The sequence below is a fragment of the Cajanus cajan genome, chromosome 10 (genome assembly GCF_000230855.2).
Source record: "Cajanus cajan strain Asha chromosome 10, NIPB_CcT2T_4, whole genome shotgun sequence".
Taxonomy (NCBI): Eukaryota; Viridiplantae; Streptophyta; class Magnoliopsida; order Fabales; family Fabaceae; genus Cajanus; species Cajanus cajan.
In genome coordinates this window covers 13,044,968-13,117,056 of record NC_138526.1, presented here as the reverse complement: position 1 = coordinate 13,117,056, position 72,089 = coordinate 13,044,968, and the positions used below count along the sequence as shown (strand labels likewise).

The 72,089-nt window shown below is 32.7% G+C and overlaps 2 protein-coding genes across 2 annotated transcripts; both read left to right on the top strand.

Moving 5' to 3' along the window:
• The first annotated feature begins 15,514 nt into the window (after nt 1–15,514).
• On the top strand, nt 15,515–17,538 carry LOC145952815 (isoliquiritigenin 2'-O-methyltransferase-like). The gene is made up of 4 exons (XM_083065840.1): nt 15,515–15,943; nt 16,167–16,480; nt 16,599–16,663; nt 16,803–17,538. Exons 1-4 carry the CDS (start codon nt 15,552–15,554, stop codon nt 17,094–17,096), a joined length of 1,065 nt encoding a protein of 354 aa, XP_082921966.1. The 5' UTR covers nt 15,515–15,551; the 3' UTR covers nt 17,097–17,538.
• Nucleotides 17,539–31,384: 13,846 nt separating this feature from the next.
• On the top strand, nt 31,385–33,090 carry LOC109806421 (isoliquiritigenin 2'-O-methyltransferase). Its single transcript, XM_020368814.3, has 4 exons — nt 31,385–31,814; nt 32,038–32,351; nt 32,470–32,534; nt 32,668–33,090. The coding sequence occupies exons 1-4, from the start codon at nt 31,423–31,425 to the stop codon at nt 32,962–32,964; spliced, it is 1,068 nt and encodes a 355-aa protein (XP_020224403.2). The 5' UTR covers nt 31,385–31,422; the 3' UTR covers nt 32,965–33,090.
• Nucleotides 33,091–72,089: the final 38,999 nt, after the last annotated feature.

Here is a 72,089-nt window from a genome sequence, read left to right as displayed (position 1 = left end):
AACTAGTAAACTTAAGGCTAAAAGTCTAATTTGGTCCCTTATAATAATTTTTTGTTTCAATTTAGTCTCACTTTTATTTTTAGTTTCAATTTGGTCCCAAACTAATTAATTGGTTTCAATTTAGTCCCAAATTAATTAATTAGTTTCAATGTGGGACTTCCATCCAAATTATTTAAACAGAGTTAACTTTTGGTCACGTGGATGCCACGTAGATGCATACGTGGCATCCACGTGGATGAGAATTTTTTTGAAAACACCTGGAACCAGAACGGCCCGTTCTGAAATCAGAACGGGCCGTTCTGGTTGCAAAATTAAAACACCAATAGTGAATAAGAACGGGCCGTTCTGAAACCAGAACGGCCCGTTCTAGATTCAAAACAGCCCGTTCTGGATTCAGAACGGCCCGTTCCAGAACTATGAATAAAATATTCTTTGCTTAATTGTGTTTTTGATCGCTCAAGTATTATAATTATGCAATTTTGATCCCTAAGGTTTTAATTGAGTAATTTCAGTCCTTAAAAGATTATAGTTGTGTAATTTTAGTCTCACAATTTTTAATTTAACAATTTTAATCTCTCAAATATCATAATTGTGCAATTTTAGTCTTTCTCATTAAAAATTTAATAATTTTAAAATTTTAATATATATATATATATAATGTTTTAAAACTATATAATTGTTTCCTTATTTAAATTAATCGTATATTATAATTTTTTTAATGTATTAAATGATATATATTTATTATTACTAAATAAATATTACTGATAAATTAATATCAATAATATTTTTACTATATTTATAAATAAACTAATAATTTGATAAATATAACTTAATATATATTACTATACTTTTACAAAAATATAAATATATAAGATCATATATATATTTCTAATTAATATACTTATATTTTTGTAAAAGTATATTAATATATAACAAGTTATATTTATCAAATTATTAGTTTATCTATAAATATATTAATAATATTATTGATATAGTATCGAAAATTATAATATATGTTAATTTGAATAGATAAATAATTATTTAATTTTAAAACATTATATATATATATATATATTAAAATTATTAATTTTTAATGAGAGAAACTAAAATTATACTATTATGATATTCGAGGGACTAAAATTGCTCAATTAAAAATTGAATGACCAAAATCGCGCAATTGCAATTCTTTAAGGACTAAAATTACCCAATTAAAATCTTGCAGATCAAAACTGCACAATTGTAATACTTGAGGGATAAAAAATGCAATTAAACCAATATTCTTTACTAATTTTATTAAAAATATAATAATTTTGAAAAATATTTTTTTATGGTAAAAATTTTAAAATTACTTATTTTTATAAAATATAATTGTCTTATAAATAGAGTAATAATTTTTTCTTTTTCTCTTTCTGTTTGAAGAAATATTTAAATATCACTTTATAATTTTTTGCAACTTATTTAAGATTAGAAGAATAAAATAATAAAAATTAATAAGATAAACATAATAAAATAAAATATAAAAAAAAATATTAATATATTTATTTTATTAGATATAATAACATAATTAAAATATAATTAATAATAATATATATTTTATAAAATTATTAATATTTTATATATAAATAAATAATAAAAAAACCGGAACGGCCCGTTCTGAAACCGGAACGGGCCGCTCTGGGTGCATTTTTGGTGTGTTAATTTTGCATCTGGAACGGGCCGTTCCGAGTGCAAAATTAACACACCAAAAGTGCACCCAGAACGGCCCGTTCCGGTTTTAGAACGGGCCATTCTGGGTCCAGGTGTTTTCAAAAAAATTCTCATCCACGTGGCATCCACGTTGCCAAAAGTTAACTCCGTTTAACTAATTTGGACGGAAGTCCCACATTGAAACCAATTAATTAATTTGGGACTAAATTGAAACTAATTAATTAGTTTGGGACCAAATTGAAACCAAAAATAAATATGGGACTAAATTGAAACAAAAAATTATTATAAGGGACCAAATTAGGTTTTTAGCCTAAACTTAATTATCAACACAAGACATTTACAAGTTAATAACAAAATATGATAATTTATTTTCTTTATTTTAATGACATGCACTAGAATTTTTTGCAAAAGGAAAACCATTGCTCTATTAGGAGGTTCTTATCTTATGGAAGAAGCCTTCATATGTATATATTATTTAACTTCAGACATCAAACAAACACATAACAATTTCTTACTTAATATAAATTAACTTATGAAAATAAATATTATGGTTTGACCCTTGCAAACATAGAATAATCACCACTTGAATCCTCAATGGCATCACATCTCTCTACCCATTCTTTCTTTTCATTCACCTTTTTTGTTTCTAATTTTTGTTTCATTGATTGTGCATTTGAACATTGATTTTTATATATTATGATTATAGATATTTGTAGTTAAATACATTATCACTTTAGGGATCTTGATTAACATTGTTTTTTCTTCCTTTACAAGAAAGAAAGATAAGGATGGAGAGATAGGTAGATTTTCTTAGTCATTGCAAAATTCATATATATAGTTCTCACTCTTACCTAGATATTAAAAACAAGGAACATCTTTGAAAATGTGATGCACTTGTACTAAATTTCTAGTAGTAATCGTGGGTCTTTCTTGTTTGTTATGTATTATTTTATTTGCATTTTAAAGGATATTATTCATAAAAATAAATGTCTAACATTTTCAATTTAATTTTTAAGGTGATTCATGTAAAACAATTGATTTGCAACATTTGTTTGTTCAAGAGTAATATTGTTTGGCGAAGAAAATACCAGTAGGAAAGTTGGAAAGGATACAATAAAGCCATAAAAAAATTATATTATCTATTGTTTTGTCTCTCAATTTTATTTTTTAATTTAGGGTGCTAGTCCCTAATTAGAGTATAGTGTGGGAGTTTTTCTTTATTATAGGGACCTTTATTTATTGTAGAAAATGTTGACGTTGTCTTGTAGAGGAATTTCATGTGACCTTTCCTTTTTCTATAATAAAATTTAGTCTTTTATGATTTTATCTCTAAGTATACTAATTATAATGGAATTAAGATTTTATCTCACTATCTTGTATTGAATTTATATATATATATATATATATATATATATATATATATATATATAGTATTTTTTATTAATATTTTACATGATTTATATAAAATTAATTATTTAATTATTTAAAACCAAAAAAAAAAAAGTAAAAAGAGAACAATATTTACAAATAATAAATTCACCAATAATTTTTCACAGATAATTTTCCATAGAAATATTCGTTAGTAACTTCCCGTAAAAACAATCAATTGGTAATTTTTGACGAAAAAATTTGTTGGTAAAATCTATTGATAATATTCTGTCGGTAAATTTTGTTAGTAATAATTTTTTGATAAATTCGTCGGTAATATTACTTATAAGCTTATTATTGACAAACTTTTGTTCGTCAATATTTTGTTGCTAAAACTACATTATCAATAAATTTTTGTAACTACCCACAAATTTTGGCCACCGGTAATAACAAAAATTTCTTTCATCGTGACTTATAGTTGATTTAACATCTTGATAAGACTAATGTGGTTGCAAAGGCTCTAAGCAAAAAATCTATTCACATGTTATCTTTGATAATTAAAGGTTGGAGCTAGTGGAGAAGTTCAAAGATTTAATCTTGTGAGTGGAGATCTCTCTAAATCACAATGTTGTTATGGTATGAGAATTGTGACTACTGAATTCTTATAGAGAGTGAAAGAGAAATGGTTATAGGATTCTGGTTTGATGAAGATTGCAAGGTTGTTAGGTTTAGATAAAGTTATTGGTTTCAGTTTACTTGTTAAAGAATATGGTTCTTAATGAAGGTCACAAGAGTAAGCTTAATTTGCATCTTGGTATGACTAAGATAGGACGAGACTACGTTGTGGTGTGTTTGTATGTGCTTTACATATAAATGTTTTCTTTTCTCACCATACAATTCATGGATATTTTAGGTGAGAAAGATCCGACTATGAGTAACATCTAGAATGTCAACAGTTGAGTTATGGGTGTGCTATGATATTGTGACATCGGGGCAGAAGATTTCTAGGACATGGATTTTTATATATATGCATTTGGAGTTATACTTATTCTTTTGAAAACAATTTGTAAACTCTTATGTTTTATTTCCAAGTTTTATTTTTCAATTATTTTGGATATTGAAGAATATTTACAAAGGTTTTATGTGGACCTTTTTACCAATGTTGAAAAATTTATTTATTTATTTATTTACATTATTACAATATATATTAGGGTAGTAAGGGTATCGCAAAAGCTAAGGTAGAACATTAGAAGCCTGATGGTTTGTTGTAGTCCACGGAGACCCTAGAGTGAAAGTGAGATATTATCACTATGGATTTTGAGGTTGGTTTGCCTAGGCTAGCTAGGAATAGTGATGTTATATGGTGATAGTTGGTAGATTGACAAAGTGTGTTCACTTCTCACTCCCTGTTTTGTTTGTTGGCTTGTTTTGGCATGTTTCGCAAACAAGGACCCTCAACCTTGGGAGGAGCAAGGGGAGACCTAGGTGTGTGTGGCTCTGATGCCAATGTGACACTAGGGATTGAAGTAGTTTATGAGTTATATTATTGTTTTATTTTAGTTCAATAGTTTGACATGTAATTGTTTATCACTACTCTGTTTATTTACCTTTTGATGAACCGATTTGTTGGTTTATGCATACATAAGGACTAAAGGAGATTTTTTGTGAATTTTATGAGAATTTCAAAGTTACATTTTTATCCTTTTAATTGGTATTGTACTTGGGAGTAGATGGGTGTCACACAAAAAACGCAATCTTTGCATGTACACGGAGGATGCCTTCTACCACTCTCAACCTTCAGCGAACACACGTTCCTTAGCCTTTTTGTACAATTAATTCAATTTTTATTCTTGTTAGATATTTTGAACGATTTAATTTTAGTAATAAAGTTTGTAATCTCACCATTTATCAAATAAATTAATGGTTTTTCAATGAAAAATAATGAACTCTTAAAATACTGCATTAACATGTTATTAAATAAATCAAACATTTTCAATTTATAAACTTTACAATGCGACATTCAATCAATTATTAGTAAAATAATTATCTATGCTCATCGTTGAGTCAATTGATTAATTTAAATGCAATAAGGTATAGTTAACTAACGAAAAAAAAAAGTTAAGAGGTTAAAACATCACACAACATATTTTGTGATATAAATAAAAAAATTTATTATCAATAAAATAAGTTAAAAAATTAAGCCAAAAGGGATATTTCTTTTAGTAACTATTTTTGTCTCCTTGAAAGACTATTATATTCTTTTATTATTAAAAAATTAAAAAACTAATAATTATTTTAGTAACTACACCATTCTTTTTTAATAACTACCCACTTTTATATATATATATATATATATATATATATATATATATATATATCAATTAACTACATTTATTTATTAATCTCAATTTTTTAATTTTTTTAAAATAAAAATATAGAAATATGGAGTGCCTTGATCATATCTATATTTATATTATTAATAAAGGAGATTGTTTATTTGGTGGAAGACTCTATGTTCAGTAAAAAAAAATTATTAGAATCTTCATACCTATGTATTGAGAGTGAATAGTAAAAAGTTTTAAATATAAAATTAGTTTTTATCCTAAAAGTCACCTTAACCCTAAAATAATAAATATTTTAAATTAAAAAATTCATATCAATAAAATTTATGGTGATTTGAATGTTGAGATGACCTATTTTAACAATAAAATATAGATGGTTATAAAGTGAAAATTTTAATAACTCATATTTATATCAAATTTTAATGATCTAATCAATGAATTAAAGGTTCTTAATATATAGATTAAATATGCATAATTTTTAAAAATTTGAAAAATATTTGATGTTTCATTTTCTTAATTAAAATTAATGTATAAAATTCTTTTATAATTATCCATCAGTTTTAATTAATAAAACAAAGTATCAAAAACTAAATTACAACACAAACTTAATTATAATTATTGATAATTTATTTAAAAATTATTAAATTAATTTATAAATATATATTATAAATATGGATTGAAATAAATAAGAAATTTTAAAAAAAAAATTCATATACTCTAATTAAGAAAAACTCTAAAAATCTAATAGTAAAAAAGAAACTTTCAAAAAAATTTGCGCAGAATAGCTATTGGTATTAATTATGTACGATTGCATATAAACATTTTTTATCATAAATAAATATATTGTTCTTACCAAAAAAGAAAATGGGATTTATAATCACCAACAATATTATCATCACTTTTAACCAATTTATATTATTTTTTAAATTTTATTTAGCGACCAAAATTATTTGGTCGATAAGTTTAAATAATATTTAGTGACCGAATACAATCCAGTCATTATGGGTGGGTTGCTTTCTGTTTATTAGCTACTAAAATTTAATCGGTCGTTAAAAAATCAAAATTTCTTATTTAGCAACCAAATTAAATTTAGTCACAACTTTTTGGCAATTTAGTAGAAAATTGTAACGCCCGATTCTAACGCCCAATTTATATAATAATAATTATATATTTTCTTATATAATATTTTCATAATTATATCGTTAACAATACTTTTTTTTTAATAAAGATAAAGGTAAAGAACAATCATATTTTGTGAATTTAATGCATGATATATCGTTCTAAAATATTTACAATAATGTATTATTTTACACAATATATTTTTCTTTCACTTTTATTACAATATTTACATTGATAGTGAAAATAAATTTACAAAAATTGTAATAGATTCATCAAATAGCCTCCACATTCCAATTCCTTCCAAGGAATACCACAACTATATCAACTGCAAAATGATCTGGAATCCAAAGTAGATCCATCTATTTTGTAATATATTTAATTTATAAAAACAAAGAAAAGAGAGGAGTAAGAACAATATCCAATAAATACAATAATTCAAAAGAATATAAAGAATTATTTATAATCAATATTAAACATATATATATATATATATATATATATATATATATATATTTACAAATCATATATTAGATTTTCATGATGCAATAAAATTTGAATTATACTTGTAGTGACTAGTCAGGATAAATGAGCATCATCATAACATCAACCAATAAAAGGATATTTCACCTTAATCAACAATAGGATATTTCACCTTCATTTCTTACTCATTTAAATCCCCAAGGTCAAACCTCCAGCTACAAATAATTCAAACTTTATCTTCTATGGCCATAGAACAATATTTATTTTCATAAATACGTGAAGAAATAACAACAAAACGAGTCCAAGATATCACAACTATAACATAGTTGATTATAAATATATTTACAATAAATATATCTATGTAAAAAGAATATATTAAGAATACCAATGATATGAATAAAATAACAATCATTATAAAATAATTAAACAATATAAAAGATGAACACCTTAATAATGTTAAGCAAATAAATGAGGTTAGGGACACCCCACTAAATAAATATACATAAAAAATAACATAAATAAATAAAAATAGTAGTAGATAAAATTTTAAAGAGATAAGGTTCTCCTCCCCCTTACCTGGATAAGTAGGAGCTAAAACTTGAGCAGAACCTCCCCCCTCTGGATTCCCTCTTTCTTTCCCTCTCTTTCCCTCTTTCTTTCTCTTTCTCTTTCTCTTTCTCTCTCTCTCTCTCTCTCTCTCTCTCTCTCTCTCTCTCTCTCTCTTTCTCTTTCTCTCTCTAAATTTCCACTTCTGGCTGTATGATTTTTTTCACAGCCCCCTGCCTCCTATTTATAGGCAATCTGACGCACCCAGAACAGCCCGTACTGATTTCGGAACGGCCCGTTCCGGAATGTTCAAATATGCGTAAAATTCTCAACTGGAACGGCCCGTTCTAATATCGGAACGGCCCGTTTTCAAAAAGCAGAAAGGCTCGTTCTCAATCTCAGCAGAACGGCCCGTTCTCCCTCCGGAACGGCCCGTTCTCCTTGTTGGAACGGCCCGTTCTGGGCCCGTTCTCAACTTGAAATTTCAGTTTATTTTTATTTCTTGGAACGGCCCGTTCCAATTTTGGAACAGCCCGTTCCAAGTTACCCTTTTACCCCTCAAACTTTAATAAAATTGCAAAAATGCCATTAATAATAAAATTACAAAAATACCCTTATTCCTTTATTAAAATTACAAAATGCCATTAATTACAAAAATACCTTTTTAAAAAAATTGGGGTGTTACAAAAATTGGTCGCTCGTTTCATCGCAAACTACGTCTTCATGAAACACAATCAAATAGCGATGGATATAACGACTGATTTGCTAGCAATGTCTTATTTCGGTCGCTAAATCTGTTACTGATTGAGTAATAATAATCGGTCGCTATATTAGTCGCAATATAGAGACTGGTATACACAAAGGAAACTCACGTAGTGAGAAATACCAAGCTGAAGCTCTACGAAGAAGATTTTTATAGCAAACCTTATAGATAATTCTTTGTAGACTACGTGTACTTAATTTGCATACACTACAAGAAAAACGCAAATTTTTTACGGCATAATCTGTCGGTAAATAAGAATATCCGTAAGAAATTTTTTGTTTTTGAAGGATGCAAATCCGTTGGAAAAAGGGGCGTCAGAAAAAAAATCCTTTGTAAATAATTTAATTCGTAAAAAATTTTCAACGGATGTATCTGCAAAAAATTATCTATTAGAAATTACCAATGGATACATCCGTCAAAAATTATCAACAGATAATTCTGTCAGAAATTGTTTGAAAATCTTTATATGACTCCTAGTTCGATGGATAAATCCGTTGGAAAATTTTTAGCGTGTTTTGTCATTACTTGCACAATTTCTAGTAAACTTCCCAGAAGGTCACCCATCCCTATATTACTCCAAGTCAAACATGCTTAAGTGTGAAGTTCTGATGAGATAAACTATAGAAAAACATATGCATGTTATCAGTATAGGTAGTACAAATTAATTCATTTAAGTCATCTTCAACTATACAATCTCATACTTATACTATCTTTGAATCTCTCTCATTTTGGTGAGTCTGGACCGTTATAAAAATATAATAATTATATTATCAATAATAATAATTATATTATATTTAATTAATCTTTATTTATATATATACTTACTTTTATAATTAACAATCTACTTATTTATATTTAAAATTAATATTATGATAAAATTTAAATTATTTATTATAAATTTAAAAGTTTAAATAATAATTTATACATTTTAAAATGAGATGAGTTATAATAACACCGGTGTAACTTTTACTAAGTATTACACTGCTCAATAACTTTATATTAAATGTAAATTTTGTAAATCCAACCGTTAAATTGAAAATTCGTATCACTTTATATGTTTATATCAAATTTTGTTAAAATTGAACAACAACTTGAAGGTAATCAAAGTATTCATATTTTAGTATATTTTGAAATGTATATATTACGTCAATTTTGTTTGACAAGAATGAAGTATCAAATCATCTTGAATTAATATAAAATTTTGTATATATGATCTAAGAGTAAAAAACTTTCAATCTAACAGTTGAATTTATAAAATTCACATTTAATACAAAGTTATTGAGCGGCGTAATACTTAGTAAAAGTTACACCGATGTTATTATAACCCTTCTCTTTTAAAATATTATTTTTGTAAATTAAATTTTAACATTTTATATAAATTATTAATTAACTTAATATATTTATTCATCTTAAATCTAAGATATAAAATTCAAAAAATTTATTTATCCTTGTTTTATTTTCTAATTATATATCAACCATTAATAAAATACTAATTTAAAATCTTATCTAATTATATCATAAAATTTTTATATCAAATTTAAAACTAGATATTAGATATACAAAAAATATCAAGATCATATAGTAAATTGTCAATAGAATTTTAGTTAAATAATCTAAAATAATTCATTTCTCAACTATATTTTTTGTAAATAATTTATTTCAAAGCTAATCAATTTTCTCTATACTAATTATTAGTAAAATTTAATAACTTTTAATTTAATAACTGGATCGATGAAATTCGACATACACCATGAGTTATTAAGCAGAGTAACTTTACTAAAAGTTACTTTGTGAGTCATTTGATTCTTCTTCCTCCTCCTCCTCCTCTCTCTCTCTCTCTCTCTCTATATATATATATATATATACATATATATATATGTATCTATATATATTTAAAATTTTATTGATGATCTTTTTTAATATATGATTGTCAATTTTCGTCAAAAATTCTTATATTTTTGACAAATATAAACTTGTCGAAAATATTTCATCAATAATATAACTTTTTCTACGATTTTTTTCCATCAGAAATATAAATTTTTCGACAGATTTATATCTGTAAAAAATTACTGACGGATATATCTGTCAAAAATATAATTTTTTTGACAGATTTGTATCCGTCAGAAATTTTCATTTTTTTTTGTAGTGATAGCATTACATCTAGAAGAGACAAAGCTATATTTTTGTAACTCTTACCAATTATATTCGTAAGGGTTGAGCCTGGAGAGGCTTGTGTAAGAATACTTAGTATTTGAGCTTGGAGAGACTTGTTGAAAGAATACTTGGATTTGAGCCTGTAGAGACTTGTTGAAAGAATACTTGAGTTTGAGCCAGAAGTGACTTGTGAAAGAATACTTGGGTTTGAGTTAGAAGTGACTTGTGAAAAAATATTTCGATTTAAGCCCGGAGATGCTTGTTAAAAGAATCACTAGTGGAAAAATAGGATACTACGTCACCCATTTTACGTCGGATATACAAAGACCCGACGTAATAAAAAAGCGGTGGCACGTTTCGTAATTTTGTTAAATTATTTACGTCGGACCTCCAAGGGTCCGACGTAAATTTTAACATCTACGTTGGCTATACATTGTGTCCGACATAGATGTTAACATTTACTTCAAACCCAATTAAGGCCGACGTAAATAACCCACAAGATGCTTAAAAGAAGGTGTATTGCGCGCACTAGCTAGTTCAAAAATTTCATGGTTTCCTTCTCCTGCCTCCTCCTCAAATCGTGCACCTTCTTCTATCTGTTTTTCTTCCTCATCCCTCTGCCTCCTCCTCAAATCGTGGTTGTCCTCCTCATCTGCACCTTATTCTGTTTTTCTTCGCGTGACATGTTTTTCTTCTTCGAAGGGTTGCGTTTTTCTTCTATGAGGTAGCATCTTCTATCAAGTTTGTGTTTTCTGGGATGTTTTCTTTTGTAATAATGTTTGTGTTGCATTTCACGCGAGTTTTTGAAGCTGGAGAAGGAAGTGACCAAGTCCGGGTTTGGAGACGCACTCCTGGGTCTATCAAGCAGAACGGTCCGTTCTGCTTGCACTCAATTTTTTTTAATAAAATTTTTATAACTTTTTTACGTCGGACCTTGGCATGTATGACGTAAATTTATGTCAGTTTTCGCGCCCCGACGTAAATTTACGTCTCTCACTTCTACGTCAAAAGTTTTTTTGATGTAAAAACCCCTAAAATGACCGACGTAAAATGTGTATTATGTACTAGTGAATACTTGGTTTGAGCTAGAAATGGCTTGTGAAAGAATACTTGTATCTTGTTCAAGTTAGTGGAATTCAATCTGGTTAGATTGAGAATTAGACGTAGTCTTTAGGTTGGAGATGAACCAATATAAAATACTTGTGCCACATCACTATTTCATTACAACATTTCATCTGATCAAGTTTCAACATTTTCATTTGGTTACTACATCACTATAAAAGTGAGAGATTTTTATATACACTATTCAACCCCCTTCTAGTGTATATATTTTTCTCCAGCACTAACATGTCTAATTACTTTCTTTCACGCTTCATGCTGTAAAGAATTGGGAGAATGGAGACTAGTGAAGTTCACTCAGATATTTGCGTTCTGTTCATCGAGGTAACGGGGAGAGAGTAGTCTTGCGCTCTAAGTGTGAGATAGTTTTTAGGTAGTGAAATTGACCTCCAAGCTTATCTTTATTATATGTGTGTTAAAGAGGGAAATCTCAATTATGATTTGTGGTGATTTGTTGCTAAGAATTGAATAATAAAGGATTAAAAAATTTTATGCTTATTAATAGCACAATTCGTTTAAAGTCAATATAAAGTTAATGTCATTAATTACATCTCTAAAATTAATAAATGTTAATAAATTTAGGCTAAAACCCTATTTTGGTCCCTTATAATCTTTTTTTGTTTCAATTTAGTCCTTCATTAATTTTTGGTCTCAAATTGGTCCCATATTAATTAATTCGTTTCAATTTAGTCCCAAATTAATTAATTAGTTTCAATGTGGGACTTCCGTCCAAATTATTTAAACGGAGTTAACTTTTGGCCACGTGGATGCCACGTAGATGCATACGTGGCATCCACGTGGATGAAAAAATTCTTTTTAATACACTTGGACCCGGAACGGCCCGTTCTGAAACCGGAACGGGCCGTTCTGGTTGCAAAATTAAAACACCACTAGTGAAGCAGAACGGGCCGTTCTGAAATCAGAACGGGCCGTTCTGGTTTCAGAACGGCCCGTTCCAGAACTGTGAATAAAATATTCTTTACTTAATTGTGTTTTTGATATTATAATTATGCAATTTTGATCTCTAAGGTTTTAATTGAGTAATTTCAGTCCTTAAAAGATTATAATTGTGTAATTTTAGTCTCACAATTTTTAATTGAACAATTTTAATCTCTCAAATATCATAATTGTGGAATTTTAGTCTTTCTCATTAAAAATTTAATAATTTTAAAATTTTAATATATATATATATATATATATAATGTTTTAAAACTATATAATTGTTTGTTTATTTAAATTAACGTATATTTTTTTTAATGTATCAAATGATATATATTTACTATTACTAAATAAATAAAATTTATATATTATTAGTATTTTAATATTACTGATAAATTAATATCAATAATATTTTTACGCTTTTTATAAATAAACTAATAATTTGATAAATATAACTTAATATATATTAATATACTTTTACAAAAATATAAATATATAAGATCAGATATATATTTCTAATTAATATACTTATATTTTTGTAAAAGTATATTAATATATAACAAGTTATATTTATCAAATTATTAGTTTATCTATAAATATATTAATAATATTATTGATATAATATCGAAAATTATAATATACGTTAATTTGAATAGATAAATAATTATTTAATTTTAAAACATTATATATATATATATATTAAAATTATTATTTTTTAATGGGAGAAACAAAAATCATACTATTATGATATTTGAGGGACTAAAATTGTTCAATTAAAAATTGAAGGACCAAAATCGCGCAATTGCAATTCTTTAAGGACTAAAATTATGCAAGTAAAATCTTGGAGATCACAAAACTGCACAATTGTAATAGTTGAGGGATAAAAAATGCAATTAAACCAATATTCTTAATTAATTTTAGTAAAAGATATAATAATTAATAAGATAAAAGGAATATCACTTTATAATTTTTTGCAACTTATTTAAGATTAAAGGAATAAAATGATAAAAATTAATAAGATAAACATAATAAAATAAAATATAAAAAAATATATTAATATATTTATTTTATTGGATATAATAACATAATTAAAATATAATTAATAATATATATTTTATAAAATTATTAATATTTTATATATAAAAAAATAAAATAAAACCGGAACGGCCCGTTCTGAAATTGGAACGGGCCGTTCTGGTGCATTTTGGGTGTATTAATTTTGCACTTGAAACGGGCCGTTCCGGATGCAAAATTAACACACCAAAAGTGCACCCAGAACGGCCCGTTCCGGTTTCAGAACGGGCCGTTCTGGTTCCAGGTGTTTTCAAAAAAATTCTCATCCACGTGGATGCCACGTATGCATCTACGTGGCGTCCACGTGGCCAAAAGTTAACACCGTTAAAGCAATTTGGACGGAAAGTCCCACATTGAAACCAGTTAATTAATTTAGGACTAAATTGAAACCAATTAATTAGTTTGGGACCAAATTGAGACAAAAAATTAATGAGGGACTAAATTGAAACAAAAAAAAATTATAAGGGACTAAAATAGGGTTTTAGCCATAAATTTATGAATAAATTTGCAAGGAACTTAGTATTAGATATCCTACACAACTCATCAACACATTTTTTTCTTTAAAGTAATAAAAGAATTAACTTTTGAGATCAGCATAGAAGTTGTAGATAATTGTCTTATCTTCACTACAAAAATGTTTCGTTTTAGAGTCATCCAAAAGCCGACTCTAAATAATAAAAACCAAAATAATGTTGTCCGTCATTTGTCAGCTTTTGGCTGACGCTAAATAAGTCGACACAATTATTTTTTGTGACGGCTAAGTCGCTGGTAACAATTTTATTTATTTTAATTTTTTATTGTTGGTTAAGCTGACATTAGGTCGACACAAAATTTATTTTATTTTTTTCTTCATCTTCTTTTTTCAATTTATCATTTATTCATTTATAATTTTAGCATTACCGAGACTCGATCTTGGAACCTTAACGTGTTAAGGGAACTTGATAACCAACTGCACCATCATACATTAGGCGTATATAAGATTCAAAAAATCATCTTTATCTCTCTCAAAGCACGTATACTGTAAAAAAAATCAACATTATTCTTTAGAAATAGTGTCGATTTTTCTAACACTAAATTTAAATTGAGTTTAGTGTTAGAAAAAACCGACGCTATATTTAAAAATTAGTGTCGACTTTTCCGACACTAAACTCAATTTAAATTTAGTGTTGAAAAAGCCAACACTACATCTTAAAATAGAGTCGGATTTTCTGACAATATTTACGTCAGCTATTAGCCGACGCTTATTTTCTACAGTTATTTCGTTGTATTCTTGTAGTGCTTCCTAATAAAATTATGAATCAACTTGATAGCAAATACATATAGCTCTAGATACTTTGTTTGGACCACATAAGATTTTTAATTGGCATTAGAGCTAGTCATTAAGTTTATTAAATGCTGATAAATTTTTTTACAATTTATAAAAAAAACATTTGAATTTTAAAAGGCCAAAAAGTTTATGAGGTTTTTAATCGGCATTAGAGTCATTAAGTTTATTAAATGCTGATAAATTTTTTTACAATTAATAAAAAACATTTGAATTTTAAAAGGCCAAAAAGTTCTAAAAACATAGGTTCAAACTACGTAGTCTTGAGCAGAATTTTTTTTTTCTTTTTGCAAACTATTATACCTTTTATAATATTATAGATACATATATAGATAAGATAATGAGAAGAAAAGAGAAAATGTATCTCCATTTTCTTGAAATTTTTTATACATGTTAATAACGCAATTTACATAAAGTAAATATGAAGTTGATCTCGTTAATTGCATCTTTAAATTTATTAAATATTAATAAATTTGCAAGTAACTTAATATTACACGTAACACAACCCATCGTAAACAGTAACCACTAATAATTAAGCTTATTATTGTAGAATTTTACCTATATAAACAAGACTAGTGAAACACATGGTAGCAATCAAAAATAAAAGGAAACAACAATGGGTTCTAATTATGGAGAGGAAAACAATGCATGGATCTCTGCAATGAATCATTTGCTTGGAACAGTATATTCTGCGGTATTGAAAGTTGCCCTTGAACTCAACTTGTTTGAGATCATAGCAAAGGCATCAGCAGTTGGTGTCTCAGCATCTGATGTTGCTTCAGAACTTCCAACACAACACCCAGAATTGCCTCGCAGGCTTGACCGCATATTGTGTCTATTAGCGAGTAACTCTCTTCTTATTTGTTCCACTCGTACAAATGAAGATGGTCACGTTGAAAGGCTTTACCAGCTATCCCCTGTTGGTAAATACTTCGTCAAAGATGAAATTAACGGTTCTTTGGCTTTCCTAGCAACTTTCTTCCAGCACCGAGTAAGCGTAGATGTCTTGTAAGTAACACAATTGCATAATATTTTCTCTCTTTTTTAGTAAATAAATAAATATTCCTTTTTCATTTTCTCAATGAATTGTTCTCTCAAATTAGAGCTTGTTTGGTTCTCAAGATCACCTTTCGTTAATATTTATTAATAAAGTTACACCTATAAACTCATATCTCTTCTATGATAATAGGGTATTATTTGATTTTGATGACGTTGTTGTGTTTTATGTTAGCCTTGATTTTAAGGAGATACTTCTGGACTTTGACAAGGGATTATTCGAGAAAGTTCACGGAGTGCCTTTTTTTGAACACATACAGTTAAATCCGACTTTGAATAATGTTTTTCATAAGGCAATGTCTGATCTATGTATAATTGAGATGAACAAGATACTTGAAACATATGAAGGATTTGAAGAAATATCGTTGCTAGTTGATGTGGGTGGTGGCATTGGCCAAAATTTGAATATGATAATCTCTAAGTATCCTTCTATAAATGGTATTAACTTTGATCTACCCCATGTCATACAAAATGCTCCAATTTATTCAGGTATATTTATTGTGTATGAATTTTGTCTAGCTAGTTGGCTATGTTTTAAGTAACTTTAATGCATATATTATTTTTTATTTACTTTGCTAATGAGTGAAATATATCAAATTCTGTGAAGGGATAAAGCACCTAGAAGGAGACATGTTTAAAAGTGTTCCTAAAGGTGATGCTATAATATTGAAGGTTAGTGATCTAAACTCTATCTTTACCCACTTATCTATGAGGTCATGTATAATATTAATAATGATCAAATTCAAATTTATCTAGTACTATAAAGTTGTGTTACATAAGTTATTGACACGTGGTTGCTTAATCATTGCAGACCGTATTGCACAATTGGTCGGATGAAAAATGTATAAAAATTTTGAGTAATTGCTACGAAGCTTTGCCACAAAATGGGAAGGTAATCGTCATAGAGGTCATAGTTCCTGAAGCAATTCACTCTACCGATTTAGATAAAATGGTAACTGGCTTTGACAACGTGATGTTGCTGAATGGGGGGACCGAAAGAACGGAGAAACAATTTGAGAATTTATGCAACCATTCAGGATTTTCTCATTTTCAAGTAGCTACTCGTGTTTTCTCTACTCTGGCAGTGATTGAGTTTCGTAAGTGAATAATAGTAAGTTTAGGATCATAAACCTTGATTGACTGTATATTACTGATGATGCAGTCACCATGCACTTATTAATATTTGTGCAAATAAATGTTATGGAATAAATGGTCCAGTTATAATTATAAAAACTTTCTATATATATCACACTTTGGTTGGAATGTGTGATTTGCAACTTGTGTTGATTGTGGTGGTGAATTTCATTATTGTTTCCCGGGAGATTAGGCGGTGTTGGAAGCAATGTATGTGTATTAACTCACATGTTTCCAGGTATCTCATGTTTTTTAGAGGGTAATAAGTATGGAGACAAGTAGGACATGTTAGTTAATTATGACTTGCATCATCACGTTAATTTTCACTATGGGATTTGTTGCCTCCTTTTGTTTGGGAAGCTTTCTTTTGTAATCTTTATATATGGTTACCAAGATACCATTTTATGGCTAAATTCTATTTTATTTCCTGAGTTTTGGTTTATTCTTCCATGTTTATTTGTCTCTCTTTTTTCTTATCTATTTAATAATTTTGGGTGCTGTTGGTGTAAAAAAAAAATACTTTTGGGTGTTTGATAGGTTTTAAGAATTGAGTTTAACCCCTCAGGCAAACATACATAACAATGGGTGGGGATCAATCCCATTATCCAACAAATAACCCACACCTCAGAGTAAGGTTTTCACTGTTCTTTTACCTTGATGGTTGCCAAACTCCATATGTAGATCTCTGAGATCATCTTTGGTTCTCCCTATTCAATGATAGGCAAAAAGATGAAAATCCTCAAAAGAATAACTTTCATTGTGAAACATTTTTTCTCCAACTCTAGTTATCTTTTTGACGATCCAACCATTGAAAACATAGAATAATGTTCTACAAATTAGTTATCCAAAATTCAGCTTGATCCAACAGTGAACAAAACTTTGGTTGGAATTATAAAATCGCTACATAGTAGATATGCAAATTGAACAATCAATTTCCTATATTCTTTTTTCTCGTGTTTTGTTGTTGTTCTCTCTCAATGACAAGTCACTCTCTCCTATTTAAAGCACAAAGATACATGTTAATTATGAGAGGTAACCCTAGACTACTACTCTATAAATAGAGAACACGAAACCCTGACCCTCGCATAATCTATCGATAAAAGTTTGTTAATTCGTTGTTGGTTACTTCCCTTTTGAAATTCAAATAATTACTTATTATAATTAACTAGAAAATATTCTTTTTATCACTAATTTTTTATTATCAAAAGAATCCCAATTAATTAATTCAAAACCTTATATATAAATACATAAGATAATATTTTTTCAAATAAATAATTTTGAAATCTTTATTTTCATTCACATACATAAGATAATATCTATTCAAATAATATAATTTTGAAATCCTTATTTTTCTTATCTTAAAACATTCTTATCTATAAAACTTCTCAATCAATCAAAACCATAATATACAATCAAAATACGTAAAAACAAATATAATCTGTTTATTATATCTCTAATAATTAATATAATAAATAATTTCACAAATATTCCTTTTATTAATAAAAACACTCATAATTATTTAAAAATATATATAATGCAATTATATATTTAATTAATTAAAATATTCTTTTAATAATTTTAGAAAATTTAGGATGTTACACTAGTTCCTCTTCGTGTCACTTTTGCTACCTTTCACTTTTCTCATGTCACTGTTGTAGCTCTCTCTACAATTTTTCCAACATGCGAGTGTTATCTGGTGTCTCTTGATTTTGGCTCAATGATATGCTTGTTCTCGCCATCTACTTGTCAATAAAGACAATATGAATAATTTTTCTATGGCTCCACGATGGACACCAAATGTACTTGTTGGAAAAAGTACTTGTTTAAAGTCCTTGGAAGTCTTCAGTTTTTTGGATTGGTGATTGTACTTGCAAAAGGGACTCTAATGCCAAAGTCAACGATAATCATAGTGTATATGTGTAATCTCAAGAATCAGTGTACCTTTTGAAGGTGAAATGCAAGTGTATGTATAGGAGAAAAGGTGTTACCATTAATTGATGTGACATTTAAGTGCATTCAAGATCTTTTATTATCATGTAATAGTTAAATGTTACCATTTGCTAAACTTAACCACAAAGCTAGAGTCCTCAAGTTGTCAAGGACTATGCAAATTGGGAGTGATCTTGATGGAAACCTACTCCCCAAGGATCCCTTTGGAAGAAATAAGACCAATAAGGGTAAAGAATGATAAAGTTAGTTTGAAGAATTGTAGGGTACTTACCCTTATTTTGTAGAGTACCTTACATTTGAAGGCTTATCCTACTTCAAAGGACTCCTATTGTTGTTATACATTTTCTTTACTTGTAATTCATTTTAGTAGTGATTGTATTAGGATATTTGATCTTGTATTTTGGGTCAAGTAGTGTAGGTAATTTTATCCTTGTATTACTTGAGGGTGTAATTAGTAGACTAGGGGAGGTTTAAATAGTAAAGTCTTGTTAGACTTATTTGGGCTTGGATGACCCTAACCATTTTTATGGCCCATAGATTTGGACGTCCATTTGCTCATGCAAGTGGTTTGGACGTCCAAATCATGTCAAGCTTGCCATCTAAGCTACAAATTAAGTCACATGGCTTTGATAGTGATATCTCAACAAACTTGTTAAAAGTAATAATTAGTCTAGTAGTTGTAATGATTAGGTTAGGTAGTTGACATTAACTTAAGCTAACTTAGGTTATTCTTAAACTAGGATTAGCTTAGCTTGCTCTATAAGCTTCTAAAAACTAACTAAGCTTGTAGACTGTTGAGATTTTCGTTGAAGTTACTTTTGTTATCATTGTAAATCATTTTAATTCTATCAACGGACTCAAACACGGCAAGTATACCGACCATTCAAATAGTAAATTATATCGTATCCACAGGAGCTAGTAGGTAAAATAAGCATTTATTGACTATTCATGACTAAAGAATAATTCCATTTTCATAGATTGTCATGCAATTCAAATAAAAGTTATGACCTATGGAATGTTAAAACTATAAAATTGGTTGTTTTGTGTGTGGAAAGGGTAGAAATGGTATTGTAATTTTATAAGATTGTGGGGTTAGATATCACCGAACTATACACTGATGAATATTTAATCTCTTGTTACATTCACTGCTTAGTCAACCCATAAGTTTACTCAAACCTAATCAAGAGCCTAGGTGCGAATAGTGAATATGAATTCCTTGAGTATCCAATACCTACACCCGCATTACGGGTTAGGGTTTAAGACTACTAATGGGTCAAGCTCCATTCCTAGATACATTTCCTACTAGGCATTTGTTTCAGAGCTAGTTTCAATGGTTATTTTCCAATACCCAATGGACTCTATATCAAGCAAAGGAGGATCAATCCAAAGCAAGCATTAAGAATAGAAACATAACACAACAATGAATGAAACAACATATATATATATATATCATCAAAAACGTAAAGATTACATAAGAGTATCGTTGGTTACATCTAACCCCACAAAATAATGGGTAGAACCGCTCAAAACAATAAGGGTGAAACAAAAATAGAGATGGAAGAGATATGGAAGAACCGAAGGAAAGACCCACACATGAACGGTCCCAAGCACCGGGAATCCCTTCCTCAGCTCCTAGGAGCCGCCCAATGTGTAAATGAGGGAAAAATCCTCGAAGTCTTGCTCAAGACACGCCCGGTGCAATTACTTTTAAGTCGGGCGCGATGTCTTCTAGAGAGTTTAGGTTGCTCTTTGTCTCAAGCACGCCTGGTGCATCTCTCTTGCGCCCGGCGTAGTTCTGAATAACAGAGAGTGTGCTTCTCTATTTTGCTCATGCCCGGCACGGGTAGTCTTGCGCTCGGCGCAGGTACTCTTCTCCTGCTCCTTAGCTCCTTTAAGTTCCAAGCCAATGGGTCTTCAACCTTCAACTCTTCACTCAATACCTGCACAAAAAAAGAGGTGTATCAGGGTATTGTTAGATGAGATTGGGTTAGCTACATCTGCACAAAAATTGAATCAAAAAGAGAATAATTATCTTGCAAGAGTGCTTTGAATGAGTGGAATTGTTCAATAAGTCTTATCTAAAAAGAAGTATAATTGAGACTTAACATAGACATTTTAACTAGGGTTAGTTAGCTTAAGTACAAGATAGCTAACCATGGTTATACTTAACCATGGTTAGTATAGCTTGCACCAAAAGCCAACTAAACTCTATATATTGTAATTTTTACCCATTTTGTAGGAACTTTTAAGCATATATTTGAGTTTGGTTGATACTTCTCTCAATTTCTCTCTCTTAAAAGCTTAAATTCTCTCTTTGACTTACTTCCAATTCTCTTATCCTCTTTTTAAGAGTGTGGTGAGATTTGAATTTGTTTATCTTCTTCCTTGAAGTGGCACCACTTGAAGAGAGTTCTTCACCATTGGGTCTAGAGGTTTCCTCTATCATTAGAGAACTTGAAGAAGCTTAGGAAGTGTAAAAAATGCAAAGTATTAGAAAGAATCTTAAATGAGAAAATTCATCAATCAAGTCTCTCCTTGAGGTTTCTATCAGATCTCTTTCGAGCAAGTTGACTAGTCTTCAAACTCTAGTATGCAACTAAATATCAACCTTATGTAACTAGGTTTAATGGTTTAGAGTCAACATGTCCTCGACAAAAGAATTTATAATATTTTTGGTACACAGATAAATATGATATTTGAGTCTATAAATTATATTTAAAATTTATATAAGTAAATATATTTTAAACATATAAATTATGTCAAATTTAAAATAACTAACCTATGTTACAATACAATATTATTTTTAATTATTTTTGCCTTCTTTATCTTTGTCATTGGATACAGACTATTTAGTTATAGAATGTGATGGATGTGATTAGGATGGGGAGCCATCTTAAAGAAAAAGAAGAATAAATATAAAAATATTTCTAAAGAACAAATTTGTAGATATGCTTCAAAAAAATACCATACAAAACCTCAAGTTTATTCTACTTCCATAGATTATGAGGTAAACGCTGTTATAAATGGTTTAAAAGATTTTGAACTAGTTTTGATAAATAAAAGTAAAATTATAATAAAAAAAATGATTGTGAAGTAATAGTTGCTTATGGTAATTCTTAGATAAATTCTGACAAAAAACCCCATAAAAGGTGGTTGTTATTTCAAGATCATGTTTACCATAATGGGCTAAAAATGAATTTTGAACATATAAAAGGGAATAAAAACATTGTTGCTAATATCTTATCTCATTTTGTAGGAATGATAAACATATTGAAACCCTCCAAGGTTTCGTATCCAAATGTGAAGCAAAGGATGAAATTCAATAATCAAGAATAAACAATTTTAACAAATAAGTTTCACTACCCTGATAGAGGAACTACAAATGATAAATTCAATTGTATAATTGATAATATTTGGAACATTCCCAAATGTTCAGAAAATAATAAACAATATGTCTGTTCAATAAAAAGAGGGATCATTTGTGCCGTATACAATTTCAGCATAGTAGATAATCAAGGAGTTCCACTTTTGACAAAAGCCTCATCTTCAGGTAAAGGTTATACATATTTTGTCCTGCTATCCAGACCATACAAAAGGATATATACAAACTTCATTGACTTGTGCACTACCAAGGAAGGATTACAAAATCCCAGATACAAAGGTTTTTATTCTAAGGAAGAAGTTGAAAAAGCCCTTGAGCTAGACACCATTGAGACTAAAAAAATAAAAAAGGCCCTTAATCTAGACTCAAAATAAGTGTTATCAGAACTAGCCCAAGAAAAACCCAGTCCCAAAGTTTCCAAGAGGTTGTAAGACAAAATCCACCTTCACCAAATGATTTAAATCTCAAAAACTTTTTGCTGATACAAAAATTCCTCATGAAGGTTCATAAAGATCCTTCAATTGTAGTAGGTATGTATGTAGCTGTCCAAAGATATTTCAACCAAAGATTTGAATGCTTGGAGGAGTCTTAATTATGCAAACAAATATTTGATGGAAAATGTCCTTGCAAGGTCAAGTTCTTATTCAGAAAAGCAAAACTTGACCTAGAAATTTCAGGCTGTAGCTTTCGAAGATATGGCCACAAATACAAAGACATTGTTGGATTATGGATGTCTACACTCTGTCTTGATTCGCCCAACAGAAAGATTTGATGGATTCAACCCCTCCATAAATGAAGCCATTAATACAATACAAGCTATTTTTATATGTCACAGAACCATAAAAATAATAACTTGCCCTAGCAGTTTCACACAAAACCAGTACCTGACTCATTTTATGAAATTTTTGAATGGTGGACACAAAGATTATCCTCGCAAGTTGTATAATGATGGATATGAACTTTGGGATGTCCAAGGTAATATCCATTATCAATACAGCTTGTATAGGGCCCAAGTCATGGGATATTAATGGTTTTTCTCTAAATTTGATGAAGCAGAGTGATGGAATCATGCCAAGGCCAAGAAGACCAAAAGGTGATACATTGAAGGACCCAAGAGGAATGGGTTAGTCTTGAAGACCACAGAAGGATTGAGCCTACTTTTGGGTTAGTGGGCCTTAGCTCATCTAACTAAAAGCCCAATACCTCTCATATGATTATATATATATAGTAGTCCATATTATAGGTATCATATTTTTTTAACCTTGTATTTTGGGCACCTAGATTACAGTTTCTAGCCTAGTAGCCGATTTTGGCCTATTAGTGGGTTTCATGGGCTTTGGGCTTTTCATGGCCAATATTTGTCTTGTTTTGCTTGTCTTTTTATTTTAGACATGATTGTATAAGAATTTTAGACCTTGTATTCATAGGTCTCTTAGTATAAGAGTTTTTAGGTTAAAGGGTTTAACTTGAAGATAAATGTAATTTAGAGTGCATTTACATCTAATTTCAATCATGCCTTCCATGCATGACCAAATTAGATGCAAATGCAACCCAAATTACATTTATAACTTCATATTCGGGTGAGTTCGATGTGAATGAGAGAGCCAAGGCTCCAAATTTGAAGTTCAAATTCAAATTTGGACATTATTTGATGAATCTATTTTGTCTTGAAAAATTTGGTTCATAAAATCAACTTGCTTTATTCCTTGAACCAATCCGTGTGTGCTTCTTGGATTCTTGTGCCTTGTGCTTTTTCATTTATTTGAGTCTTCTTAATGTTAAGTCAGATGAAGCAACTCCTAGTAAGGTTTTGAATGATGCAAATATAATGCATATTTTTATTCCTAACAAGTGTGTTAGTGTTTCAGATAAAGACATGAGTACAGGCATATTGAAAGAAATACATCAAAGAAAGACACCCACAAATGCAGACACAAAGGAAATAAAGAACAGAGCACGAGCAACCAAGATGAAGGGCAAAAGCTGACAAGACGTCAGATGAAGAGATTAAACGATCAAACAAAATCAAGCCCAGCATAAGAAGAAAAATAATGAAGCCTTAGATGATACGAGACCATGAACGATGGACAAAACTAAGTCAAAGCATCCTAGACAGAGTCAAGAGCCTGTACAACTGACCAGAAGAAAATTTAAATACACGGACAAAAACCAAGAAGATTGGATTGCGTCTGAAGTCACAACAAGAAGAACTGCCTAGCATCTACACTCTCAGGAGAACACATGAAGTCATCAAAATAGAAGAAGAGAGAAGAGAAAAATGGAATAGCGCTTATCCAAAAATCAAAGTTGGATGTGTCAGAGCAAGTACACCTACCAGTCAGCAAAGGACAACGCCTCTGTAGATACAATACCAGGAAAGTACAAAGATATCTAGGTCATGATTAATGAGAGACATAGAAGCAAACAAACGGTACAAAAGACTTCGTGAAATTTAGATTCAACAAGCAAACATTAAATGCAAGATTCCACGAAGCCTGTGCAAACTAAACAAGAAAATCAGAAAATGGCTGATCAAGCATCAAGACTAGGTCGGATCAAAAATAGAAGAACAGTCAACAAACACTAGATGAAGCCTACTACAAGATGAAACCTTGGAGTATCAGATGATGAGCCAGAACAGGACTAAAGGAGAAGTCAATGCATCAATACTCAGACAAAGTTCAAAGTTCTAAATTTCACATTGACTAATCTAATCAGAGAAAATCAGACGAAAAATGTGTCTAAGGTCAAAGAGAAATCAAACATGAAAGAAGAAGGACAGCACAGACGGAAAGATACTCTGGACAAATACAAGCCTGTCCGTCTGTAATACTGACCAAACCATAGAAGCCGTCAAAGCTTCAAGTCAAAAACTCAGATGAAGAACAAGACGTGAGACACATGAGACTAATAGACACAGACAGAGACTGCCATGCCAACACTTAAAGAATCAAGTCTCAAAGGACTACTAAGGCATTGTCTATAATCACATAAGTACTCTCAAAATAATAACGTGATCAAAGGAAGATATATAAGAAAAAGAAGAAGGAAAGCACGCAAAAATAAAAAAAGTTATTGTCAATAAAATAAGTTAAAAAATTAAGCCAAAAGGGATATTTCTTTTAGTAACTATTTTTGGTCTCCTTGAAAGACTATAATATTCTTTTACTATTAAAAAATTAAAAAAATAATAATTGTTTTAGTAACTACCATTCTTTTTTAATAACTACCCACTTTTTTTATATATATCAATTAACTACATTTATTTATTAATCTCAATTTTTTAATTTTTTAAAATAAAATATAGAAATATGGAGTGCCTTTATCATATCTATATTTATATTATTAATAAAGGAGATTGTTTATTTGGTGGAAGACTCTATGTTCAGTAAAAAAAATTATTAAAATCTTCATACCTATGTATTGAGAGTGAATAGTAAAAAGTTTTAAATATAAAATTAGTTTTTATCCTAAAAGTCACCTTAACCCTAAAATAATAAATATTTTAAATTAAAAAATTCATATCAATAAAATTTATGGTGATTTGAATGTTGAGATGACCTATTTTAACAACAAAATATAGATGGTCATAAAGTGAAAATTTTAATAACTCATATTCATATCAAAATTTAATGCTCTAATCAATGAATTAAAGGTTCTTAATATATAGATTAAATATGCATAATTTTTAAAAATTTGAAAAATATTTGATGTTTCATTTTGTTAATTAATTAAAATCAATGTATAAAATGCTTTTATAATTATCCATTAGTTTTAATTAATAAAACAAAGTATCAAAAACTTAAATTACAACACAAACTTAATTATAATTTTTGATAATTTATTTAAAAATTATTAAATTAATTTAGAAATATATATTATAAATATGGATTGAAATAAATAAGAAATTTAAAAAAAAAATTCATATACTCTAATTAAGAAAACTCTAAAAAATATAATAGTAAAAAAGAAACTTTAAAAAAAAATTGCGCAGAATAGCTATTGGTATTAATTATGTAGGATTGCATATAAATATTTTTTATCATAAATAAATATCTTGTTCTTACCAAAAACGAAAATGGGATTTATAATCACCAACAATATTATCATTACTTTTAACAATATCTTATTTTTTTTGTTTTATTTAGCACGATCGAATATTATTTGGTCGATAAGTTTAAATAATATTTAGTGACCGAATACAATCCAGTCATTATGGGTGGGTTGCTTTCTGTTTATTAGCTACTGAAATTTAATCGGTCGCTAAAAAATCAAAATTTCTTATTTAGCAACCAAATTAAATTTAGTCACAACTTTTTGGCAATTTAGTAGAAAATTGGTTGTTCATTCCGTCGCAAACTACGTCTTTATGAAATACAATCAAATAGCGATGGATATAACGACTGATTTGCTAGCAATGACTTATTTCGGTCGCTAAATCTGTCACTGATTGAGTAATAATAATCGGTCGCTATATTAGTCGCAATATAGAGACTGGTATACACAAAGGAAACTCACGTAGTGAGAAATACCAAGCTGAAGCTCTACGAAGAAGATTTTTATAGCAAACCTTATAGATAATTCTTTGTAGACTACGTGTACTTAATTTGCATACACTACAAGAAAAATGCAAATTTTTTACGACATAATCTGTTGGTAAATAGGAATATCCGTAAGAAATTTTTTATTTTCGAAGGATGCAAATCCATTGAAAAAAGGGGCGTCAGAAAAAAAAATCCTTCGTAAATAATTTAATTCGTCAAAAATTTTCACGGATGTATCTGCAAAAAATTATCTATTAGAAATTACCAATGAATACATCCGTCGAAAATTATCGACAGATAATTCTGTTAGAAATTGTTTGAAAATCTTTATATGACTCCTAGTCCGATAGATAAATCCGTTGGAAAATTTTCAACGTGTTTTATCCTTACTTGCACAATTTCTAGTAAACTTCCCAGAAAGGTCACCCAACCCTATATTACTCCAAGTCAAGCACGCTTAAGTGTGAAGTTCTGATGAGATAAGCTATAGAAAAACATATGCATATTATCAGTATAGGTAGTACAAATTAATTTATTTAAGTCATCTTCAACTATACAATCTCATACTTATACTATCTTTGGATCCCTCTCATTTTGGTGAGTCAGGACCGTTATAAAAATATAATAATTATATTACCAATAATAATAATTATATTATATTTAATTAATCTTTATTTATATATATACTTACTTTTATAATTAACAATCTACTTATTTATATTTAAAATTAATATTATGATAAAATTTAAATTATTTATTATAAATTTAAAAGTTTAAATAAAAATTTATACATTTTAAAATGAGATGGGTTATAATAACACTAGTGTAACTTTTACTAAGTATTACACTGCTCAATAACTTTATATTAAATGTAAATTTTGTAAATCCAACCGTTAAATGGAAAATTCATATCACTTTATATGTTTATATCAAATTTTGTTAAAATTGAACAACAACTTGAAGGTAATCAAAGTGTTCATATTTTAGTATATTTTGAAATGTATATATTACGTCAATTTTGTTTTACAAGAATGAAGTATCAAATCATCTTGAATTAATATAAATTTTTTTATATATGATCTAAGAGTAAAAATCTTTTAATCTAATGGTTAAATTTATAAAATTCACATTTAATATAAAGTTATTGAGCGATGTAGTACTTAGTAAAAGTTACACCAGTGTTATTATAACCCTTCTCTTTTAAAATATTATTTTTGTAAATTAAATTTTAACATTTTATATAAATTATTAATTAACTTAATATATTTATTCATCTTAAATCTAAGATATAAAATTCAAAAAATGTATTTATCCTTGTTTTATTTTCTAATTATATATCAACCATTAATAAAATACTAATTTAAAATCTTATCTAATTATATCATAATATTTTTATATCAAATTTAAAATTAGATATTAGATATACAAAAATATCAAGATCATATAGTAAATTGTCAACAGTTTTAGTTAAATAATCTAAAATAATTCATTTCTCAACTATATTGTTTGTAAATAATTTATTCCAAAACTAATCAATTTTCTCTATACTAATTATTAGTAAAATTTAATAACTTTTAATTTAATAATTGGATCGATGAAATTTAACATACACCATGAGTTATTAAGCAGAGTAACTTTACTAAAAGCTACTTTGTGAGTCATTTGATTCTTTTTCTTCCTCCTCCTCCTCTCTCTCTCTCTCTATATATATATATATATTTAAAATTTTATTGATGATCTTTTTTAATATATGATTGTCAATTTTTGTCAAAAATTCTTATATTTTTGACAAATATAAATTTGTTGAAAATATTCCATCAGTAATATAACTTTTGCTACGATTTTTTTCCATCAGAAATATAATTTTTTTCACAGATTTATATCTGTCAAAAATTACTGATGGATATATTTGTCGGAAATATAATTTTTTTGACAGATTTGTATCCGTCGAAAATTTGCATTTTTCTTGTAGTGATAGCATTACATCTAGAAAAGAAAAGGCTATATTTTTGTAACTCTTACCAATTATATTTGTAAGGGTTGAGCCTGGAGAGGCTTGTGTAAAGAATACTTAGTATTTGAGCCTGGAGAGACTTGTTGAAAGAATACTTGGATTTGAGCCTGTAGAGGCTTGTTGAAAGAATACTTGGGTTTGAGCCAGAAGTGACTTGTGAAATAATACTTGGGTTTGAGTCAGAAGTGACTTGTGAAAAAATATTTCGATTTGAGCCCGGAGAGGCTTGTTAAAAGAATACATGGTTTGAGCTAGAAATGGCTTGTGAAAGAATACGTGTATCTTGTTCAAGATAGTGGAATTCAATCTGGTTAGATTAAGAATTAGACATAGTCTTTAGGTTGGAGATGAACCAATATAAAATACTTGTGCCACATCGTCTATTTCATTACAACATTTCATCTGATCAAGTTTCAACATTTCATTTGGTTACTACATCACTATAAAAGTGAGAGATTTTTATATACACTATTCAACCCCCTTCTAGTGTATATCTTTTTCTCCAACACTTACGTTTCTAAGTACTTTCTTTCACGCTTCATGCTCTAAAGAATTGGGAGAAATGGAGACTAGTGAAGTTCACTCAGATATTTGCGTTCTGTTCATCGAGGTAACAGGGAGAGAGTAGTCTTGCTCTAAGCGTGAGATAGTTGTTAGGTAGTAAAATTGACCTCCAAGCTTATCTTTATTATATGTGTGTGAAAGAGGGAAATCTCAATTATGATTTGTGGTGATTTGTTGCTAAGAATTGAATAATAAAGGAGTAAAAGTTTTTATGCTTATTAATAGCACAATTCGCTTAAAGTCAATATAAAGTTAATGTCATTAATTACATCCCTAAATTTAATAAATATTGTTAATAAATTTATGAATAAATTTGCAAGGAACTTAGTATGAGATATCCTACACAACTCATCAACATATTTTTTTTTAAAAGTAGTAAAAGAATTAACTTTTGAGGTCAGCATAGAAGTTGTAGATAATTATCTTATCTTCACTACAAAAATGTTTTGTTTTAGAGTTAGCCAAAAGCCGACTCTAAATAATAAAAACCAAAATAATATTGTCGGTCATTTGTCAGCTTTTGGCTGACGCTAAATAAATCGACACAATTGTTTTTGTGACGGCTAAGCCGCCGGTAACAATTTTATTTATTTTAATTTTTTATTGTTGGTTAAGCTGACACTACGTCGACACAAAATTTATTTTATTTTTTTCTTCATCTTCTTTTTCCAACTTATCATTTATTCATTCGTAATTTTAGCATTATCGAGACTCGATCTTGGAACCTTAACGTGTTAAGGGAACTTGATAACCAACTGCACCATCATACATTATGCGTATATAAGATTCAAAAAATTATCTTTATCTCTCTCAAAGCACGTATACTGTCGAAAAAATCAACATTATTCTTTAGAAATAGTGTCGACTTTTCTAACACTAAATTTAAATTGAGTTTAGTATCAGAAAATTCGATGTTATATTTAAAGATTAGCGTCGATTTTTCCGACACTAAACTCAATTTAAATTTAGTGTTGAAAAAGCCGACACTACATCTTAAAATAGGGTCGGATTTTTCGATAATATTTACGTCAGCTATTAGCCAACGCTTATTTTCTACAGCTATTTCGTTGTATTCTTGTAGTGCTTCCTAACAAAATTATGAACAACTTGATAGCAAATATATATAGCTCTAAATATTTTGTTTGGACCACATGAGATTTTTAATTGGCATTAGAGTCATTAAGTTTATTAAATGCTGATAAATTTTTTTACAATTCATAAAAAAACATTTGAATTTTAAAAGGCCAAAAAGTTTATGAGGTTTTTAATCGGCATTAGAGTCTTTAAGTTTATTAAATGCTGATAATTTTTTTTACAATTCATAAAAAACATTTGAATTTTAAAAGGCCAAAAAGTTTATGAGGTTTTTAATCGGCATTAGAGTCTTTAAGTTTATTAAATGCTGATAAATTTTTTTACAATTCATAAAAAACATTTGAATTTTAAAAGGCCAAAAAGTTCTAAAAACATAGGTTCAAACTACGTAGTCTTGAGCAGAATTTTTATTTTTCTTTTTGCAAACTATTATACCTTTTATAATATTATAGATACATATATAGATAAGATAATGAGAAGAAAAGAGAAAATGTATCTCCATTTTCTTGAAATTTTTTATACATGTTAATAACGCAATTTACATAAAGTAAATATGAAGTTGATCTCATTAATTGCATCTTTAAATTTATTAAATATTAATAAATTTGCAAGTAACTTAATATTACACGTAACACAACCCATCGTAAACAGTAACCACTAATAATTAAGCTTATTATTGTAGAATTTTACCTATATAAACAAGACTAGTGAAACACATGGTAGCAATCAAAAATAAAAGGAAACAACAATGGGTTCTAATTATGGAGAGGAAAACAATGCATGGATCTCTGCAATGAATCATTTGCTTGGAACAGTATATTCTGCGGTATTGAAAGTTGCCCTTGAACTCAACTTGTTTGAGATCATAGCAAAGGCATCAGCAGTTGGTGTCTCAGCATCTGATGTTGCTTCAGAACTTCCAACACAACACCCAGAATTGCCTCGCAGGCTTGACCGCATATTGTGTCTATTAGCGAGTAACTCTCTTCTTATTTGTTCCACTCGTACAAATGAAGATGGTCACGTTGAAAGGCTTTACCAGCTATCCCCTGTTGGTAAATACTTCGTCAAAGATGAAATTAACGGTTCTTTGGCTTTCCTAGCAACTTTCTTCCAGCACCGAGTAAGCGTAGATGTCTTGTAAGTAACACAATTGCATAATATTTTCTCTCTTTTTTAGTAAATAAATAAATATTCCTTTTTCATTTTCTCAATGAATTGTTCTCTCAAATTAGAGCTTGTTTGGTTCTCAAGATCACCTTTCGTTAATATTTATTAATAAAGTTACACCTATAAACTCATATCTCTTCTATGATAATAGGGTATTATTTGATTTTGATGACGTTGTTGTGTTTTATGTTAGCCTTGATTTTAAGGAGATACTTCTGGACTTTGACAAGGGATTATTCGAGAAAGTTCACGGAGTGCCTTTTTTTGAACACATACAGTTAAATCCGACTTTGAATAATGTTTTTCATAAGGCAATGTCTGATCTATGTATAATTGAGATGAACAAGATACTTGAAACATATGAAGGATTTGAAGAAATATCGTTGCTAGTTGATGTGGGTGGTGGCATTGGCCAAAATTTGAATATGATAATCTCTAAGTATCCTTCTATAAATGGTATTAACTTTGATCTACCCCATGTCATACAAAATGCTCCAATTTATTCAGGTATATTTATTGTGTATGAATTTTGTCTAGCTAGTTGGCTATGTTTTAAGTAACTTTAATGCATATATTATTTTTTATTTACTTTGCTAATGAGTGAAATATATCAAATTCTGTGAAGGGATAAAGCACCTAGAAGGAGACATGTTTAAAAGTGTTCCTAAAGGTGATGCTATAATATTGAAGGTTAGTGATCTAAACTCTATCTTTACCCACTTATCTATGAGGTCATGTATAATATTAATAATGATCAAATATATCTAGTACTATGAAGTTGTGTTACATAAGTTATTGACACGTGGTTGCTTAATCATTGCAGAACGTATTGCACAGTTGGTCGGATGAAAAATGTATAAAACTTTTGAGTAATTGCTACGAAGCTTTGCTACAAAATGGGAAGGTAATCGTCATAGAGGTCATAGTTCCTGAACCAATTCACTCTACCGATTTAGATAAAATGGTAACTGGCTTTGACAACGTGATGATGTTGCTGCATGGGGGGACCGAAAGAACGGAGAAACAATTTGAGAATTTATGCAAACACTCAGGATTTTCTCATTTTCAAGTAGCTACTCGTGTTTTCTCTACTCTGGCAGTGATTGAGTTTCGTAAGTGAATAATAGTAAGTTTAGGATCATAAACCTTGATTGACTGTATTACTGATGATGCAGTCACCATGCACTTATTAATATTTGTGCAAATAAATGTTATGGAATAAATGGTCCAGTTATAATTATAAAAACTTTCTATATCACTCTTTGGTTGAAATGTGTGATTTGCAACTTGTGTTGATTGTGGTGGTGAATTTCATTATTATTTCCCGGGAGATTAGGCGGTGTTGGAAGCAATGTATGTGTATTAACTCACATGTTTTGAGGTATCTCATGTTTTTTAGAGGGTAACACTAGTGCAAAATAGGGCTTCTACGACACCTAATATACGTCGGAAACTGGTAACCCCGACGTTGTAAAAACGCGGTGGCAGTTTCGTAAATATTGGGAGACTAATTTACGTCGGACATAGGGGAGTCCGACGTAAATTAGTTCATCTACGTCGCATGCCACACTGTCCGACGTAAATTTACGTTGGATCACCCATGCTTCGACGTAAATTTACGTCGGACCACCACCACCAACGTAAATGTTCCACAAAAATGCCACAAAGTCCCTGTTTTTCATTCCCGCGCGTCCCACTTACAAAAATATTACTTCTTCTCTCTTATTCTCTAAGTCTCGAAGTAGCTTTGTTTCCACATTGGACGTTTCTAAGTGTCTAATAGTTTGCACATTACACGTTTGAGGCTAGTTTCTTCTCTACGCAATTTTTTTTGTTATTTTCTGCTATTTGTTCATCTGGAACGGCCCATTCTGCAAGGAGAACACGGGCCGTCTACAAGGAGAATGGGCCGTTCTCCTTGCAGAACGGGCCATTCTGCAAGCAGTACGGGTCGTTCTGCTTAAATGTTTGGTTTTGTAAATTGTTGATCTGGAACGACCCGTTCTGATTTCATTATGGGCTATTCCAGATGTATTAAAGATTGACTTTTTTAGGCATTGACCTTTAGTTTACCATCATATTAGTAGAAATATTTATGGATTTTATCCGAAATTACTATCGATTTTTTAGGTTTGTAGTTTAGGTTAGAAAAATTATGAATAACTGAGTCAATAGTTAATTTGTGTTAATATATAGATAATGAATCGAAGTTGGATGAATGCAAGTCGCATTAGTCAAGAGTACAGAAATGGAGTTGAAGAGTTCTTAGAATTTGCAAGAGAAAATGGAAAACTCATCAAAGGGGCATATTATTGTCCATGTGTTCGTTGTTTGAATCAGATACGTCAAGAAGTTGGAGAAATACGTGATCACCTGTTTATATATGGTATTGTGAAGAGTTATACAGTATGGACATGGCACGGAGAAATATTAGACATTCCAACAGTGTCAACAACTGAAAATTTTGAAGGGATGGACGATAACTTAGAAGAGATGATACGTGATGTTGGTGAAGAAAATTTTGAAAGAGCACATGTGTATGATACCTTAAAGTCTGATTTTGAGCAACCATTGTACCCAGGATGCAGTATGTTTACAAGATTATCAGCAACTTTAAGATTGTTTAGTTTAAAAGCAAGAAATGGCTGGACTGATAAAAGCTTCACAGAAATGGTTGGAGTTATTGAAGGAGATGCTTCCAGAAGATAACACGTTACCTAATCGCAACTATGAGGCAAAAAAGATATTATGTCCAATGGGTTTGGAGTATAAGAAGATACACACGTGCCCTAATGATTGCATATTGTATATAAATGATTTTGCTACACTGAAAGTGTGTCCCACATGTGGATTGTTGCGGTTCAAAAAGAAAACTGATGGAAGTAGTGGTGAGGAAGAAATAGAGGGTCCCCCTGCTAAGGTCTTATGGTATTTGCCAATAATACCTAGGTTTAAAAGATTGTTTGTCATTAAAGAGGATGCAAAAAACCTCACATGGCATGAAAATGGTAGAAAATGTGATAATTTTCTTCGACATCCAGCTGATTCTCCACAATGGAAGAGGATTGATGAAACATTTCTAGAATTTGGTGCAGAGTCAAGAAACTTGAGAATTGGTCTAGCTACAGATGACATGAATCCTTATGGGAACTTAAGTAGTAAACACAGTTCATGGCCAGTTTTGTTGGTCATTTACAATTTGCCTCCTTGGATATACATGAAGAGAAAATATATTATGTTGTCTATGATGATATCAGGTCCCCGACAACCAGGAAATGACATAGATGTGTATTTTAGTCCATTGATTGATGACTTGAAAATGTTGTGGGACACAGGAGTGGAGGTCTTTGATGCATATCGTGAAGAAAAATTTACCATGCGTGCAATGTTATTTTGCACAATAAATGATTTTCCAGCATATGGTAACTTGAGTGGGTATAGTGTGAAGGGTCATTATGCATGTCCTATATGTGAAGAAAACACAAGTTATACTCAATTGAAACATGGGCAAAAGACTGCGTACACTAGACATCGTAAGTTTCTTGTTCGTAGCATCCATACCGTAGATTGAAGAAAGCATTCAATGGATGTCAGGAGGATGAAATTTCCTCGACACTGCGCAATGGTGAAGAAGTATATCAACGGGTGAAGAACATTAACATTGTTTGGAAAGACGCAAAAGAAGTCAACTGAGAGAAATATCTGGAAGAAACGATCAATATTCTTTAATCTTCCTTACTGGTGCAAGCTAGATGTTAGACACTGCATAGATGTGATGCATGTGGAGAAAAATGTTTGTGATAGTGTAATTGGGACATTGCTAAACATCAAAGGAAAGACTAAAGATGGAGTGAAAGCACGACAAGATTTGGTGGACATGGGTATACGTTCTGAGTTACATCCTCAGTCTATTAGAAGACGCACTTACTTGCCTCCAGCTTGTCATACTCTATCAAAGAAAAAAAAAGCTTTTGTGAGTGCTTAAGCAGTGTGAAAGTTCCACAAGGTTACTCCTCAAATGTTAAGAGTCTGGTGTCTATGCAAGATTTGAAGTTGATTGGTTTAAAGTCTCACGATTGTCATGTGTTAATGCAACAACCTTTACCTGTGGCTATTCGTAACATTTTACCATCTTCTGTTAGAGTTGCTATTACTCGATTGTGTTTATTCTTCAATGCCATTTGCAACAAAGTAATTGACCCTGTAAAGTTAGATGAGTTAGAAAATGAAGCAATCACAATCTTGTGTCAATTGGAAATGTATTTTCCACCTTCATTTTTTGATATCATGGTGCATTTGATAGTTCATTTGGTTAGGGAGATTCGATTGTGTGGCCCGGTTTATCTTAGATGGATGTACCCTATTGAGAGATACATGAAGATCTTAAAAGGATATGTCAAGAATCAATACCGCCCAGAAGTCTCTATTGTGGAGAGGTACATTGTAGAAGAAGCCATTGAGTTTTGTTCAGAGTACATGTCGAAATCAAAACCAATAGGAATTCCCAAGACTCGACATGATGGGAAACAATTTGGTAAGGGTACTCGAAGTTTAAAGATTAGAACTGTGAGTCGAACAGAAGTTGACCAAGCACATTTGTACATATTGAACAACACTGATGAAGTAATTCCTTACATATCTGAACACATAGATGAAATCAAGATAGCACACCCCTAGATGAATGAGAAATGGGTATTGAATGAACATAACAAGAGTTTCTTAGCTTGGTTTAAGAAAAAGGTTTATGGTGAGGTTAATGCTTCTGATACACTTTTGAGACTCGCGCGTGGGCCTAACAACGATGTCATTACATTTGGTGGGTATGACATTAACAAATATTGTTTCTATACAAAAACAGAAGATGACAAAAGTAGAGTACAAAATAGTGGGGTTACAATTCAGGTTGAGGTTGTGCACTTTGCTAGTTCAAAAGATAAAAATCTCATTACAGCATACATGAGTTATTTCGGAGTCATACAAGACATATGGGAAATTGATTATGTTACGTTTAGAGTGCCTGTGTTCAAGTGTAAATGGGTTGATGGCAATACGGGTGTGCGGACAGATGATTTAAGATTTACTTTGGTTGATTTGAATAAGGTCGGTTATAAGGATGAACTTTTTATTATGGCATATCAAGCAAGACAAGTTTTTTATGTCAGGGATCCATGTAATGAGAAATGGTCAGTGGTCCTCAAAGGAAGAACCATGCATGGAACTCACGAAGATGAGTCTCTAGATATGCATGAGACACCGTCTTTCTCAAGCAGATCATTTGGTCCTATTGCGGACAATGAAGTGGACGAAATACATGCTATTCGAAGTGATCATGATGAAGGAATATGGGAAAACATTCCAACTTAATAGGTTTATGTTTGTGTATTTTGTTTTTTTATTAGTTATTTTGTTGTTATATTGTTATTATCTTTTTTATTTTATTTGTCTATTCAGTTAATTCATTGTTTTAATAATGAGAGTTTAATTTTTTCAGGATTATGGAGGATTCTGGGTCTGGCAGTGGAAGGAGGGAAGGTAGATCTGTCACCCGATTGTCTGGGTTGACAGCTGGACGCATTGCGAAAGAGAGGACACCGGTTGAGGTGGATCCTCGTTCTGGCAAGGCATCAGGCCCAAATGCTGCCAAGTTTAAGAGTTATTTGGGAGTCCTAGCTCAACGACATGTTTCTATTATCATTCCATCATGGGATGACGTTCAGGAGGTTGACAAGAACCTCATGTGGCAGGATATTCAGGTATATACTTTCACATCCCTTCAATATTATATAACTTAAATACATTATTTATTATTTGTTGTTATTTTCATAGCAAAATTTTGACATCCCCAACACTGAGGTCATGAGGAGGAAGATGTTATCTGCCCTTGCCACCAGGTGGAGAGACTTCAAGACTTTCTTGACACGGGAGTATGTATTTGGAGAGCGACAAAATGAGACTCCCTGTCTAAAGTACCAGATCACTGATGAGGAGTGGATGCAATTTCGTGCCACTCGATTGGACCCTTCGTGGCAAGTTAGTTATTGATAACTCTTACATTGACACAAATACTTAAGGTATATTTTAATTAATCTCATTTTCTTTTTTGTATTAATGCAGGCTAAAAGAATAGCTGCCCAAGAATGACAGGCCAAGAATGATGCACCCCATCTATTGTCAAGAGGGGGATATATGAAAGAAAAAAAAAAGGAAATGAAGAAGGCTAGGGCAGAGGCAGCAGGGGTGAGTTTGCTGACCGTGTGGAGTCACCTCCCCGCCATGAGATGTGGATAGCAGCCTGGACAAAATCAGATGGGCAAATGACTTCTGAGTCTACAAGGGTCGTTGCTGATAAAATAGTAAGTAAATATATAGAAACTAAGACTCTTCATTTCAACTCATTTAATTCATAAGTGTAGTTTAGGGTATACTTATTGTTAATATGTTGCAGGAGGGTTTAGTTGAGCAGAGCACCCAGGGCTCATTTGTTTCCCATGGTCGGGATGATATCCTCACAACGGCCATAGGAAGGCTAGAGCATGCAGGCCGTGTGCGTGGTGTTGGTGGTTCTTGGAGCCACCGGGATTTCTTTGGTGCACGATCATCGAGGAGCACTGTTGACTCTTGCAGTCAAGAGGCTATGCAGAGAATGGAGATGCAGTTTGAAGAGAAATTAAAAAATATTCGAGAAGAGTTTGAACAGAAGTTTGAACTTTTGGCTCGTTCTCAGCAACAGATTGCAGTTGCTCATGATGGTGTTTGAGTCAGCACTAAAGGGAGTTGTGCTGTTCCAGATCCCTCACCGGAACAAACTCACACTGATGTACCAAAGCAGTGTGAGTTATATGTTGAGGATGAGCCCCCATGGTTAGTGGCTATTGGCCGAGTATTTGAGGGTGGCTCAACCATCCATGGTGTCCCTCTACAGCCAGACTGGACACGGATTGTGGTTGACCAAGTTCAAGATGCTGCTGCTCCAGTGCCTTTGCCCAATACAGAGGTTCAACTAGTGGGGCAGGCAACCGACACATTCTTAGCTTGGCCAAAACGTTTGGTCATGCCGCTTTCAGCACGGGCAAAGGTAATTATATTATTTCTCTTTTATATTCTTATAATTCTATTATTGTTTAACTAATTTTGATTATTTTTTTAGGATTTTATCAATCGTGGTAAGGAGGTCATGAGAGAACCTCATGTTGATGATGCTAATATCGCAGAAGTTGAGGATGATCCCATATCTAAGCTTCTAATCATATTACCACGATTAAAGAAGAAGGCAATTCAATTGGAGTGGGACATTAGAGTTTTTGGAGTTGATAGCTCTGATGTTCCACTATACATATCTCTGCCTGATGCATTAGAGATTGTTAGGGGAAACTCCATGTTAAATATTTCTATCATACAGTTGTGGGCCATGTAAGTCATATTTTCTTTTATGAGTCTAAATTTACAATAATTACATTTAACTTATAATAATTATTTGTGTTAGGTACATGGACAAATTGAGTGTGGATCAAGCACAAGCACAAGTATATGGATTTATTGAGCCTCAATCCATCCAAAAATCAGGAAACACTCAGGTCCAGATCCAGCAATATATGCAAACATGGATGAGTGACTCACAAAGAGATATATACATGGCTCCATACATTGACGGGTTAGTTTTTTAATTGGTTTTTTAATCATGGTAATTTTATACCTAATTTTTTTGTCATACAATGTAGGTCCCATTGGCAGTTAATGGTAATCATTCCTAAGGAATACACCGTGGTGTGGTTTTGTTTACTACATCGAAAACCAAGCCACGAAATTAAATGCCAATTACAAGGGTAACTAAATTTTTTCATTATGTTTTAAAACTGTAATTATATATATTAGCTAACATCTATTTTTATTTCAATTAATTAGAATCGTGTATGGAGCTAATATTTTAAGTGGAAGAGCCATATCATCAAAGTCATTGCATTTCATATACCCCAAGGTTAGCAAATTAATTCATACAGTCAATAATATTTAAATTTATTGACTTTGGAAATAATAGTTATTTGTTTCTCATTTTAGTGTAATAAGCAACAAGACTCGTTTGAATGTGGCTATTACATCATGTATTGGATGAGAGCCATAGTTTCTGCTGGTATTATTGATTCTTGGGCGCAGGTAATTCATATCAAAATTTATTTAAGTATGTTTACCTTTACGATAATTAACATTGCATATTATTGACACTTAAATTAATGTTTCAGGTCTTTCAAGCTCCATCTCCATTGCCCGAAGATGAGATCATCAAGATAAGAGAACAATGGACAACTTTTTTTCTTCAAAGTATATTATAGTTAGATTTTTAATTAAGTTTAGCTAGTTAGATATTATGTTTCTAGTTTGATAGCATTGACAAACATATGTTTTATAGCTTTTTTTTGGATAATAGGATTTACATTGTCATAATTTGTGCTTTTTAACATTTATATATTATTTTCTTTGTCATTTAATTTTGAAATATAATTTAAATTTCTATTATGGACTGCCTGGTTTAGATTTTATACTGTGGACTATATATATATGCAGGTTAACTTTGGGTATATGAAAAAATAGCAAACGTTTTAAAAAAAAAAGCCATTAATTTACGTCGGACATAGTCTGGTCCGACGTAAATTAATGGCTATTTTTTGCCCTTTTGAAGCCCTTTTTACATCGTCAGGTAAAGAGAATTGACGTAAATTTACGTCGTCTCTTAAAGGTGACGTAAATTTACGTCTCCTGTATTAACGTCGGTGACTTTCCCGACGTAAAAGGCTTAAAAAGTCCGACGTGAAGGACCCTATCTGCACTAGTGTATAATAAGTATGGAGACAAGTAGGACATGTTAGTTAATTATGAGTTGCATCATCACGTTAATTTTCACCTATGGGATTTCTTGCCTCCTTTTGTTTGGGAAGCTTTCTTTTGTAATCTTTATATATGGTTTACCAAGATACTATTTCATGGCTAAATTCTATTTTATTTCCTGAGTTTTGGTTTATTCTTCCATGTTTAGTTGTCTCTCTTTTTTCTTATCTATTTAATAATTTTGGGTGCTGTTGGTGTAAAAAAAATATTTTTGGGTGTTTGATAGGTTTTAAGAATTGAGTTTAACCCCTCACACAAACATACACAACAATGGGATTAGGGGCCAATTCCATTATCCAACAAATAACCCACACCTTAGAGTAAGGTTTTCACTCTTCCTTTACCTTGATGGTTGCCAAACTCCATATGTAGATCTCTGAGATCATCTTTGGTTCTCCCTCTTCAATGATAGGCAAAAAGATGAAAACCCTCAAAAGAATAACTTTCATTGTGAAACGTTTTTTCTCCAACTCTAGATATCTTTTTGACGATTCAACCATTGAAAACATAGAATAATGTTCTACAAATTAGTTATCCAAAATTCAGCTTGATCAAATAGTGAACAAAACTTTGGTTGGAATTATAAAATCGCTACATAGTAGATATGCGAATTGAACAATCAATTTCCTATATTCTTTTTTCTCTTGTGTTTTGTTGTTGTTCTCTCTCAATGACAAGTCATTCTCTCCTCTTTAAACCACAAATATACATGTTAATTATGAGAGGTAACCCTAGACTACTACTCTATAAATAGAGAACACGAAACCCTGACCCTCGCATAATCTATCGATAAAAGTTTGTTAATTCATTGTTGGTTACTTCCCTTTTGAAATTCAAATAATTGCTTATTATAATTAACTAGAAAATATTCTTTTTATCACTAATGTGTTTTTTTTTATCAAAAGAATCCCAATTAGTTAATTCAAAATCTTATATATAAATACATAAGGTAATATTTTTTCAAATAAATAATTTTGAAATATTTATTTTCATTCACATACATAAGATAATATCTATTCAAATAATATAATTTTGAAATTCTTATTTTTCTTATCTTAAAACATTCTTATCTATAAAAATTCTCAATCAATCAAAACCATAATATACAATCAAAATATGTAAAAACAAATATAATCTATTTATATCTCTAATAATTAATATAATAAATAATTTCACAAATATTCCTTTTATTAATAAAAACACTCATAATTATTTAAAAATATATTTAATGCAATTATAAAATATATTTAATTAATTAAAATATTTTTTTAATAATTTTAGAAAATTTAGGATGTTACACTAGTTCCTCTTCATGTCACTTCTGCTACCGTTCACTTTTGTCATGTCACTATTGTAGCTCTCTCTACAATTTTTCCTACATGCGAGTGTTATCTAGTGTCTCTTGATTTTGGCTCAATGATATGCTTGTTCTCGCCATCTACTTGTCAATAAAGACAATATGAATAATTTTTCTATGGCTCCACGATGGACACCAAATGTACTTGTTGGAAAAAGTACTTGTTTAAAGTCCTTGGAAATCTTCAATTTTTTGGATTGGTGATTGTACTTGCAAAAGGGACTCTAATGCCAAAGTCAACGATAATCATAGTGTATATGTGTAATCTCAAGAATCAGTGTACCTTTTGAAGGTGAAATGCAAGTGTATGTATAGGAGAAAAGGTGTTATCATTAATTGATGTGACATTTAAGTGCATTCAAGATCTTTTATTATCATGTAACAGTTAAATGTTAGCATTTGCTAAACTGAACCACAAAGCTAGAGTCCTCAGGTTGTCAAGGACTATGCAAATTGGGAGTGATCTTGATGGAAACCTACTCCCCAAGGATCCCTTTGGAAGAAATAAGACCAATAAGGGTAAAGAATGATAAAGTTGGTTTGAAGAATTGTAGGGTACTTACCCTTATTTTGTAGAGTACCTTACATTTGAAGGCTTATCCTACTTCAAAGGACTCCTATTGTTGTTATACATTTTCTTTACTTGTAATTCATTTTAGTAGTAATTGTATTAGGATATTTTTGATCTTGTATTTTAGGTCAAGTAGTGTAGGTAATTTTATCCTTGTACTACTTGAGGGTGTAATTAGTAGATTAGGGGAGGTTTAAATAGTAAAGTCTTGTTAGACTTATTTGGGCTTGGATGACCCTAACCTTTTTTATGGCCCATAGATTTGGACGTCCATTTGCTCATGCAAGTGGTTTGGATGTCCAAATCATGTCAAGCTTGCCATCTAAGCTACAAATTAAGTCACATGGCTTTGATAGTGACATCTCAACAAACTTGTTAAAAGTAATAATTAGTCTAGTAGTTGTAATGATTAGGTTAGGTAGTTGACATTAACTTAAGCTAACTTAGGTTATTATTAAACTAGGATTAGCCTAGCTTGCTCTATAAGCTTCTAAAAACTAACTAAGCTTGTAGACATTTTAACTAGGATTAGTTAGCTTAAGTACAAGATAGCTAACCATGGTTATACTTAACCATGGTTAGTCTAACTTGCACCATAAGCCAACTAAACTCTATATATTGTAATTTTTACCCATTTTGTAGGAACTTTTAAGCATATATTTGAGTTTGGTTGATACTTCTCTCAATTTCTCTCTCTTAAAAGCTTAAATTCTCTCTTTGACTTGCTTCTAATTCTCTTATCCTCTTCCTAAGAGTGTGGTGAGATTTGAATTGGTTTATCTTCTTCCTTGAAGTGGCACCACTTGAAGAGAGTTCTTCACCATTGAAGGTGGGTCTAGAGGTTTCCTCTATCATTAGAGACCTTGAAGAAGCTTAAGAAGTGTCAAAAAGTCAAAGTATTAGGAAGAAGCTTAAAAGAGAAAATTCATCAATCAAGTCTCTCCTTGAGGTTTCCATCAGATCTCTTTCGAGCAAGTTAACTAGTCTTCAAACTCCTTTGGTATGCAACTAAGATATCAACCTTATGTAACTAGATTTAATGGTTTAGAGTCAATATATCCTCGACAAGAGAATCTATAATCTTTTTGGTACACAGATAAATATTATATTTGAGTCTATAAATTATTTAAAATTTATATAAGTAAATATATTTTAAACATATAAATTATGTCTTAAATTTAAAATAACTAACCTATATTACAATACAATATTATTTTTAATTATTTTTGCCTTCTTTATCTTTGTCATTGGATACAGACTGTTTAGTTATAGAATGTGATGGATGTGAATTAGGATGGGGAGCCATCTTAAAGAAAAAGAAGAATAAATATAAAAATATTTCTAAAGAACAAATTTGTAGATATGCTTCAGAAAAATACCATACAAAACCTCAAGTTTATTCTACTTCCACAGATTATGAGGTAAAAGCTGTTATAAATGGTTTAAAAACTTTTGAACTAGTTTTGATAAATAAAAGTAAAATTACAATAAAAAATGATTGTGAAGTAATAGTTGCTTATGGTAATTCTCAGATAAATTCTGACAAAAAACCCCATAAAAGGTGGTTGTTATTTCAAGAACATGTTTACCATAATGGGCTAAAAATGAATTTTGAACATATAAAAGGGAATAAAAACATTGTTGCTAATATCTTATCTCGCTTTGTAGGAATGATAAACATTGAAACCCTCCAAGGTTTCGTATCCAAATGTGAAGCAAAGGATGAAATTCAATAATCAAGAATAAACAATTTTAGCAAATAAGTTTCACTACCCTGATAGAGGAACTACAAATGATAAATTCAATTGTATAATTGATAATATTTGGAACATTCCCAAATGTTCAGAAAATAATGAACGTCTGTTCAATAAAAAGAGGGATCATTTGTGCCGTATACAATTTCAGCATAGTAAATAATCAAGGAGTTCCACTTTTGACAAAAGCCTCACCTTCAGGTAAAGGTTATACATATTTTGTCCTGCTATCCAGACCATACAAAAGGATATATACAAACTTCATTGACTTGTGCACTACCAAGGAAGGATTACAAAATCCCAGATACAAAGGTTTTTATTCTAAGGAAGAAGTTGAAAAAGCCCTTGAGCTAGACACCATTGACACTACAAAAATTAAAAAGGCCCTTAATCTAGAGCTCAAAATAAGTGTTATCAGAACTAGCCCAAGAAAAACCCAGTCCCAAAGTTTCCAAGAGGCTGTAAGACAAAATCCACCTTCACCAAATGATTTAAATCTCAAAAACTTTTTGCTGATACAAAAATTCCTCATGAAGGTTCATAAAGATCCTCCAATTGTAGCAGGTATGTATGTAGCTGTCCAGAGCTATTTCAACCAAAGATTTGAATGCTTTTAGGAGTCTTGATTATGCAAGCAAATATTTAATGGAAAATGTCCTTGTAAGGTCAAGTTCTTATTCAGAAAAGCCAAACTTGACCTAGAAATTTCAGGCTGTAGCTTTTGAAGATATGGCCACAAATACAAAGACATTGTTGGAATATGGATGTCTAGACTTTGTCTTGATTCACCCAATAGAAAAATTTGATGGATTCAACCCCTCCATAAATGAAGCCATTAATACAATACAATTTATATTTATATGTCACAGAATCATAAAAATAGTAACTTGCCCTAGCAGTTTCACACAAAACCAGTACCTGACTCATTTTATGAAATTGCTGACTGGTGGACACAAAGACTATCCTCGCGAGTTGTATAATGATGGATATGAACTTTGGGATGTCCAAGGTAATACCCATTATCAATACAGCTTGTATAGGGCCCCAGTCATGGGATATTAATGGTTTTATCTGAATTTGATGAAGTAGAGTGGTGGAATCATGCCAAGGCCAAGAAGACCAAAAGGTGATACATTGAAAGACCCAAGAGGAATGGGTTAGTCTTGAAGACCACAGAAGGATTGAGCCTACTTTTGGGTTAGTGGGCCTTAGCTCATCTAACTAAAAGCCCAATACCTCTCATATGATTGTATATATATAGTAGTCCATATTCACTACAAGAAAATGACGATTTTGCGACGGTTATATGACCTACATTGCGACGGTTATAACTGCCGCAAAGACAACATTGCGATGGTTTGGGAACCGTCGCAGAGTCGTCCGTCACCAGGCAATTTTGCGACGGTTATCAGAACCGTTGCACAAACCGTCGCAAAATTGGAATTGCGACCGTTTCATCAACTGTCGCACCAAATGCCTCTATATTAACATTGCGACCCTTTCATCAACTGTCGCACCAACTGCCTCTAAATTAATATTACAATCCTTTTTTTAACAGTCAAAAATTATAATTTTTTTTTATTTTAATAAATTTGTTAATGTAACAATCCTCATATTTGGCCTTTCAAGGATTTTATTTCACGATATTTCACTGTTTAACATGTTTTATCCTTACTTGTGCAATTTCTGGGAAACTTCCCAGAAGGTCACCCATCCTTGTACTACTCCAGGTCAAGCACGCTTAACTGTGAAGTTCTGATGAGTAAGCTACCGAAATGTATATATATGTTGTCAGTATAACTTGTACAGATTAATTCATTTAAGTCATCCTCAAATATACAATCTCATATCTGTATTATAATAATAATATATAATAATTTTATATTACAAATAATAATAATAATAATAATAATAATATATTTAGTTATTCTTTATTTATATGTACTTACTTTTATAATTAACATCTACTTATTTCGATTTAAAATTATAATTTAAATTATTTAAATTTTTTAATTTATAATGATAATATAATTTATAAAATTATAAATATTTATTTATTACATACTTATAAATTATTTTAATATTTTAAATAAATTATTAATTAATTTAATATATTTATTTACCTTAAATCAAACATATAAAATTCAAAAAAAAAATGTATTTATCCTTGTTTTATTTTCTAATTATCAACTATTAATAAAATACTAACTTAAAATCTTATCTAATTATATATAATATTCTCATATCAAATTTAAAACCAAGTATTAGTTATACAAAAATATTAAGATCATATAGTAAATTGTCAATAAGATTTTAGTTAAATAATTTAAAATAATTAATGTTTTAATTATATTGTTAATTAGAAAATAATTTATTCCAAAACTAATTAATTTTTTTATATTAATTATTAGTAAAATTTAATAATTTTTAAATTAACAATTAATTGGATCAATGAAATTCAACACACACGATGAGTTATTGAGCGGAATAACTTTACCAAGAGTTATTTTGTAAGTTATCTTAAATCAAACATATAAAATTCAAAAAATATATTTATCCTTGTTTTATTTTTTAATTATCAACCATTAATAAAATACTAACTTAAAATCTTATCTAATTATATCATAATATTTTCATATCAAATTTAAAACCAGTTCTTACATTTTCGACAAATATAAATTTTTCTAAAATATTTCATCAATAATATAGTTTTTCCTACAAAAATTTTCTCATCAAAAATATAAATTTTTTGACAGATTTAATTTTGTTTTTATAAGAAATCATCTTCGATTAATTTAACATTTTGTATATATGATTTAACAGTAAAAGATTTTCAATTTAACGGTTAAATTTACAAAATTCACATTTAATATAAAGTTATTGAGTTGTGTAACACTTAGTAAAATTTACACTGATGTAATTATAAACCCCCTCATATATATATATATATATATATATATATATATATATTAAATGTGACTTTTACTAAGTATTACACCGCTCAATAACTTTATATTAAATGTGAATTTGGTAAATCCAACTGTTAGATTGAAAGTTCATATCTCTCAAAGATTATATATACAAAACTTTATATTAATCCAAGATGGTTTGATACTTCATTTTTATAAAACAAAATTGATGTCATATATTCATTTTAAAATACACTAAAATATAAACAATTTGATTACCTTCCAGTTGTTGTTCAATTTTAACAAAATTTGATATACACTTATAAAGTGATATGAACTTTCAATTTAACGGTTGGATTTACAAAATACACATTTAATATAAAGTTATTGAACAACATATTACTTAATAAAAGTTACATTGGTATAATTATAACCCCCTATATTATATATATATATATATATATATAGATATATATAGGGACGGATGTACATTTGGAATAGTGGGTACTTGCCCCACTACTATTTGACATATACATAATTTTTTATCTAAAAAAATAATATATTTTAAAAAATAAAAATTATATTCTAATAAAATAAAAATATAGATTCAGAAAAAATGTTTATTTATTTTATATCTATCAAATTTTTGAAAGAAATTAATTCTCATGTAATAAATTTTTTTTCTTAATAATGAATTAATTTTTTAAAAAATTTTAATTATAATATATATATATGTATATATATATATATGTCTTAATATTCACATATATAATGTAATATATTAAAATAAAAAGTTTTTTGATAAAATAAAATTTTTACTATGCATGTTTATCTTTTGTGTTTTTTCTTTATTGTATACGTTGATTGAAAAAATCAAAATAGTAAAATTATATATATTGATTAAAAAAATCAAACTAAGAAAAATCAGAAGATTTATGTTCCATTTAGAATTGTTATTATAAAATATATTTTAAAATAAATTATCATCTAAAAATATATATTAGATATTAAAAACATATTTATATCATAAATAAATTAAACTGGATTTTTATAAATTTTAACATATTTATTTTTATATTTTTAAAGAAAGTATATATAAAATTGTTAATAAAATATAAGTTCGTTAAGATAATATACATAATACTTAAAAAAAAACTTTTAAATTCTAATAAAAAAAATGCTGAAAATTTTGCGACGGTTTATGACTAACTGCCGCAATGTTAAATTTGCGACGGTTATGATTAACTGTCGCAATGTTAAACTTGCGACGGTTTATCATAAACCGTTGCAATGTTAAACAAATTTTGCGACAGTTTATGATAAACCGTCGAAATGTTAAACAAATTTTGCGACGGTTTACGATAAACCGTCGCAATGTTGAACAATTTTGCGACGGTTTTGAAAAACCGTCGTATGAAGGGTCGCAATATCAAAGCGACGACGGTTTCTAGATAACCGTCGCAATTTGTCCGTCGCAATTTATCATTTTTCTTGTAGTGATTGTAGGTATCATATTTTTTTAACCTTGTATTTTGGGCACCTAGATTATAGTTTCTAGCCTAGTAGCCGATTTGGGCCTATTAGTGGGTTTCATGGGCTTTGGGCTTTTCATGGCCAATATTGGTCTTGTTTTGCCTTGTCTTTTTATTTTAGACATTATTGTATAGGAATTTTAGACCTTGTATTCATAGGTCTCTTAGTATAAGAGTTTTTAGGTTAAAGGGTTTTAACTTGAAGATAAATGTAATTTAGAGTGCATTTACATCTAATTTGAGTCATGCCTTCCATGCATGACCAAATTAGATGCAAATGCAACCCAAATTACATTTATAACTTCATATTTTGGTGAGTTCGATGTGAATAAGAGAGCCAAGGCTCCAAATTTGAATTTTTCAAATTCAAATTTGGACATTATTTGATGAATCTATTTTTTCTTGAAAAATTTGGTTCATAAAATCAACTTGCTTTATTCCTTGAACCAATCCGTGTGTGCTTCTTGGATTCTTGTGCCTTGTACTTTTTCATTTATTTGAGTCTTCTTATTGTTAAGTCAGACGAAGCAACTCCTAGTAAGGTTTTGAATGATGCAAATATAATGCATATTATTATTCCTAACAAGTGTGTTAGTGTTTCAGAGAAAGACATAAGTACAGGCATATTGAAAGAAATACATCAGACAAAGACACCCACAAATGCAGACACAAAGGAAATAAAGAACAGAGCACGAGCAACCAAGATGAAGGGCAAAAGCTGACAAGACGTCAGATGAGGAGATTAAATGATCAAACAAAATCAAGCCCAACACAAGAAGAAAAATAATGAAGCCTCAGATGATACGAGACCATGGACGATGGACAAAACTAAGTCAAAGCATCCTAGACGGAGTCAAGAGCTTGCACAACTAGCCAGACGAAGATTCAAATACACAAACAAAAACCAAGAAGGTTGGATTGCGTCTAAAGTCACAACAACAAGAACTACCTAACATCCACACTCTTAGAAGAACACATGAAGTCATCAAAATAGAAGAAGAGAGAAGAGAAAAATGGAATAGCGCTTATCCACAAATCAAAGCTAGATGTGTCAGAGCAAGTACACCTACCAGTCAGCAAAGGACAACGCCTCTGTAGCTACAATACCAGGAAAGTACAGAGATATCTATGTCATGATTAATGACAGACATAGAAGCAAACAAACGGTACAAAAGACTTCGTGAAACGCAGATTTAACAAGCAAACATTAAATGCAAGAATCCATGAAGCCTGTGCAAACTAAACAAGAAAATCAGAAAATGGTTGATCAAGCATCAAGACTAGGTCAGATCAAAAATAGAAGAACGTTCAACAAACACTAGATGAAAACTACTACAAGATGAAACCTTGGAGTATCAGATGATGAGCCAGAACAGGACTAAAGGAGAAGTCAATGCATCAATACTCAGATGAAGTTCAAAGTTCTAAATTTCACATTGACTAATCTAATCAGAGAAAATCAAACGAAAAATGTGTCTAAGGTCAAAGAGAAATCAAACATGAAAGAAAAAGGACAACACAGACTGAAAGATACTCTGGACAAAGACAAGCCTGTCCGTCTGTAATACTGACCAAACCATAGAATCCATCAAAGCATCAAGTTAAAAACTCAGATGAAGAATAAGACGTGAGATGCATGAGACTAATAGGCACATACGGAGACTGCCATGCTAACAGTTAAAGAATCAAGTCTCAAAGGACTACTCAGGCATTGTCTACAATCACATAAGTACTCTCAAAATAATAACGTGATCAAAGGAAGAGAAGAAAAAGAAGAAGGAAAGCACGCAAAAGCAAAATCATGCATGTGTTAGAAAAAGTACATCACTTTTTTAGATAAAGACAATACTCTACAGTTACGAGACCAGAAAAAGACAAAAAGGTTCCTAGGTCTTAACTAAGGTCAGACACAGCAACTAACAAATGAAGGAAATTACACGCAATGTCCATGAACGGGAAGCAACATTTATTGCATGAACTTAAGCATTAAATGAGAAGACCAAACTAGTCATGAACGACTATATTTGCTTCAACAGAGACTTGTAACGGGAAAATTTCTACAAGACCATATATATATCACTACTTCAAACCCTGAAAGGTTGGTTTTTCGAATACAAACAAAAAAGTGATATCAAGCCCATATAGCAATGAAGTCAGAGACAGAGCATATAGAGTTAAATGTACCTTAGTGTATTTCTCTCTGTAGACTAAGGAGTTCTAAGTGTAACTTAGGAACGTGTACTTTAGGGAGTGTAACAATTTGTATCCTCTTTGTGAGAGTAATCTGCACTCGATCATTGCTAAAACTAAGGATGAATACCTTAGTGAATGTATCAACCTGTGTATCCTCTCTATGAGAGTAACCTAAACACTCAAACCAAACTTGCCTAGTTGGTATTTGTAAAGCCTGAAGAGGCAAGGGAAAGAATACTTGTAAAGCCTAGAGAGGCTAGTCAAATAATACTCACTGCTAGCCAGAAGTGACTGATAAGAATTTACTAGCGTCGACGAGTGAAGTTGACGGGCCAGGAGTGGTTGAGAATACTTGGGGAACCAGAAGTGGTTTAAGAATACTAGAGTTGGTGAGTGAAGCTAGCCAACCAGGAGTGGTTGAGAATACTCGAGACTAGGAGTGGCCGTGACCAGGATGGTCTAGAATACTTAGGACCTGGAGAGGTCGAGAACACTTGGACCAGGAGTGGTTCTAACCTGGGTGGTCCATAATACTCACTGTGAGCCTGAAGAGGCTGATCAAAGAATACTTGTACTTAATTGTTTATCTAGTAGAACCCTTTAGTTGAAGGAGTTTGGACGTAGCTCGGTCTGAGTGAACCAGTATAAAATAACTTGCACTACTAATTCCTATTTCTCAAACGCATATCTTCGTTACTTATCAAATCTTTGTGAAAAACTTCGTCCACCAATAACCTCTAAGTGAAATCATCTTTCAGACGCAGACGCAATCTTTGATTAACATATCTAGTATACTAAAGAGTTTTATCTACTGCTTATCTTTAAATGAAACTATCTTGAAAAGGAAAATGCAAGAACGTTAATCATTATTGTTATATGAAACATTTTCCTTCAGCAGACGATAAATCTTCCAGACGCAATGACCTTGTGTTAAGCAAATTCTGCATAACAGTCTGGGATCTAAAAGTGCATTGGACGAAGAACATTACCTTTGCGAAAATAGCTTAAAATTCCTTCTTACACACACACATATTCAAGCCCTCCTTTCTATGTGTTTCATGTCTAACTTCACTTCTTATTACATAATCCGAATGAATACATTGATATTAGCATGTGTTTTGATTTTTGAATCCTAAAAGTTTTGTCTAGAGTCATGTGTAGTCCTTTTACATGTCATAATTCCTAGACTAGCTTGTTTGAACCTATTTTGTTTACATGCTTTTAGTTTCTATTTGGATATCACTACAAATATTTTTTGGCTGAATCTATATATGCTTTGAGTGCTTTTTACTTTCATTATTGAGTTCATATTTGCTATTAGACATAGCAAATAATTAGAGTTAGGTTTCTATTATGTTTTTTTGAAAAGTTTGTCAAAAATATGTCATATGACCAATTTGCTTCCTAGGTTCCTTGGTTGTCTGAAACTCTTATTCATTTTTATACAAAAGAAACAGAGGAAAAGAGAGGTTCAAAGCTTATGAAAAGTATAAAAAAAAATCAAAATAACATGTGTATATGAAATGCTTGAAAAGAATTGTTTGAAAGTGTTGAGTTCTAGTTTGCAAAAGTGAAGTTGAACCTCTTTTCTTGTTAAATCCTCTTCTAATTCTTTTTTCAACTTAGAACCGAGATTCATATGCATTTGAAAAAGGAATTAAACTCCTGAAAAGTATAAAAAAAAAAGTGAAAAAAGAATACAAAATAAAAGCAAAATAAGAAATAAGAACAAAAGCCAAAATGGAGTGAAAATCAAAGTTTATTTACTCTTGGTTTCAATCATTTTTCAGCAATATATTCATGTTATAAATTTTGTTTTTCATTATTTATTCTTAGATTTTTGTTTTGTAATCTACTTTAGATCCATTGATAGGACTCTTTTTGAAGTGTTTTCTTTCTTGTTGAGCCTTAGTTTTAGCTTGTCTTGATTCCTTGGCATTCTTTCTAGTCTTGTCTCAATTAATTCCTCTTGAGTTTAGCTTATTTTAATTGTGTATTTTTAGTTTTATTTATTCTCTATCCAGCAGCTACTTTGTGGTGTTTTGTATAATTTTTTGAAGGTTTGAGAAGACCCTAGCACAAGGGTAGCATCTTAGGATGTTTGTAGAGGCCTAGGAGGACTTTTCCCCTTGGCAACTTGGACCTTTGAAGAGACCAACACCTTAGGAGTACTCAACATCAATAGTACTTCAAAAAGAGTGGAGTGAAACACTAGGGAGGAGCTAGAGTTTGATCTTGAAGAGATGGACCATCATTGAAATTTTGCAAAAACTTGTAAAAAGAAAACAAGATTAGCAACAGATTTAGAGACGGAAATTTCTATCACAAAATTATTTCCATCACTAAATTCGTAGCTAATCTTAGTGGCTGTTTTGTTTGAAATCTTTGACTAACCACTTCAATTTACTTTTGTTGCACTCTTGTTTTAAATTTTGTAAAGGCCTTTGGAAGTGTCTTGAAGGTGTCTTTGATGCATCTTGATCTCTCCCTAATTTACTTAGGTTAATTCGTTTAGTGCTTTAGTGGGAGTAGTCCTTGAAAGCTTCTAGTGCTTCTCAAGTTCCCACATAGGTTTATTGCTTTACATGTCTAGTTTAAGTTTCTTGCCTTCAAATTTTGATCTTTCCTTTATACGTTGTTTAGTGGTGTTACCAAGGTTCCAAAGGCCAAAGTGACACCTAGGAAACATTTAACTAGAGCACTTAGTTAACTTGTTTGTTATTTTCTCTTTTGAAAATTTTTTGGTGAAAATTTCTTTGTGTAAGACAAGGTACAAGGGGGTTTAGTAATTTTTACTTGAAGAGGCTTGATTATTAAGTAGCTCCTTATAGCTCACCTCCATAGTTCAATTTGTATACTTAGACCTTTAAGTGCTAAGTCTAGCACCAAAAATATTTGTTTTTGAAAACATTTTTGTGTGTTAAAATCTTTTGTCTAAGATGTCTCATAACTCTAATTATAGTGAAAGTGATAGCTCTACAAAAAGTACTTCACATCTTGTTAAAAAGCTTAAATCCCTTAAACTATGGAGTAAGCAAGAAGCCATTTTAAAAGAAAAAGAAAAGATTGAAAGAGAGGCTCAACTTGCTATCCTTGAAGAGGAAATGAAATTACTTAGACAAGAAGAAGAAAAATTGAGAAATGAGATAAAGAGAAAAACATAGGAGTAGGAGCACCCACTCACAATATTCATCTCCTAATGAAAGCTTAAATTTAGGTGACCATTATCAACCTATCACAATATTCATCTCCTAATGAAAGCTTAAATTTAGGTGACCATTATCAACCTACCCTTAGGAGAACGGTTAAGCCAAGGGAATCCAAGGTGGATCCCTCAATTTCATGGAAAGGATGATGTGGAAGTCTACCTTGATTGGGAGAATGAAGGTAAGGCAACTCTTTGTTTGCTATAGGGTGAGTGAAGAAAAAAAGGTGCCACTTGCAACCCTTAGCTTTCAAGGGTATGCAATGTATTAGTGGACCTCTATAGAAAGAGAGAGGCACCTCCATAATGACCCTCCTATCCAATATTGGAATGACTTAAGGAGTGCATTGAGGAGGAGACACATTCCTTCTTATTATGGAAGGGAGCTTATGAATAAGCTCCAAAGGCTCCAACAAAAAAGTTTGAGTATAGAACAATATAGGCAACAAATGGAGCTTTACATGATGAGGGTGTGTATAAGAAAGGAAGAGGCAACCACCATAGCTAGATTCCTTAGTGGTCTTAACTTAGAAATTAGAGATAAAGTGGAGCTACTACCTTATAGGGACCTAAATGACTTGGTCCAACTTTGTGTTAAGGTAGAACAACAACTTTTAAGAAAATCGTCTTTGAAGAAATAAAGCTTCCACTCTATATCTTATAAGAAGGACTATAAGAGGGAGGGTAAATCTTTTGAAAAGAAAACCCTCCAAGGAACTAGCTAAAGACAAGGGAAAAGTAAAGGTCACTCCACACACTAGCACAAGGACTAATGATATTAAATGTTTCAACTGTCTAGGGAGAGGTCACATTGCCTCTCAATGCCCCACAAAAAAAATTCATGGTCTTGAGGGGGTATGACACTTATAGTAGTCAAGAAGAGACTATTACCTCCTCTTCAAGTAAGAGTGAGGATGAAACAAATGAGTAAGAGTCTAATGTGGAGTTGGTTTATCCTTATGAAAGAGTACTTCTAATGATTATGAGACTCTTTAACAATCAACCTAGTGGTACTTGTCGCCACCGGCCCGAAACGGGCTTTCGGCATTCGCGAAGGATGGTTGGACTCTTTTATTTGTTTAAAAATATGGATTGCTAGAATGACTTATTCTCAAACTGAGACCTTGTCAAACGAGCAATTTTATTTAAAGGCTCACCAATCCATGTTAATCCCAAGCGGGACCCTCCATGGATTAGCGGTTTTCATAAAAAGGAAGGGTTCATGGAGTCGCCACCAATGTTTTACTCAAAACATTGGAAAAAGAAGTTTAAGACAATCGATTCAAAAATCGACTTCGGCCATTACAACCAGAGTCGGGTAAGGGAGTCGGTTACGCGTGGGGAAGGTGTTAGCACCCCACAGCGCCCCTTTCGGGTTCCCTATGACAGATTATTTAAAAATAATAGTGCGAAATTACTAAATTACCCCTATTTATTCTAAGCAATTATAAATTAACTATCTACATGATGACAGTTTAAATATGTACACACAGAAAGCGGTAAAAGAAGGGACTTTAAAGAGATAAACCTTTGAAGCGTGCTTTCTTATATATCTTGACAGAAATTGGGAAGCGTTTTGGCGTTCCCTCCCTCTACAAGACCGCTCGCTCCCTCCTATAAAATTTTAACTATGGAAATCCGGAGGATTTCCCTTCGACTAGGTTCGAGACTCAAGCAAATGGCTCGTGACTCAAGAACTTCGTTGGATCAACTCTCCGAGTGATTTCTAGGCAGAGCACTGCTCAAAAAAACCCAGAATACTCAAGAAGAGGGTTAAAACTCAGTAAAAAAGTGTAGAATGACGTCCAATTGACGTCATATTTATAGGGATGAGGCGCAATACGGCCTCTGGGGGTCAATACGGTCCGTATTGAAGTTTTGAACTACAATACGGCCGTATTGAATTCAGTACGGCCGTATTGAAGTTCAAAAAACCTCAATACGGCCGTATTGAGTTCAGTGCAGCCGTATTGAAGTTCAGTGCAGCCGTATTGAGTTCAGTGCAGCCGTATTGAAGTTCAGAAACTTCAATACGGCCGTATTGAGTTCAGTGCGGCCGTATTGTAGTTTAAAATGTTCAATACGGCCGTACTGAACTTTTGGGAGGCCGTATTGGGCTTCATTCCCTCCACTTTCTTATTTTTTGCTACTCTAAGACCTCTAAACCTACGAATAATCATCCTAGGGTCTTCCAGGGTCTTCCAGGAGTCCTTCCGGCTGACTTTCCTTTGGTCTTCGAGAGTCTTCGAGTCTTATTTCCGACCCGGACAATTTTAGGGGTCTACAGCTGCCCCCCCCTTTACTTAGTCAAACGGCCTTTTGGTGTACCGTTTGATAAGTAAAGGAGTTGACCCAATTGTCCGGGGAATAAGCCATCCTTCCGACTTGTAGTGTCTTCAGGCGGGAAAATTGTTGAGTAGCCTCTCCAGGTTGAGTTTGCCCTCTCCAGGGTGAGTATTAGTCGTCGCCTCTCCAGGCTCATGCATACCTCGGTGCTCTCGACAACTGGGTAGCTGAGTACCGCCTCTCCAGGCTTGTGCATACCTCGGTGCTCTCGACAACTGGGTAGCTGAGTACCGCCTCTCCAGGCTTGTGCATACCTCGGTGCTCTCGACAACTGGGTAGCTGAGTATTGCCTCTCCAGGCTTGTGCATACCTCGGTGCTCTCGACAACTGGGTAGCTGAGTACCGCCTCTCCAGGCTTGTGCATACCTCGGTGCTCTCGACAACTGGGTAGCTGAGTATTGCCTCTCCAGGCTTGTGCATACCTCGGTGCTCTCGACAACTGGGTAGCTGAGTACCGCCTCTCCAGGCTTGTGCATACCTCGGTGCTCTCGACAACTGGGTAGCTAAGTATTGCCTCTTAGGCTTGTGCATACCTCGGTGCTCTCGACAACTGGGTAGCTGAGTATTGCCTCTTAGGCTTGTGCATACCTCGGTGCTCTCGACAACTGGGTAGCTGAGTACCGCCTCTCCAGGCTTGTGCATACCTCGGTGCTCTCGACAACTGGGTAGCTAAGTATTGCCTCTTAGGCTTGTGCATACCTCGGTGCTCTCGACAACTGGGTAGCTGAGTATTGCCTCTTAGGCTTGTGCATACCTCGGTGCTCTCGACAACTGGGTAGCTGAGTATTGCCTCTCCAGGCTTGTGCATACCTCGGTGCTCTCGACAACTGGGTAGCTAAGTACCGCCTCTCCAGGCTTGTGCATACCTCGGTGCTCTCGACAACTGGGTAGCTAAGTATTGCCTCTTAGGCTTGTGCATACCTCGGTGCTCTCGACAACTGGGTAGCTGAGTATTGCCTCTTAGGCTTGTGCATACCTCAGTGCTCTCGACAACTGGGTAGCTGAGTATTGCCTCTCCAGGCTTGTGCATACCTCGGTGCTCTCGACAACTGGGTAGCTGAGTATTGCCTTTCCAGGCTTTGAGATGATTTTGTCTTCACAGTCCACGATGCTGCTTCGACAGTTGTTTTTTATTTTGATGCCACTGAGGGCTGGATAACGCAGGGATCCGTCTAGGGGATGTGCAGTCATTCATAGGTTCTTGTGTCCCAACTTTCCTTTGCATAGTTGGTGCCCATTGAGGAATTTCTGTTTCCCTGGGGTGTAGACACGAAGATGCTCTTTCTGAGATGAGCGGTGCCTTATGATTGGCTGACGTCCTTTCGACGTTGGTGGAGTATCCCGGTTATCCTTATTCGGGTATCTCTTTTGGGGTTTTTTTTTATTTTTGTCGCCTCTGTGTAGGCTATTATCCGCTGGGGGATTTTGTCATTGATTGTGATTAGCCTCTTCTGTTAGGCAGATCATCTTGACGCTTGATGTTTGGCTGAAAAGCCAGATTCCGCTTGGGGAATTGTTATTGATCTTTTGGATTTTTGCTTTTTGTAGGAATGCCTCTGTGTAGGCGACTGGGGATTTGAAGTTCTTATGTATCCCAGAGTATTATTTAGAAAGCCTCTTCAGGCTTAGCTTCACTCTTCGTTTGAGTTGGAAAGCTATCTTCCACTGAGGAAGTCTAAGTCCTTTGACTTGGATATTTTGTTTGGATCATGCTTCCGTTGGGGAATTTTGCTGATCTCGCTTTGATAGCTTTCACTGGGGAATTTGGCCCGTGAGTGGAAGCTGAGATATCTCTGGGGAGTATTATTTCGGCGAGCCTCTCCAGGCTCAATTATTCTGAGAGAGTATTATTTCGGCAAGCCTCTCCAGGCTCAGTTATTCTGTGGGAGTATTGTTTCGGCAAGCCTCTCCAGGCTCAGTTATTCTGCATGAGTATTGTTTTTTGTTCAGCCCGAGAATGCGAGCTGAGACGTCTTTTGGAGAGTATTATTTCGGCAAGCCTCTCCAGGCTTAATTATTTTGTGGGAGTATTTTTTCAGCAAGCCTCTCCAGGCTCAATTATTCTGTGGGAGTATTATTTCGGCAAGCCTCTCCAGGCTCAGTTATTCTGTGGGAGTATTGTTTCGGCAAGCCTCTCCAGGCTCAGTTATTCTGCATGAGTATTGTTTCGGCAAGCCTCTCCAGGCTCAATTATTCTGAGAGAGTATTATTTCGGCAAGCCTCTCCAGGCTCAGTTATTCTGTACGAGGCGATTGATTTTCTAAATCTTTTGCCTTTTTTGTCGTTTTTGGCTTTTTCTGTATTTTTGCCTTTTCTGTTGATTTGCGGCTTTTTCTGTTGACCGCTGCCATACACAAGCAATTTTTCCTATTTTCTATTTTATGCAATTGCCTCATGATAAGGTCTTTGAATGTGCAACTAATGTGTGTGATGCACAAATGCAAGTTTTATTATTTAATGTTTTTAGAAAAATGAATGGCTCTCCCTATCCTCCTTTTCTTGGAGGAATTTCTGTCATCGACGTGAGGGAATATTTTTGTGAGCCTTTTATGCAGGAGATTATGGATTTTATAGGAACCCCTCCAATTTTCTTTATTGACCGATTATTAAGGAATTTCATACAATTTTTTAGAAATACCAATTTAGAGGCATAATCACATGGTCAAGAGAGAAAAGAAATGAATAGATATTTTATTAATATTCACAAGTGTTTTTACAAAAAGATATACAGAAGGAATTTCTGAAGAATGGCTGGCCAGGGTAGGCTATATACATTGGGCTTAACAATTATATCTGTAATTGTTGCTCTTTTACATTCCCCTAATTGCTTCGGGTGAGATGCCTGAGCCAGGAGCGTAGATGCTGCAAGACGCTTGCTTCTAGAAGATAATCACTTGAACCGCCTTTCGGTTTTCGATTCAAGTGACCGTTGCTTGCTTTGCTTTTACATCTTATTCTTTTGCCCCTAACTTTTGCCTAGGACGTATCCTAGCGGGGATAATTTTGCCTTTGTTTTGCCTAGTACCCTTGTACTGGCGGGCTTTTTGTTTTGCCCTAACTTTTGCCTAGGATGCCCTTTTTCGGGTTTTCATCCTAGCGGGCTTATGCAAGCAACGTCTTCAAGCATAGTACTTCTTTACCTCGTCAGCGTTGACTAGGTATCGAAGTTCTTTTCCATCCATGTCTGTGAGGATCAATGCTCCTCCTGAGAAGGCTCGTTTTTCCACGTATGGTCCTCCGTGATTTGGGGCATACTTTCCGATTTTGTCCTTTTGAGTTGGTAGCAATTTCTTCATTACCAACTCTCCCTCATGGTAGACTCGAGGGTGGACTTTCTTGTCAAAAGCCTTTTTTGATCTTCCTCTGATAGGCTTGACCATGGCATATGGCGTTCAGCCGTTTCTTTTTGATAAGGTTCAACTGGTCGTATCGGCTTTGAACCCATTTTACCTCGGAAAGTTTTGTTTCCATGATTACACTTAGAGAAGGTATCTCGACTTCGATGGGTAGAACTGCCTCCATCCCATAAACGAGGGAGAATGGAGTAGCTCCTGTAGATGTATGTACTGAAGTCCTATAGCCATGAGGAGCGAAGGGTAACATCTCGTGCCAGTCTTTAAATGAGACAACCATCTTTTGCACTATTTTCTTGATGTTCTTATTGGTTGCCTCGACTGCCCCATTCATCTTTGGCCGATATGGGGAAGAGTTATGGTGTTGGATCTTGAATTCTTGGCACAGTTCTTCCACCATTTTGTTGTTCAGATTAGATCCATTATCAGTGATGATTTATTTCTCCGTGCTTCCACTAGATTATCCTAAAATCTTTTGGGACAAGAGAGAAAAGAAAAGAAAGATATTTTTGTTCTGAAGTTTGTGTTTTAGAGGGGATTTATTTTTCAAAAATGGTTTTTGTAAGAATGGATGGCCAAGGTAGGCTTATGTGTTTAGGCTTGTTTGATTAAACACTTATGAAGTTAAAAAGTCGTGTTGTGATTCGACAACTTGGATAGCTTCCCTTGAACCTTTCTTTTTGAATTCGGTTCATGGTACCATCATGGATTTATTTTTGTTTTTTGATTGTCCTTATTTTTGCCTAAAACACCCTTTTGTGGCGTTTTAGCGGACCTTTGTTTTTGTTTATTTTTGTAACCCTAACTTTTGCCTAGGTCACCCTTTCGTGGGATTCCTAGCGGGTCTTTTGCTCTTATTTTTGCGCAGTCCCCTTTTTTGAGTTTCCTGCCGAGCTTCTTTTATTTTGAAAGATTTCTTTTTACCCATGATGGCACTTGTCAAGGCCAAGGGAAGGTGCTCCAAGTTGTCACACACACTTCCACATAAAAATGATGTGGGTTTATTATTATTAAGATGATTTTAACCTCATTCATGTTTATTCAAACAGGGTTAAAAAAATGTGGTTTAGAATTTTATTATAAGCAAGAAAAGAAGCAATGAGAAAGAATGATTTTATTATAATCATAGTGGAAACATGTGTCCTTATTTCATCACTGATATGGGTCCCAATATTGACCTCTTTTATCTCTCGGCCCTGCCCCAAATTCACGGTCTCCAATTTCTCTTGACGAGTTGGAGTAGGCGAGCTTCTCGTTCTAGCAGTCTTTGCAGATCCGGAGAGATGGTCTCCTCATCACTCTCCAACTCAACCCATTCACTTTCGGATCCCGGTCAGAGCGAACAATTACAGACATAATTATTTTATTGGTTCTGTTTAGGTTTAGAATTATTAATGTTAATGAGGGAAGAGAGAAAAGAACAAAAGAGAGAGTGATGTGTGAAAAATGCCTCTTTATTGATATGTATTAAAATTTGTACAAAGACCCTTATTTACATAAAAAGGTTCTCATGATCTCGGGTACTGATCATGAGTCCCTAAAAGAAAAGAAAAGAAAAATATGAAGGGGCCCTATCGTGGCTTGCCATTCTCTACTCCTGCTTTGGTAGAGGATTCTTGCTCACGTCGGGCGCTGTCGAATCGAAGGTGACCCACCCAGCATCAATAAGGTCTTGGACCTTATATTTGAGAACTTTACAGTTCTCCGTTGAATGCCCCGATGCCCCCGAATGGTATAGACATTTGTCTTGTGGTTTGTACCAATCGGGGTATGGTGGATCAAATTTCCTCGGTGGAACATAAGCTAGAAGACGCGCTTCTACTAGCTTCGGCAGGAGGTCGCTATATGTGGTCGGAAGTTTATCAAACTTCCTCACAGGGTTGTATTACGACTTTCCCGACTTCGAAGTGGAAGTAGCCGAGGGTATGGTTATAGCATTGACTCCTCCCTCTTTCTTCTTCCCGAAGGCCTTCTTAGCTTCATATGATTGGGAAGGCTTAGCCAGCTTCCCACTTTTAAGTCCTTGTTCCACTCTCTCCCCAATGGTGATGATGTCCGAGAAGAGTGTCGTTGTGTTCCCTATCATTTTATCGTAATAGGGACCAGTCAACGAGTTGATGAATAAGGACACCGTCTCCTTATCCGACAGCGGGGGCTCTATTTGTGCCGCCAACTCCCTCCATCGTTGGGCATACGCCTTGAAGGATTCATCGTTCTTTTTACTCAAGGCTTGAAGATCTGACCTATCGGGTGTTAGGTCGATGTTGTATTTGTAGCGCTTGAGAAAGGCGTCGGCCAACTGCCTCCATGTGTGTACTAGATTTCCATCTAGCTGCATATACCAGTTGAGCGCGGTATCAGCCAAGCTCTCTTGGAAGCAGTGGATCAAGAGCTTTTCGTTTGTGGCATATGCAGCCATCTTTCGGCAGTACATGGTGAGATGACTCTTGGGGCAAGTCGATCCCACGTATCTCGGGAAATCTGGCACTTTAAATTTAGGAGGAAATTGAATATCCCTCACTAAGCACATGTCGGCGGCATCTTTAATATCGAAATCATGCCCCTCCATAGCCCTTAGCCGATCCTCTAGGGCGTGGAATTGTTCCTTTGAAACTTCGGGCTCTTTAATCATAATTCCAGCCCCAATAGGTATGGCGTGCGGAGGCTCTTCTTCATGCACCTCCTCTTCCTCATGATGGGACCCATGGTCATTGTGGCTTGATCCATGGAAGTTATGTTGACGCATGAGTTCCATCATTTGCGCCATCTGCTCTTTAAGCTATGAAAGCTCGGTTGTGAGCTTCTTATTTTGCTCCTCCAATGCTTCCATTTTCTTGATTTTCTGCGCGCGTGTGAGGACGGAGAGATGACCAGCCACTTTCTAAAAATGAATATTTAATCTAATTAATTTATGGAATGAATACGCTCTTGACATGAGCTTGATAACCCTCTATTTTTAAGGCGCTGCCTTTTTAAAACAGAGTGTTACTACCCTCCTTGACTTATGATCTCTCCTCAACGGAGAATCTCGATAATTATGGGTCTCTTTTACTCATGTCAAGAGGTATTGGTGAACCTAAAATGCATGGTTTATGAGGATGCATGATGTCTTATTGGTAATGATGCACATGCTCCTCACTTTTATTATATTTTCACACATGGTCTTTTCTCTCATGTCATGGCATTTTCATGCATGGGGATTTATTCTTAGACCTTATCACGAGGTTATTTATTAATGCACAAACAATTGCACATAAGCATTTACACAAACAATTCACTCATCCACGAACAGTCACGAGCGAATCACGAGGTAGGGGTATCCTGCAGAAAGGTGCATATTCAAGGTGGTTCTAACTGTTCTCACCGGTCTGAGGCCCCCAAGGTGCCCCCATTATAGGGACCCAATTCCTCTCGTCGTAAGCCGATGGAAAGCTCCAACGCACTGTCGGACTCGAGTTCATGGTTATCACCTTGAGTGATGCTTTCCGACAACGGTCTACGGGCACCTATAGACCCATTCGACAACCGGCCGTACTAACATCCACTCCCTATGGCTTACCACTCATGCCCCCGGGTATAGAGGGAACTGTTGTGTGCAAAGGTTTGTGTGCAATTTTTATTTCAAACAATTGCGTAAAATTAAACATACAACAGTTATTTAAAGCCAAATAGATAAAACATATTATCATACAAACAAGGGGTAATAAAGTAATTTTAACTATTATTTGTTAAAAATAATCTGTCACTAAATGGGACTGACTCTCGAGGCTTCCCCAGTGGAGTCGCCATCTGTCGCCACCGGCCCGAAACGGGCTTTCGGCATTCGCGAAGGATGGTTGGACTCTTTTATTTGTTTAAAAATATGGATTGCTAGAATGACTTATTCTCAAACTGAGACCTTGTCAAACGAGCAATTTTATTTAAAGGCTCACCAATCCATGTTAATCCCAAGCGGGACCCTCCATGGATTAGCGGTTTTCATAAAAAGGAAGGGTTCATGGAGTCGCCACCAATGTTTTACTCAAAACATTGGAAAAAGAAGTTTAAGACAATCGATTCAAAAATCGACTTCGGCCATTACAACCAGAGTCGGGTAAGGGAGTCGTTATGCGTGGGGAAGGTGTTAGCACCCCACAGCGCCCCTTTCGGGTTCCCTATGACAGATTATTTAAAAATAATAGTGCGAAATTACTAAATTACCCCTATTTATTCTAAGCAATTATAAATTAACTATCTACATGATGACAGTTTAAATATGTACACACAGAAAGCGGTAAAAGAAGGGACTTTAAAGAGATAAACCTTTGAAGCGTGCTTTCTTATATATCTTGACAGAAATTGGGAAGCGTTTTGGCGTTCCCTCCCTCTACAAGACCGCTCGCTCCCTCCTATAAAATTTTAACTATGGAAATCCGGAGGATTTCCCTTCGACTAGGTTCGAGACTCAAGCAAATGGCTCGTGACTCAAGAACTTCGTTGGATCAACTCTCCGAGTGATTTCTAGGCAGAGCACTGCTCAAAAAAACCCAGAATACTCAAGAAGAGGGTTAAAACTCAGTAAAAAAGTGTAGAATGACGTCCAATTGACGTCATACTTATAGGGATGAGGCGCAATACGGCCTCTGGGGGTCAATACGGTCCGTATTGAAGTTTTGAACTACAATACGGCCGTATTGAATTCAGTACGGCCGTATTGAAGTTCAAAAAACCTCAATACGGCCGTATTGAGTTCAGTGCAGCCGTATTGAAGTTCAGTGCAGCCGTATTGAGTTCAGTGCAGCCGTATTGAAGTTCAGAAACTTCAATACGGCCGTATTGAGTTCAGTGCGGCCGTATTGTAGTTTAAAATGTTCAATACGGCCGTACTGAACTTTTGGGAGGCCGTATTGGGCTTCATTCCCTCCACTTTCTTATTTTTTGCTACTCTAAGACCTCTAAACCTACGAATAATCATCCTAGGGTCTTCCAGGGTCTTCCAGGAGTCCTTCCGGCTGACTTTCCTTTGGTCTTCGAGAGTCTTCGAGTCTTATTTCCGACCCGGACAATTTTAGGGGTCTAGAGTACTTTATGTCAAAGAGAGAACATTTTTCATACTATCTAACAAATAATATACTCCAAAAAATTTTAGGAAGTTTTATAGTAGTATTTTCCTTATTTTCTAGGAAACGCCGAGGTTACTACATAGGGTTGTTCAGTCAGACGAAGCAACTCCTAGTAAGGTTTTGAATAAGACAAATATAATGCGTATTGTTATTTCTAACAAGTGTGTTAGTGTTTCAGATAAAGACATAAGTACAAGCAAAGTGAAGAATAAAGAATATACATGTATTATCGTCTACACCAGAACCAAGAGATATGAGCTAAGCACTGGATAAAGGCTGATTAAAAGAAAGAAATACATCAAACAAAGACACCCACATACACAAACACAAAGGAAATAAAGAACAAGAGCACGAGCAACCAAGATGAAGGGAAAAAGCTAACAAGATGTTAGATGAGGAGATCAAACGATCAAACAAAATCAAGCTCAACACAAGAAGGAAAATAATGAAGTCACAAATGATACCAGACCATGGACGATGGACAAAACTAAGTCAAAGCATCCTAGACGGAGCAAGAGCTTGCACAACTGACCAGACAGAGACTCAAATGCACAGACGAAAATCAAGAAGGTTGGATTGCATTTGAAGTCACAACAAGAAGAACTACCTAGCATCCACACTCTTAGAAGAACACATGAAGTCATCAAAATAGAAGAAGAGAGAAGAGAAAAATGGACTAGCGCTTATCCACAAATCAAAGCTGGATGTGTTAGAGCAAGTACAACTACCAGTCAGCAAAGGACAACACCTCTATAGCTACAATACTAGGAAAGTACAGAGATATCTAGGTCATGATTAATGTTATATATATATAGAAGCAAACAAATGGTACAAAAGACTTCATGAAACACAGATTCACCAAGCAAACATTTAATGCAAGATCAGATGCATTAAATGCAAGAATCCACAAAGCCTGTGCAAACTAAACAAGAGAATCAAATGATGGCTAGTCAAGCATCAAAACTAGGTCTGCTCACAAACGAAAGAACATTCAACAAACACTAGATGAGGGCTACTACAAGAAAGAGACATTGGAGTATCAGAAGAAAAGCCAAAACGAGACCGAACCCGGAACAAGAAAAGCTATGTCGAACATCAAAAGAAGCCAGATGGTCAACTTTGTTAAAAGAACAGTTAAGGCAAGGCACATCATGAGAACCAGACAATTCAAGCTAAATGAATAGATAAAGTACAATATGTGCACCAGACGACTATGAGTCCAATATCAGATGGATGTGTGTCAAGAAAAACCTCCAGTGCAACGTGAAGAAATGGACCAAGCATGAGACAAAGATAAGAAGAAAGTCAACTATGCATCAGACGAAGGATAACATAGACTGAAAGACACTCCAAACGGAAACAATGTCTGTCTATTCACATTGTTGACCAAATCAAAGAAAAATCAAAGCATTAAACTCAGACGCTGAGACAAAGGTCAAGATTGAGATGCACAAGACCAACAGACAAAGACGAAGACTGCCACGCAAGCAATTAAAGAATCAAGTCTCAAGAAACAAACCAACACATCGTCTATGGCCACACAAAAGCTCTCAATGTAAAACACGTGATCTAAATGAAGAAACGAAGAAGAAGAGAAGCACGCAAAAGTAAAAGCATGCATGTGTTAGAGAAAGTACTTTACTTTTTCAGATAAGGACAACGACTATATTTCTGCATGACCAGAAAAAGACAAACAATTCCTAATTCTCAGATAAAGTCAAACACTTCTGCCAACAGGACAGAGAAGAATACACATAATGTCTAAAAATAGGAAGCAAAATTTAATGCAAGATCAAATGCATTAAATGAAAGGATCAAACTAGTCATGAACGACTATATCAGCTTCAACAGACATATGCAACAGGAAAATTTTACAGGCTTATAAGTATGCAATAACCTCAAACTGAAAAAGTTTGGCAAGAAGCAACGAAATAATGACTATAGGCATTGCCCTGGACTATGACTTAATCGTAAAAATAGTTAAAGAGAGATCAAGCCTAAGAAATAGAGAAATCAGAGACGAAGCACTTAGAGTCAAATATACAATCGAGCAATTGTATTTATCTCTGTAGTCTAAGGTGTTCTAAGTGTAACTTAGGGACGAAAACCTTAGCAAGTGTATAAACCTTTTTACCCTCTCTACGAGAGTAATCCACACACTCTAAATCTTTGTAGAACTAAGGTAATGAAACCTTAGAGAGTGTAGATCAAATATGTATCCTCTCTGTGAGAGTAACCCAAACACTCAAACTTGACCATGTGTCTATCATCTGTAAAGCCTGAAGAGGCTAAGGAAAGAATACTTGTAAAACCTGAAGAGGCTAGTCAAAGAATACTCACTACTAGCCAAAAGTGGCTGATAAGAACATACTAGCGTCGACGAGTGAAGCCGACAGGCCAGGAGGTGGTCGAGAATACTCACTGCTAGCCAAAAGTGGCTGATAAAAAAATACTAGCGTTGGTGAGTGAAGCTGGCGGGCTAGGAGTGGTCGATAATACTTGGGGAACCAGAAGTGGTTTAAGAATACTATAGTTGGTGAGTAAAGCTAGCCAACCAGGAGTGGTTGAGAATACTCGTGACCAGGAGTGGTCGTGACCTGGGTGGTCTAGAATACTCGTGACCAGGAGTGGTCGTGACTTGGGTGGTCTATAATACTCACTGCTAGCTTAAAGAGGCTGATAAGAAAATACTACCATTGATGAGTGAAGTCAACGGGCCAAAAGTGGTCAATAATACTTATGTACTTGATTGCATATTTAGTGGAACCCTTTAGTTGAAGGAGACTGGACGTAGCTCAGTTTGAGTGAACCAGTATAAAATAACTTGCACTGTTAATTCTTATTTTTCAGACGCATATCTTCATTACTAGTTAAACCTTTGTGAAAAACATCGTCCACCCTGAATCTCTTAGTGAAATCATTTTTCAGACCCAGACGCAAACTTTGTTTAATATATATTTAATACACTGAAGAGTTTTATCTATTTCTTGTATTTAAATGAAACTATCTTGAAAAGGAAAATGCAAGAACTTTAATCATTATTGTTATATGAAACATTTTCCTTCAGCAGACGATAAATCTTTTAGACGCAATGACCTTGTGTTAAGCAAATTCTGCATAACCGTCTGGTATCTAAACGTGCATTGGATGAAGAACATTATTCTTGCGAAAATGGTTTAAAATTCCTTCTTACACACACACATATTCAACCCCCTTCTATGTGTTTCATGTCTAACTTCAAGGGTACCTTAGTCTTAGCACATTTTTAGTTTTTAGTTACACACCTAGACTTTGCTTAGGAGACGGTCCTATCTAAAACCTTAGAAGGTCTAGTTTCATTAATTTAAACTTCTTTGCTAGGTTCTTTGGAAAGATTCCTCTTAGGGTATGGCTTTCACACTTTTTATTTGAATATGTCAGCTCTCATGCATGGTATTTTATAATTGTAGGTAATGATGTCTATCATAAAGATCCTCGAGATTTAAGGACAAGTCCTTTTCAAGAGGGAGGGTATGATGAAATCATGCCAAGGCCAAGAAGACCAAGAGGTGATATATTGAAAGACCCAAGAAGAATGGGTTAGTCTTGAAGGCCACAGAAGGATCGGGCCTACTTTTGGGTTAGTGGGCCTTAGCTCATCTTGGGCTATGTGCCTCTAACTAAAAGCCTAATACCTCTCATATGATTGTATATATATAGTAGTCCATATTATAGGTATCATATTTTTTTAGCCTTGTATTTTAGGCACCTAGATTACGGTTTTTGGCCTAGTAGCCGATTTGGGCCTATTAGTGGGTTTCATGGGCTTTGGGCTTTTCATGGCCAATATTGGTCTTGTTTTGCTTGTCTTTTTATTTTAGACATGATTGTATAGGAATTTTAGACCTTGTATTTATAGGTCTCTTAGTATAAGAGTTTTTAGGTTAAAGTGTTTTAACTTGAAGATAAATGTAATTTAGAGTGTATTTTTACATCTAATTTGAGTCATGCCTTCCATGCATGACCAAATTAGATGCAAATGCAACCCAAATTACATTTATAACTTCAGATTTGGGTGAGTTGGACATGAATGAGAGAGCCAAGGCTCCAAATTTGAATTTCAAATTCAAATTTAGACAACTAGGGTTTAAAGTGACCATACCATGGTTCACTTTAAACTCTAGTTAACCTAGCTTCTCCCACAAGCTTCCCCACTCTTATAAATACCCTACATACTTGTAGCTGACCACTTTTTGATGATATATGAATTTCACTTTAAAAATTTCTCTCAAAGAGTCATTAGAACCTTAGGGAAATTCTCTCTCCTTAAGCACCTTCACAAATGAATCTTTCCTTTGTGCTTTGTTGCTTCTTGCTCCTTCTTTAGGGAGGCAAATCCATCACGGTTTCAGCTGCATCTTCATGCATCTAGAAGTGTTCATCATCTCAACCTCAAAGGAATTCGCGTGGACTTGGAGGAAGCATGTAGAAGATCATATACCACTTCTACTTGCTTATTCCATCACAAAGTATAACCTCATCAAAGAAACCCATGATACAAAGTTATATTTACCATCAGAAAATAGGAAACTTTTCATACCTTTCCTGATGGAAAACAATAATAAATTAGTTCAATTCTTCCGGAAAGAAAAGAGGCATAAAGAAATTTATGAAGAAAATGGAAGTTTTGGCCAACAAACACCTTCGGATAATCGTTCCATGGCGGAATCCTCAAAAATGCAGGAGGCCAAAGAAGACGAAGAAATACTGGTCTCCAAATAAAAAAAAAATTAAAAAAAGAGGAGACTAAAACAAGAAGATAAGGATGTCAGGAATCCTATAAATCTTATTAGCAAAGAATATGCTTTTAGTCTAGTGTAATGCCCTATGAAAGAGTAAAGGTATAGTGTAATGTTATACTTGACTAAAGGGGAATTTTAGGTATCTTAGTTTATATTTTGTCTGTCATTTGTTATGCGTCTATAAATAGATTCACTTAGTTCTCTTTAGAGGGTGCAAGAGAGAGAAAAAAAATAGAGAAGTAAGAAAAGAAGAGAATTATGAGTGTATCACTTGTAAGCTCTGTAATATCATCATCATCAATAAAAATTTTGTAAGTATTCTTCTATGAGGATGGTTGGCTAAACTATTTGTGGTAGTTCTTAGGATGTCATAGTTATTTTATTTAACATATGTGAATGTAATTTAAAACTCTGAACTCTTTTGAGAAAATGGTTTTGTAAAAACCTGAGATTTGTAAGCCTAAATTCTTCAAGTGTGCCCTTGATAAATGTTTTCAAAAGACCTTAAGGAAAGAAAAGGGAAATTAATGGTTTTTTTGCAGGCTAAAGTAAGGCAATTGTAAAACCCAAAGAGTGGGCTGTTGTATGACCTCAAAGTTTCCAGAAGAGGCAAAAAGCTATCAGTTTCTTAGTTTCTTTGATCTATACAAAAGGTCTTAATAAGAAATCCCAATTTCTCAATAAAAGAGTTCTGGTTGTTCATTATATTCTATAATATGTTAAACATTATAACTTATTGTGTATTCCTAAGAACTGTTATATCTCTCTATACTGCTTCAATTCCATTTTCCTGTGCATTATTACTTTAAGTTGTTGTAATTTGTTTTTATTTTCCTAAATTTGTGATCATATAAACCACTCCTAACTAGGAGGCTCTGCCACCTTTACTAGTATCGATTTATATATATATATTTTTAAACAGTTTATATTTTTCTTTTTCTTTTTTTTTTTTTAAAAGTTTTTCTACAACTCTCTTAAAAACAACGCTTTAAAATTTTCTTTTAGGCACACCTGATATTAGTTTTTACTATAAAAAAAAAAAGTTTTTCTACAACTATTTTAAAAACAACGCTTTAAAATTTCCTTTTAGGCACACCTGATATCAAATTTTAATGGTATCAGAGCTTATAAAGATCTGGCCACCAAAAGAGACATAGAAGAGCTTTATAATAATATAGCGAGTATTCGCAAAAAAAAAATCTTATTCTCAATAAGACTAAAAATTTGGAAGAAAAACTTGATAAAGCTTTTGAACTTTTAAAAGCAAAAACCCAACATATAAATAGAGAATTAGACAAAATCTCCAACCAGCTTTCCAAACTTTCTTTGGGTAGTAATAATTCTTCTCTGCAAACTTCTAATAAGTTTATACTTGCCAAACCTAGAAAATGAGTTCTAGAATACAAACCATTCCTTTTACAGGAACATCACAAACCCTTTTGGGACACACACCTATTGCTGAAGCAATAAACCAACAACCTAGAATTCTGGATAGATTTCTTAGGAGAACAAATTCTAGTTCTAGTCAACTAGAAGAAATAGTAGACATACAATCTAATATAGACATAGGCACAAATGCTAGGATAGCTTCTCTTAATCCTAGACAATTATACAACCTAAATTGGCTTAGTTCTGATAGGACTAGCCTATACAGGTATCCACGTCTTGATGATTTCCATCTTCCAGACGGACATCATGAGATCATAAGATTAATCTCTAAATAAACTGGTAGACAGCTATTAAGAACCAATAGAAGATATGTCCATTTAGGACTAATCACTATAAGTATTAGAACTCTAACAAGATCTTTTGTTGGAGCAAAAGCTTTCCTTGTCTTATTTGACCAAAGGTTCAGAGATGATAATTCTCAAGCAATAATAGGGATAATAGAAGTTGACTTGAATCAACCTGTTTCTCTTATATACATTGCTCCAAACTTCGTAATGAATCTTTCTAATTTCATACAATACATAAATTTAGAAATACAAATAAGAGGTTTTGGAGAAAACTTTGATGGAAACAACCTCCATTAAGACATAATCTTTATAGGAAGAATAAGTGATTAGATATCACCCAAATATAGGATCAATACAAATCCTTTGATAACTTTATTAGGATCAAACAAAATACAGTTCCTTCCACCTCAAATATTTGAGTCTACAAGAAACCAAGGTACTTAATGGCGAGCACATCTCAATTTTGGTTCTTCCAGAACAGCCATAACAACTCACAAACAACCATAATGAAAAATAAGAGAACTAG

What these genes read in the sequence shown, in the direction of transcription:
- LOC145952815 (XM_083065840.1), top strand. Translation starts at nt 15,552, where the DNA reads ATGGGTTCTAATTATGGAGAGGAAAACAATGCATGGATCTCTGCAATG. An exon ending in CGAGTAAGCGTAGATGTCTT is followed by an intron (nt 15,944 to 16,166) that starts GTAAGTAACACA and finishes GTTTTATGTTAG; the next exon opens with CCTTGATTTTAAGGAGATAC. An exon ending in GTGATGCTATAATATTGAAG is followed by an intron (nt 16,664 to 16,802) that starts GTTAGTGATCTA and finishes TAATCATTGCAG; the next exon opens with ACCGTATTGCACAATTGGTC.
- LOC109806421 (XM_020368814.3), top strand. Translation starts at nt 31,423, where the DNA reads ATGGGTTCTAATTATGGAGAGGAAAACAATGCATGGATCTCTGCAATG. An exon ending in AAATGCTCCAATTTATTCAG is followed by an intron (nt 32,352 to 32,469) that starts GTATATTTATTG and finishes AATTCTGTGAAG; the next exon opens with GGATAAAGCACCTAGAAGGA. An exon ending in GTGATGCTATAATATTGAAG is followed by an intron (nt 32,535 to 32,667) that starts GTTAGTGATCTA and finishes TAATCATTGCAG; the next exon opens with AACGTATTGCACAGTTGGTC.